The sequence below is a fragment of the Patiria miniata genome, unplaced genomic scaffold, assembly GCF_015706575.1.
Source record: "Patiria miniata isolate m_02_andy unplaced genomic scaffold, ASM1570657v1 HiC_scaffold_3, whole genome shotgun sequence".
In the NCBI taxonomy this organism is placed as follows: Eukaryota; Metazoa; Echinodermata; class Asteroidea; order Valvatida; family Asterinidae; genus Patiria; species Patiria miniata.
This window is the reverse complement of record NW_024037069.1, coordinates 35,944,072-36,016,160: the sequence shown is the minus strand read 5'-3', so window position 1 is coordinate 36,016,160 and position 72,089 is coordinate 35,944,072. Positions and strand designations below refer to the sequence as shown.

The following is a 72,089-nucleotide window of genomic DNA, read 5'->3' as shown; positions in this document are numbered from 1 at the left end:
ATTAATTGTCACAAAATTCTCGAATAAATGTATGAGTGTTAAGATCAAGTTTGCAGACTACGTTTCAAAAATTGTTCGAATGTTCATGACTAGATTTCGGTTGATATATCGTATTCCCTTTGTCAGTTATTCGATGTTGAAGGAGCGACATCCGGGCTCCTTTACGCAGGCTGAGCCACAGGTGACATTTGGTGATAAACTCCCGGATGTTGTGATCGAGGAGGCAGGTTGGGTTGAGACTGCTGCCGTGAGTGTCAGTAGAGAGGCATTAGTGACGGATATGGGTCAGGCCGTGAATGCAGGCAGCTTGACGAGCACAAAACGCCCTGCTTGACAAATCACAAGATACGTCATCCATTCCACCCTGGCCTATTTGAGCGCAATCTTGTTGGCTTTCCGAATTATTTGGTTCTCCTTGATGCCAAGCCAAGAAGGGCTCGCTTCCTTCCTGACCATCACAATCCCAAGATCCTTCGACGACTTTGTCATCGCAAGCAATCCAGGCATAGAACTTTAAGTCCACATTTCGCGCCAATTCCACCATCAAGGTCATTTCCTCCTGCGAGCGAGGAGCGGCCATCTTACCTCCCATGGCTTGGCAATCCGATTGGCTGTCGTCCCAAGTAGCCGGTGTTTCGGAGAGTAGATAACACGCTTTCCCCCACAATTGCCACTTTGGCGGGCAAGAGCATTCAACAATGAGCCGAGAGTGGCATTTGACAGAGAGCCGAGATGGGCCGAGCCCTGAGCCAAATACAGCCTTGATAGATGAAATGACAGCAACGATGACGATAAATTCGGACCAAAACGCCATGATGAACGGAGAAGTAAAGATGTCGCTCAGGACTATTCAAAGTATCTGTAGCTCTGAAACCAGGACTGTGCATGATACAGAGTGAATCAGCGGCGAAGCAATACGAAACGATTTTTGTTAATGGTAAACAACTTCATACAGTCGGTTACCATAGAGACACTGATTAATTGTCTTTCAGGGGAAGCGCAGAAAACTCAATATTCAACTCGGACACCATTCAACTTTATCAGAGCACAACAAATGTACTTCCGCTGAAAACTGATGAAGCTCAAGGGTAGCTAATGAAGCGTGTGAACGACTCGCTGTGCGACACCTGCAAATTAATTTCACTGGAGACTGTGATGCATTTTTAAGGAAATTGTCGTGCACAAATTATTTGAATTGAATTGAATTGGAATTGGAATATGTTAAACAACCATAAAATATTAATTCAAACTATAATATGAAAAAGGTGTTCAGATAAACTCTGTGAGTGTTAACATCGGAGGAAAATGATTGACAAGTAACGTTTGTCATAAATAACCAATACATGTAAAATGCACTACACCGATCTGACAACTACGTATTATTTTTCTGCACCGAATACATATTTTTAAAGGCAAACAATATATGCACATAGAGACCCTATTCGATGAAGGAACGTCTGAGGTTGTTCTTTGTTCTTATAATTGAGTAACAATGAAAGCACAAACGTTTGACTAATCCAAGCGATACAAACCTCTACTACACCTCAATGATCAGGTCTACACAAACTCTTCCACAGAATGTGTCGGTAATTTCAAGCAAATTTACAAGCAGACTCGTGGGGAAATTTTAACAGTCACACCCACAACAATTAACAATAACCATTTACGAAATTAAGAATATTCAAATATAAGCTTGTTTGTAATGTTCAAAAATGCGGTTTACACAAGTTATTTACAGCTATTCGGTTTTAATTTGTCTGTCTTAACATTTCAATCAGTTATATTTCGCCTTTTAGATCAAATTTCTTTCTGTTTTGTTATGAGGACGAGTTTTGCTTACCTTGTTTTTTTTAATAAAAATATCGAGCGCCGTATTTTTTGTCTAAAAAGCGGAAACAACGAATATATTGTCACTAAAAGTGACATGTGTGTGTTCAGGTAGTTCAGGTTTGTAGAAACCATCCTACTTGGTTCCAGTGTTCATGACTAGCTGATACACTATTCAGAGTAGAGACAGAAATAATCAGTGTTTTGAAACTCGTCCTTAGGCGGACATGTCCTTATAGGTGACCACGCCCTCTGTGATAAACTCCCGGATGTTGTGGTCGAGGAGGCAGGTTGAGTTGAGAATGCGGTCGTGGGTGTCGGTAGAGAGGCGGAGTTAGTGACGGAGTTGGATTAGGTCGTGGGTGCAGGCTGCTCGACGAACACAAAAGGCCCTGTGTGACTGACTGCATTGACTGTCATCCATTCTGTCATGGTGATATGAGACCATCCGAGCACAATCTTGATTGCCGGAATTATTTGGTTCTCAATCATTCCATTCCAAAAAGGGCTCGCTTCCTTCCTGACCATCACACTCCCAAGTTCCTTCAACTTCGGTGTCATTGCAAGCAATCCAGACAGAGCATTTACTGCCCATCTTTTGCTAATTCCGCCATGGAATGCATTTCCTCAAACGAGCGAGGAACGGCCATCTTGCCTCCCATGTTTTGGCAAAATTAAGCTGTCTTGTCGTCACCCAAGTATGCGTACGGTTGAAGGGGTGAGGCGATAACACCCGTTCCCCCACAATTGCCACTCTGGCCGGCAAGAGTATTGGGCAGTGAGTCGAGAGTGGCAGGAACCTGACCTAAATTGAGCATTGATCGCTGAAGTGATTGCTACAATGCTAAAACCTTTGAATAAGTACATGATGATTCGTTAGTCCTTCGGTAGCAAGAGTTTGAAGATGATCAGATGTGTTCGCTATACGTGTACGCCATTCTAGTGTCTTGGCATTGAAGTCGAATGGATTAACGAAAACGGGTTGTCAATGTCTGACACAGAATTTTGATACTATTTTGACTTGTTTAACCATTTTAGGCACGCCCTAAAAATGGGGCTTTGCAAAGGTAGAAAGCACAGCCGCAAAACAAAGATACAATTAGCTTCAAAACTTATTTTTAATTAACTACCACAACATATCTTCACAATCCTAACTATTCCCAATTAAAATTGAAACCTACTTGGATCCAAAATTAGCTGCTAAAACCATTTAATTAAAATGATTAAATGGTTCATAGACATCGGTAGTTAAATGACCGGCTGTTGGCTATTTTTTATATATATATATTTTGTTGAAAGTAACGTCATTCATAACCAAAAAATTGCTTGACTGTCCTCCTAAGTGTGAAATTCAACGTACGTTTACTAGCAAAAGTTTCACACTTTTTTTCAATTGAAACAGACATGTAACCAAATTAAGTGATTAAACAGTTTCAAATAATTAAATGTTCAATAAAATTCCGGCTGTTGGCTGATCTTTGGACACATTTCGTTACAATATTATTCATAAATTACCACCAAAATCTTGTTTTAAAATTAATTTCACGTAACATCACATCGATCTGACAACTAAGTATTAGTTTTGATATTTTGCTGTTAAGACTGAATCTATCATTTGATTTTTTAACACATACAAACCAATACAAACTTTTGAGTTATGTCATGTGAATTTGCAAGCAGACGTGGAAATACAAGAACTATTCATTCACAGTCACATCTACGAAAACATAAGAATTTAAGAATATTTAAAACTGAATTGTTTGTATAGTTGTAATTACGCGGTTTGACTAACGCAGAAACTTATAAATTAAAGTGCATTTCTATTTGGATAAAACGAGTCAGACAAAAGCAATTCAAATATAATTGTGTTTTAAAATTCAAATCAAATCTTATCTGCTATAGAAACGATTATTGATAACCTTTTTTGCTTTCTCGAACAAAAGTTCGGTCGCCCGTTTTCTTATTTTCCGGAAAAGCGAATTAATTGCATCGTCACCAACTTCCCGTATACAATTCTTGTACCGGTAAGTAAATGTAAGTGTTAAACTAAATCATGTTGGTAGACTACCTTTCCAAGACACTTCAATGTCCATGACTAGCCGGTGCCCTCTGTTGATATGTGTCCTGGATTCAGCTGATTCCCTTCTGCAGATATGTTATTGTTGAAAGAGCGACATCTGGGCTCCTTGTCGGTTGAGCCACGGACGGCCACGCTCTCGGTGATGAACCCCCGGATGTTGCGGTCGCGGAGGCAGGTTGGGTTGAGACTGCGGCCGTGTGTGTCGGTAGAGAGGCATCAGTGACGAAGTTTGGTTTAATAGGCCGTGAGTACAGGCAGCTCGACGAACACAAAACGCCAAGTGAGAGCGATAACAGTATTCGTCATCCATTTTGCCGTTTTTTGTCGACTTTATTGCCACACAATCTTGATTGAATAAATCATTTGGTTGCCCATCATCCCAAAGTAAGAAGGGCTTGCGACCTTCCTGACCGTCACACTCCCAAGTTCCTTCAATTTCTTTGTCATTGCAGGCGATCCAGGCAGAGTATGCACTGTCCACCTTTTGCGCCAATTCCACCATAAAGTTCATTTCCTCCAGCGAGCGAGGAGCAGCCATCTTGCTTCCCATGTCTTGGCAAGCTGTCTTGGCGTCATCCCTAGTATGCGGTAAAGGAGTGATGCGATAACACTCGTTCCCCCACAGTTGCCACTCTGGCGGGCAAGAACATTCCACAATGAGCCGAGAGAGGCATTTGACAGAGAGCCGAGAAGGACAGAACCCTGAGCCAAGTACAGTTTTGATAGATGAAATGATAGCAACGATGACGATAAATTCGGACCAAAACGCCATGATGAACTGAAGATGTTGCTAAGGACTATTCCAAATATCTGTATCTCTGAAACCAGGACGAGGCTTGATACAGAGCGAATCAGTGGCTGGAATGACGACTCCCAGCTGCGGCAAAGCAATAAGAGCGATGGTTTGACAGGTAAACAAGTCGGTTACCATAGATACAGTGCTCTGGTGTTGTGACGGGGGAGGCGTAGAGAACGCAATACTCAACTCAGAACCCATTCAGATCTACCAGAGCACAACAAATGTGCTTACGCTGAAACTGATGAAGCTCAATGGTAACTATTGCAGCGTGTGAAGGACGCGCTGTACGACACCTGAAAATTAATTTCACTGGGGACTGTGTTGAACTTGCAGGGAAATACAATTTTGTCGTGCACAAAATTGTCTTCAAAGAAATGTTTCCAAGAAGCAGTGCTAGCGTTGTGATAAACCCTCAAAGAATGTACAAACTATTTAAAATGGTTTATTAACAGTCTTTTGTCTACACGTGATTATGTTTTGATTCATTTTAACAATTGCTTTAAAGCTATCCACAAATACTTATCTCAATGGGACCGCTTTGGTTTCATTTTGGGAACTCTGCGAATCTAAACCCGTTCCTTGTTTTGTTTCCAGAATACATTCCATATCGCGAATATGATCTGTCTTCAAATAATAAAAGCGAATGCAACCTTTAAAAAACGTGAATCAAAGTTAACAATAAAAGCAAACTGCATCACTGATTAAAATTGAAACAATTAAACCAGAAACTCACGGTAACAGATCAAGAGCAATTTATTGAGGTTTCCAGGAGGTTTTCGCCCCTCCCCGAATTGGAGTCCAGAGCGGAATTTCATTCAGAACGCCTGCATAAGTCTAAAGCTTATCAATTTACTCAAGGTTGACATCCCCGAATTTTGTAGTCACCATTGAAATCATTGAATTTGATAAAAGTCATGTCGGACAACATTTTTAATGTCAATCACTACACCGATTTATCACGGGCTCGTGTTGAACCTCACTGTACATTTTTGTACAACAGACCTTGTTTTTCATGTATTATAAATCCGTGTAAATTAGTGGAGTTCGGGAAACATGCAAGTTGTTTGGCAAATTAACGGGGACGGAGAATTATGATGGAATGTTTTGCTTGGCACGCAATTAACCGTAAGGCGGCTTTTGGGTTTCGCGGGGATCGCCACGACCGGAAACCAATTGGAATAGTGATGATATATTTTGTTATTTCGCGGGGATCGCAACGACCGGAAATACACTTGTACTTGTACAGTTAATGTGATTGTTTCGCGGAGATCGCTACGACCGGAAACAAATGGGATTATTGGTTTATACGTTATTATTTCGCGGGAATCGCAACGACCGGAAATATACTTGTACAGTTATGTTATTGCTTTGTTGCTGTTTCGCGGGGATCGCTACGACCGGAAAAAATTGGAATACTGGATATACGTTATTATTTCGCGGGGATCGCAACGACCGGAAATAATACTTGTACAGTTATTGTTTAGCTCTGTTATTGGGTTCCACGGGGATCGCTACGACCGGGAACATGACATTGGGCTATAGATTTTCGCGGGGATCGCCACGACCGGAAAATCATTGTTAATATTTGCGTTAATGTTTAACAATTCCTATGATCGCAAACAATTGGAGACAATTTGATGTTTTACTTAACAAAATGAACAAGTTTTCGCGGATTGCAGCGACCGGAAAACTTTTGCTGATAATCGATCTGGCAATAAACTGCTCTGGCCGAACGTAAACAAAGTTCTGTTACTTGTCGAAGCCTGATTTCTTTACCAGCTGTTTTGTCGCATGGGGTAATAAAAAGGGGATGTGGTGATAACATCGTTACTATTATGCCTAATAAAAACCATAAAAAAAATCATGGCATGCATGCACTAAATACAAGATGTGAAAAGAAGGGCGCTTTAACGGTTCGGGTTTTTGTTTGAGGTGGCACCGTGTACATTCGTGACATCTGAAGACGAAACGAGGAACGACTTTCCACACAGATCCAATCGTATTGGACAGGTGTTCTTTCATATTCTATCAACAACTAAAGCGATACAATAAGTATCATTTCATAATTCGATTGGTAATGAGTTTGGATATCCCCATTATTACATCTCGAGGGAGAATGTATTGACTACAAACCCTGTGCAAGTTGGGATTCTCCCTACTAGGTGATGTTCCAACATATTAAAGAAACGTTGTCTCTATTATTTCCAGCACAGGCGTCTCCAGACCAATTAGAATGAGGGCTGGCAGGGCGTGTGATGGAAGGAAGCCTGGAATTTGTCCCAGTCATCTTTGTTGTTTAAAGTTTAGCTGCCAGCTGTTATCAACTGATTAATTATTTTTGATTTAGTGGAGCGATGGCCCTTCAATCTGGCCCTTTTAAACTTATGGGTTCATGTTTACTTTGGGTTGTTGACATGGAATTATTGATCTACATCATATTTTCATCTATGGTCACCGTGACAGTTATTATGCTGTCTTTTTCTCTGTGTTTTGTTTATAAGTTTCCTTTTCTTGTAAAAAAAAATGAATGAAATTACAGTTTTTAAATAGCATATTAGTGCTTTTTGGACTGAGCTACAAGTGAGCGCCTCTTGTCACCGTATCAAATAAACACACAATGCTACAATAAAACACATTGAAATGAAATTCTTTTCTTTAATTTCAATCCTTTTATTTCGGTTGGGAATATTTTGGCAAATTATTAGAAAAGCAAATGTTTATAGAAGAATATAATTTTTTTGTCCAAAATATACACATTATCATTAGCTAGAGTTGTAGCGAAAAAAGATCAACGTTGGAAGTTGAACAAGGTTACACAGAAAAATATAAACCATTTATATTCTTTAGGCACACTTGCATATCTACAGTTTCAATACAGTTTAGTACAATCCATGTGGATGCATCATTTACTCTAAAAAGGAACTTTGCTACAAAATTGAATGATTTCTGGCATATCGGTTTATGAACTGTAACAGAAATTCATGAACGGGTTGATTACATCAAAGATGAATAATCTTCAGATAAATTGTCTGCTTCCAAGATGGTTCACAGGAACCATCTTGAATCAGTAACTACATGTATAGACCAAAATATATATGTTTACAAATTGGATGTGCAGTCGCGTGATACTTTCACGTTCTTTTGTGCACTGCACAAGCATCCCTTGAGATATGATCAGTGTTGCAAAAAGACACTTGGTGTTTCAACAAATCAAACAAGAAAGCTTTCTAAATTCTAAATATTTCCAAATATATATTATAACAAATAACAATCTGTGTTGGTCCTTTTCATTAATCTACAACCACATTTATTGAATCTCATTCTATCTTTGACGCAAAACTTTATAATCCTTCAATGAAAGAGACCTCAATTAATACATTCGTGTGATAACATCACATAATGTTCATTACCCATCTTCAAGCTTTCAACATCGTCCTTATCAATCCCCATGTAAGCAATTATCATTGCCCATTGATTTCAAATTATTAATCATTCTCTAATTCTGACTCTTGTTTGTTCCACGTTTCCCCATTCTCCACTCTACAATTGATACATAAAGTTTGAACACTTTTTGTGCCGACTTCCTCAAAACTTTGGTCAAAGACATGTTTAGATTTTTTGCAAAGTATGAAAGTCTGTTAGTATTATCAACAATATAAAAACAAGCACACTTATATTTTAAAGTGTGCTCCTCTGAAACTGTTGATCAAACAATCGGGTATTTAGCCGGTCATTGGACTTCAACCCGATAAGTAAATATTTACTTTTACAATGTGTACTTGATGGTACTAACCAGCATTCGTCATCAACTGACATCTGAGAAAAAAATCCAATGAAAAGAAGTGGTTATAATTCAGTTTAAAAAAAAATTGTTCAAACATTTAACACAGTTTTGTTTACAGTATCTTGATATGTCAACATTGTGGGGGAAAAATCACTAGTTTATTTCTCATCAAAGTTTCAATCTCGTTGTGCCCTATTCAGTGTAGACCATGTGGAAGTTCATTTAAAAATAGAAACATTGTTGAGATTTATGATTCACGTTATGATTGCCAACAATTACAAATGTGTCAGTATAATAAAAACTGGTTCAAGGCAAAATGGTGATCTTCATTACAAATATAATTCTTACTCATTACAAAAAAAAGAACTAAATGAAGACGACGACGTAGAAAACAACATTATAGTGATTTCAACAAACACATTCTAATCTAAGCTTTGTTTAAATTTGTGATACACGGTAAATAACTGCTCAACCGTGACAATATAATGCCAAACCTTAACACAGACAACTTGCCCAGTTGTTTCACGATTTTGTTTCTACAATGCTTTTAACATTAATTTTCTGTTCAAGATGCACAAATGTCCAAGCAAATGTTATATATACAAACATACAGTTAGGAAAACGTTATACGTAAAGAAAGAACACAAAACCTCAAATTTGACACGATTCTGCTTTCAAAACATACAGGTGTTTTCAAGATCATAATAGTTATTGGTATAAAAAAATAAGATTTTAGACTGCATTTCTGGGATTAGTTTGTTGAAATCAATTAATAAAAACAAACCCCTTACTGAGCCAGATGTAGAGTTGCTCTTGTTGGAATTTCATCACTTACATTAATCATTCGGTGAAAAAATGAAACACCACAACGAAATTGAATTATGAATATTTATGCTCCTGTTATCTGAGTTCTCTCCGTGGTTGTGGAAATTCAATATTATGAAAGCTTAAACAAATATGTTTGTCCATCAAAATTAAAGCTACAAAATTATTCCCCTTTTTACCCTGCTACTTCTTTCAGGTGATGCTCCATGTTATAAAAGTCAGAGATGCAATTCATTTACCAGTTGCTGTTTGTAATTTGTACTTCTTTCTTTCAACGGTTCATAACGTATTCAGTGCTGCTTGTGGCCCATCTTGTGCAGTATTATACACAGAGAACGTAGAACTATACGGACCAAGGTTCACAAGTCCTTAAGATGACATAGTTTTAAGATGAAATGGTTTGAACTGTCATCTTGGTATGACAGATCATTAGTGACATATGTAAAGACAGCAAATTATGCGTGGGAGACAATATTTGATGCTCGTGTTAAAGGAATGATGTAGTGAGCTAAATTATTCATGCCAATGAAATTGTTGACATTGATAATGCTGACACATGGCATAAATGTTAGAACCAAACAAGAAACTTTCAACGAAAATATGTCACGAACTTTGCGTTCATCAGTGGCGTAGCCAGGAATTTTTCAGTGTTGGGGGGCGCTGGGGGGCTGGAACATTACATGGGGGCGTCATGTAGATCAATGATATTTTTTTTAGAAACTCAAAATCTCAGTGGAGGGGGGGGGGCGACTGGGGGGCGTTCATGTCTTGGGTGTTCACATCACATGCATGATGCATTTGGCTTCGATAGTTTATATAATACAGGAAAACATTTTTCGGAGGATTCAAAACATTTCAGTCAACACTTGTGTGGAAACATTTTTAGTTTTTCTGGCGCAATTGGTTTGTTGTGACTTTAAGCTTCGATGGGAATCAAGCATGAGCCTTCCAATTGTTAAAAAAGGAACCATACAAAAACTCCGACACAGTAAACACAAGTGCAAATGTAGATGAGAAAACAACTGCTTCAAAACCAAGGACGAAAAATACTCTGAAAAATACTGTCCCTGCAAATCACGCATCTATCAAAGAGGACATCACGGCTCCATTTTGTCAATGTAAGCAATAGCAGAGACTGAATACAAAATTGAATTTCCTCCTTTTTTATACGCTTAGATAATTTCCAACTTTCAAACATAAGATGCTGTGTGTTTCTCATTTTTACGATCGCCTATCACTGATATTAATGTAATTATAATGTGTAGACTAGTTCGATCTTGGGTTTTTTTCTTACAGAAAAAGCTTTTTTTCTGAAGAAACAAATCACTATTTTGGTTCGAATTTATGATTTGATTCGGTGATCATATTGATTTTGTTACGTTTGGAAGCTTACATTTAACCAACTAAAAGTGATTTTTATTTGAGCTAGTTGTTGTCAAGACCTTTGTTTCATAGAATCTTCAAGATTCTATCTTGACATTTGGAAGATTTTCTTTAACAACCCGTTTTACAAGATTGCAATCGAGATCGTCGTTCCCAAGCTCCAAATAGTGCAGGTACTGGAAACTTTGGAGATAGATAGTAAGAGCCTTCACTGCTCTCAAACTGAAACTGTTGCCTGAAACATCCAGTGATTCCAAATACTGCGCAGCAGAAAGTATGCGAGTCAAGTCTGTCATGTCATCATCATCCAGGTCACAGTCTTCTAATGTCAACCTCTCCAAGGATGGAGTAACAAGTGAAGCCAAATCCCTCACATGACCGTGCATGTTGGTTCCACATACTTCAAGACTGCTTAAACTGCATCCCTCAGTCAGTGCATTTAGTAGGCCAGTGACATATGATGGTGATAGGGATAACACCTGGAGGCTTAACCTCTCAACTTGAGTGTAACGATGGCTCATGCATCCTGCAAGCCACTCGATATCAACGACACTCAGAACATCAACCATTAATATGAGCTCCATTTGACCGAGGAGCCGTTCGTCTAATGATCGGAATGTTTCCTCAAGCAGTTCTAGCTCTTCTCTCCAGCGCTCCGACATGGTGTAGTATATATATATCCCTTCGGACAGATCAGCCACGCCAAGATTTTGTTTGAGCTGTTGTACCTCCTGATATGAGTTGCAGATAAAATTACCCTCCATACTTTTTTCAGAATTGTGTTTCAGTTGTGGAAGATATTGCTCCAACACTTCCTCGACATCATCATCATCAAATAATCTAAATACCAAACAGGTCAGGTTAGAAAGAGCCCGACAATGACCTGCTAGTGTCTTCACTGCCTTCAAACTGAATGCATTTTTATCAAGAAGAATGTTGGTCAAACCATGCCCGTTAGGGAGGAGGCTGACAACGCCCTCAACATCAGTATCATCCAGTCTACAGAAACTTAACGCCAAGGACCTCAAGGATGGTGTAACAAGAGGACCCAATCTAGCAACGTGACTGTGCATGTTGACGCGAGATACATGTAAACCGTGTAACTTACATCCTTTCAGTGCATCCGCTAATGCGCAGGTGTCATCATGCGATATGTAGGATACATGGACCGTCCATAATTGATTTGGTAAATGGGAAATGCACTCTGCTAGACGGTTAGCATCAACATTTTCACCATCACGAATACCAACCTCAATACCTAACAATTTCTTGTTTAGCAATGCCCTATCCGCTGCTTGAAGTGTTTCCACAAGTAGCCGCAACATCTCATTAGATTGATCCTGCAGGACACAATCGATGGTCATACTCCGAATGTCACTTTTGCAACATCGAAAAATATCTCCAAGAACTCGCAGGTCGGCACATGAATTGCACTCGATTTTGAAGGTTGTCCAGTTTAGTTTAATACCAGACTCTGTAAGGTAATAGTGCAGTGCTACTAAGTCCTGTTGGCCGTAGCAGGAAATTTTACTTGGAGGCCATAGTTTAGATGCTAGCCTTTTTGAACCAGACTCAAACAAACACAATCGTGCAACATTGTCGTCACCGTGTCCTACACGGCTCAGGATGAGGGCAGCAGCCTGTTTTGATAAACCGCAGCAAAATCGAAGCACATATTCTACTTTCGAAACACCGAGTGCTATGATTTTATCAATATATCGACGGAAGCTCTGTTCATCACTATTTAGCAAACTGATAAGGTAGTGTGCCGCGCAGTATTCTAGGTGGGACTTATGAAGAAAAGTGACAACTTCAACACTCGTCACACCGCTCGAGACAGTTTCTCTCTGCAAGATACCCATTTGACAACCGTCCTTCAAGACAGATTCGTCCCTACTGAACTCTTCTGGGGAGAAATGAAGTCTTTCTCCATCTAGAAGCCCTTCTATGCAACTTGTCCCGATCCCTTCAAGATTTTGTTCATTACTTGCTGCTTATCAGCATCACTGAGTGAGCTAAAGCGGCGTTCAACAAGAACTTCTGCAAATTCAGTGTACACAGTTGTTAACTTGTCTGGCAATGGTAATGATGGGTCAGGTCTGTTCGGCCAAAGCACACATAGCATACATGCAATGATTGGACTCAGTGACAATTCCTGGAGAGAGTGGTGTGATTTCAACCACGAAATTAAGTCTTCTCCGGATGCGATATTGTCTGGAAAGTGTGCTTTGATAAACCTATCTCTGTTATCGACTGTAAAGCCCTTCGTTTCAACCCTAGCATAGCCTCGAAGCCCTGAATGACATCGTCGACCATGTCTGGCCGTGTTGTCACCAACACACAGCTTTTGAGCAATACCTTGTTTGTCAACAAATCATTGATTGTATATACACCCTCGGTAGATTGTAAAATGTGGCTCGGTATTTCATCCAACCCATCCATCAAGAATGCGACCTTATCTTCGTTGTCACTGATAACCTTTTTCACATCTGACTTGGTCAGTTTGTCAGTGCGCTGCAACAACTGATCAAAAATTTCATCTATGACACAACTTGTCTTGAATTGACTCAACTTCAACAAGAACAGGAGCTCGAATTTGGCAACGTTTGACCCTTTACGTAATTTGGCAACTTTTGACACTTTACGTAATTTGGCGACTTTTGACCCTTTACGTAATTTGGCAACTTTTGACTCTTTACGTTTCTTCCAAGTATTCGCTATCGTCACACACAGAGTCGATTTGCCGAATCCAGCCCCACCTGAAAGAAGAACCATTTTCTCCCCTACCTTCTTTTCATCATACATATCCTCCCATGTGTCCAGTTGCTCTGTTTTTGGTCTATTCAAAATCTTAGTTTTCCCATACATTTTCACGTCTTCACGTGTTGTTTGCTGACCACTCTGAAGGAGATTTAAATGAATATAGAACTCATCAACACCCAACGCCGGTAACACGGAAGAAGACACGAGCTCTGGGATTTTACTTGCATGGGCTTCGTAGAAACTGAAAAGCAGCTGCTGGCAAATCTTTAGATGATCAGGACCTATTGGACAAGTGAGAGGTGTCCATATTAAAAATGCATAAGGCCACAATATATTCCATGATTATGACTCATGAAATATAACTGCATTTGACATAAATATATTTAAAATGACTTTTAATCAGGGGGCGTTGGGGTGGCCCCCCAATTGTTTTGTCGGAAAAATGGTCCTGTCGATAATATTGTTAGTGATTTCTCTTGTTTTTTTTAACAGCAAGCCAAGTACTCAGAGGCTGTCAAGCCACCGTACTTTCAATTTTGTCGTGGAACAGTTCTGGCTACCTACCAGCACCGAGTGGTTTGCTGCAAATTTAGTCTTCAACCCCCCCCCCCCCCTCAAAAAGTGATCTGGCGACGCAGGTGCTGTGAATTTATCTTTTCTCCAAACCGTTCTTGCTAGAAGCTTCGTGCACTCTAAAAAAAACAAATCTGGTTAGATACGACCTGACAAACTATTTGTCAAGATGAAATATTTTCTTGCCAAACAGACACATTTCGTGTGCAAATGACACTTTCAAAATGGCCTAGAAAAGTGAACCCATGAAATGTCATTTTGACCCTGAAAATTGTTAGGTCAAATCTGATTCAGAATCAGAGTCGAAACCGACCCAGGACCTTTACGGGGGTACGGGTGTGTATCCAGCAAAGTCAGCACCTCGCGTGAATTTGATTGCATTTCTTTGCACTCTGAACTTTCAAGAGACATTAAAGGGCCCATGTAATAAAACTCTTCAAACTCATTGCTTGAAATTAACATCTGTGTCCGATTTAACTTGCTTTTTTAATATTCTTCATATTGTCATTTCAAGAGCGTTTTGGTTCCAGTGTCCTTTAAGTAATATCAAGGAAGAGCGCCCTTAGCTTAGTCGCCAGGAAAGTATGAACAATGTTGTTTTTATCAAAAAGGGATGTGTTATAGATTTATACATCTCAGCGGACTGGACATTTGCTACAAATATTTCATATCATTGACACACTAAGCATCAATGTTAAGTAACACTGGCTGAGCTTTACCTCCAGCGGTAACGCTGCAAAACCTCCTAGTATATTATGAATTTTGGAATATTATTATTAGAAAGCCACCACATTGCAGAAACCGTTTTCCAGCATTGTGATGCATTGATAACTTAAGGGGCGCCAAATTCACCAATACATACCTGATTTAGCGGTCTCCTGGGCATGTGACATACCTAATGCAGTATGAGAAACATAACAAAAAGATTTGTTTGATCTTTCGATTTGTTAGAAGGGACATTAGAAAACATTCGATATCAAAACAAACACAGAAATCACAACCCGTCGATCGAAAGATATGTTGAGTATACAATTCCTGAGCAAATCCCCGTCATCTGATTGGTGGGTCGTTGGTCACGAGTCATTGAATAATTCGTCCCAACGGACAGCGTGATCGTGTCGAAAAAAAATAGAAGTTCAATTCCACCGTAAATCGTCCAATGCACGGTCACACTCTTGGTTGCGTTATAACACAGCTCTGATGCTGAACATTGATCGTGTGTAGCAGTTTACAAATTAACAGTCTGAAGACGAGGATTCATTTAGGCGTTGTATAAAACAAACAATGAATGTTTCATTATCGTGCAATTGAAATTATAAGTTCATTCGGTGACAGATGAATGTTAAGATAAGTTGTACTCTTATTTTCTTCGGCATTCGATCCCGTTTCTACAAAATGAGAGTCTCACAAACAATATGCTTATTCTTGTCGTGTAAATGCATAACCATCCCAGGTTAAAGCTGTGTTCCCCACGCTTGTTTCGAGTATATTCACGGGCAAACAGATTCCGTTTCAATAAATTGTTATTTTACTAGCAATATAAAAGATATTCACTTTTGAACTAGACATCGACCGACAAAATCAGTCCATTTTTAGTTATTGAATTATTACTTTACAATTTAGAATGATTGGTTGCAAGACAATAATACTGGTCTCGTGGGGGTAAAGCTGATTGCCGCCCCACAATCAGAAACGATAGTGAACGGACCGGGAGCCAGTCTGCTCCCAAAGCGGATCTGTTTGTACCCAAAGCAAAAAAAGTTTGTTTAGAGGATTACAATTGTCCACAAAAGGGGAGAAGCGAGTTTTTGTTGGAATAAAACATAGTGGTTGGAAAGGTTGAAAAATTTGTTGAGCACAGGAAACTCAACTTTAAGGTTGTTGCTGCTTTCAGGGAGTTCTTTAGCAGTGACGAAATAATAAATTAACACCTGATTCAGTGGTCTCCTATCCTAGATTGTGGACATCTACCAAGTGAAATAAAAAAAATATGTGAAAAATACGCCATCGATTCCGAAGTTGCTTTAAATCCTTCGTTGCTTTTTTTTAAAGAGAAAACAAGTTTGCATTAAATAATTTGTTGCGGTTCCATGACATTAGAACATACAATCATAGACATGCAACCCAGAGCAAATACCTTACTTTTTTTTTTTTAGCAATATTACTGAACACATAAATTCAATATCTGAAAGTAACGTCAATCATTAAATTTCTCTTCACATTACACATACAATAAACATGAATTTACCGCGACGAAGAAATTCTGCAATATCTGCTCTTCCGATCTTCTTCAATGCTGTGCACAGCGTGGTCTTCTGCTGTTCAACACTGGTGGACTGGCGCTGTTTCCATGTTACAAGCATTTCCAGACCTTGCCTTTTGAGATCTTTTTCATGATTTTTCTCGATAGTCTCAACCTGTGGCATGGTGAAGCCCAGCTCCTCAACTGCTAGTGTTACCCATTTACCAGCAAGCATCGTAGCGACCTTGGACAGAGTTTTGTCATCTAAACATGGATCTGCAAAAAAAAAATATCGATAATCTGCGCCCCATTAGGCAAAATAAAACCAGGATTGTTTGCTTCCAACTTGCCAACCTCACAGTTCAGCTGCCAATAATTTGACGCAAAAAAAGTAAACTGTATTTTTGATTTTTTTTTTTTTACAGTAAGTGCTAAATAAACCGAATGATTGTGTAGAACGATATCAAACTGCTGTTAATAAGCAGCCCTCAGGTCGACGATGAGTATCAATCGGTGATATACGCTTATTCGGCCAAGAATTATGCAAACTGACATTAAGACTGCATCTTGACCTCCAGATTCTGACCATTCAGCAAGCGCCTTCTATCGGGTATTCCGTAACCTGTTGTTGTATAGCTAAAACATGACAGCCAAACTGACCAATCAACAGCTCAGTCCGCATTTCTGCTCAAAATGACGTCCCAGTTTCTAATTGACTCCGATTGGCTGGCGAACGGGGTAACATACAATTGCATGCTCGGATTATGAGACGTTCGTAGTGTGGCTATGCTAACTACATGTTCCACGAGAATCACGCAATTTCTCATATCAGTTGTGTGACCTCAGCACAAAACTGAAGCAAATCGCAGGTCGACCATAAGAGCGCCTTATAAAAACCTCTAAAATCAACAAATTTAGCACTATACAGACCAACACGGGCGATAAAAGACCTCAACATTAAACCATTTATACCTGCATCTTTTTGTGTACCAATATTATAGTCCCTATTGCGATCAATTTGCAGGAAGTTAGTGTAAACAAACAAATAGTTATGTTGTTCTTTGGCCTTCTAATCAGGCAGTTCAAAAACTAATCAGATAAGACCTCAAAATGGTTTGATACCTGAGTCAGTGTGTTGAGATACCTGAGTCAGTAGAGAAGCTGCCCTTGATAAAAAGAAAATCATTTTAGTTTTAGTTGAGATGTCTCTTCCAGTCTTGGTAATGTGTTATGTCAGACAACAAGTCCCTCCTTAAACGTTGCTACATGGTCAAGCCACATGTAGTTTTATGCAGCAGACAAGCAGCACTCAGACAAGACACACACATAAGCCCTTAGCATCTTTGCTACATTGCATGTACTTTTCATTTCCACAAGTGTCTGCTCCGTTTTTGTTTTTGTACTTTTAAAGTGATTTGCAATTGTGCAGTGTGGATTTTCGCCTGTTTTTCCCTTTCCCGCCTTTTAATACCTTGGTTTTCTTTTATTCTCTTACAATTTTATCCAATGGCATTTTTGTTTCTTCGGCAAAGATTTTGTTCTTCTTGGCAAATTCTTTATGAGTCTTTGTATTCGCTGTTTGATCCAGATTGAGATTTTCTTTTAATTATTTGAGAAAACTGGGTTATGCTTAAAGTCATTAAGACCTCCCCATTACTCCCTAGATATGCTACCGTTAAATTATCCGAAGTCCGGTCCTATGAGATCTGACAAGTTTCCAGGTCAGATAACCCAAAAAATGAGTCAAAGGAGTTTAATTTTGACCGGGAAAAGTGTCACTTTGAGCCGGGAAAGTGTCACGCTCCATAGGGCCCGATTCCGGGTCATAATTTGACCCAGCACTTTTTGCGAGTGTATGCCTACATGACTTTCCAAAATGTAAATAGTTTATCCATATGCTCTTCACTTGCCCGTTCCCCCTCCAACTTTTGAATGTACGGAGGCCGGGTGTCCGGTGAAAAAAAAGCCCTGTCAACCTTTCACCACGGGTGAAATTGGGCACCCCTCCACTGTAACATCCTCCCCCCCCCCCCCTTCGCTCCCTTGAAAACCCTGACTACGCCGCCGACGGTCGCGCACAACTAAAAAGAAGGGCACTCGTGACAGAACGCTGATAATAAAAAAAGGACTTCTTAAAAAAGGCACTTTACAAACAGTGGGGGAGCGCTTGTTTAAATAGGGGATTAAAATGGAAAGGGCAGTCTTTAAAAAATATTGGGGGGTAAATCCCCCCCCCCCTTTACCCCGCCCCAGCTGGTGACGCCCCTTTACATTTCTACGAACAAAAACACAATTCAAGTAGTTTATCCCCTAGTACATCACATTTTAAAATAGGCAGTAAAATGAAATGAAGCCATACATACCTCCAGATTCTTGATGGATTGGTTTTGCTCTTTTTGGCCTGCTAGGACCGGCTTCATCCTGAGTGTCCTCCTCCCTGACAGCAGCCTGTGATTGTCCATCCATACTGAGTTATTTCGTAGTCCAGAAAGACGAGAAAGACGATGTTGAAAACACCAGCTGCGAAATAATGAATTGGTAAGATGATGTAAGCATTCTTTGTGTGTCCTCAATGCAAACAGTTTTCCACCGCTTGCACTGTTCATCTCGAACAGTGACCACGAGTGTAGTCAGCCTAAATCAGGTAAATTTCAAGCACTCTTCATCTAACAAAACTTGTGAAGGCATAGGTGAGATCTTTACTACTCCAACGATTAAATCTGAAGTCTCATTTCAAATACTGAAATAGAGTGTGTCAAAATGAGAGGAACTTGTGTTTCTTAAAAAAAAAAAAAAAACTTGTTTATGCATTGACTAGACTGGTCTTGGGGCAGTTATTTTCTTGCCTAGAATGTTCTCACTCTATCCAAAAAGTTTGCAATTTTGAGATTTACCCTTTTAGGTAGCCAAAGGGTAAACAAAAAGGCTGGATTTGCGCTACATTTCCTGAAAAAAAGTTGTGTTCCTGAATTTAAACTATATGGAAACTATATATTGGGTAAATGTCAGGACCTTTTTTAAATGAAGTTCTGCATGTAGCACTTTCAACATCTAGGACATAAACGCCCCAATAATAAGCTTTCTTTTAGTACAAGAATCATTCAAATCAGTCATGTACTTTTCAAGTTACGGAATTTTAAACACAAACACCATTTTAAAGCTTTGTCCACGGATTACAAAAAAGTTAAGTGTTCTATCAGGCTCAGCAAAACAAAATCAATTCTTGTAGGGATGTCTGTGAATTGTTTCCATTTTGCTGAAAAAAAATCCTTTTTTTCTGATCCGTGGACAGATCCCTAAAATGGTACTTTTATACGTAGCGCAGCAAGCAAACCCCGGAAATTGCTGGCTTGAATTCAAGCCTACAGATGATATGACTCTTGTTTTTGGTTATATAAACATTGGCAATGTTTATATAGTATCTGCCCAATGTTGATAAAAAATTATACCAACTGCATAAACTATTGAGAAAACTCTTCCCTTAAAAAATGATCCGTTATTCCGAAAATATGTACCAACAGTTGAGGTAAAATCACACCAATTTTAAGCAAATAATATGGCCCAAAATGTTTGACCAAACGTTTTTATAGTGTATGTAGAGTAGGTTATGATACATGAATGGGTTGGTAACAAGTACGGTTTTTAGGGAAAGATCAGAAAAATTATAGGAGAGGGGCTTCTATAAGTCGAAACATGGGCATATGGTTGGTTTGTGCTCGAAGGACCAATAAATACCACCTTAGGGTGTGTTGGTATTCCCCGACCCTTCATAAAACAATGTTTATCCTTGTGTATCGATTTTATATAAATAAGATGAGTGAAAGAGAAAGAAAATAATAATGGAAACTATGGAACCTCCTGAGACTTGGAAGTGTTACTTCAAAATGGTAATGCGCCACGTAAAGAAGTCTACTGGTATTAAGTTATTACCTCCGCCAAGGAGGTTATGTTTCCATCGACGTTGGTTTGTTCGTTGGTAAGTTGGTCTGTATGTTAACAAGATAACTCAAAAGGGATGGCTACTTGGTACAAGCACAAATCCACTATATTTTGGAAATGATCTAGATCGTGGTCTGGATGCAGGATTATTTTAAAGGATTCTTCACAATTTATATTATGTGAGTATTTCTGTTGGGTGTTTACTGAAAATTAGGCGGGGAATCGTTCAGCCTTGGCGGAGGTTCACGCTCTCTGAGTGCTTTGTAGTTTAAGTTTCTTCTATTTCAAACCAAACTGGAACTGTTCGTATCTTTGTTTGTTAGACTTTACACGCCCCCCCCCCCAATAAAAATGACGTTTTTGAAAAAAAGGAAGTGTTTGCTAGGTAAAATGCCAGTATGCCCTAGGTTCTGACTTCGGCTTTACTGTGTGAAATGATCGCGCCATACTAGAAAGGTCACCAGGAATTTGACAGACTTTTTTTTCTCGATTAGATTTATATTGTTCTAAACAAAGTGATATAATCCGAATATATTATAAGGCTTTAAAAAATCCAATTGGTTAACAAAGAACTCAAAAATTATATTATAGTTATTTAAATAAAATGTTGTGCAGTAGGAAATCACGTTTACCGGTTATATTATACTCAAGGAGTAGATGGGGAAAAATATAGATCTATAAATAGTTCGCAAATTCTACTGCGTATATGGCATATGCGTAATGACGTTGGCTGTTGTCATGCTTACCAAACTACTTCAGGGGCATATCTAAAGTATAGCAAGTAAACCATTAACAGCCAACAAGGGGCGTCTTAAAAATATTGTTGTTGAACAATTTAACACTTGGGCAATTCCACGGTCACGTTACATTTGGAATGGGTTTACTGGTAACTCAGGTTTTTTCATCGGTAATTCACGTTACACAAAATGGACATGGAAAAACAATTCTAATTAAAGGGAATATACAACATTTGCAAACAACGAAAAATACAACTATCAAGTTTTTGCGAAATACCTTAACAGGATGTTGGTAAATGACAGTCTAAAGCATCCTGTAAAATTATGGCACCTGGTATACTGTCATTTTCAAGAAAAGTGGTATTTTTGTATCAATTTCCAACGCTGATCGGCCGATCAGCGTTGGAAACAACTGGCTTTTTATCAAATACTGGCCCCAATTGACCATTGCACTTGTTTGCAATCGATTACAAACCTATAAACGGGTACGAGCCAGCTAGACTGGTTCCCTGACCTTACAATTCCCCCAATGTATGTAAACTGCTGTTTCTTCTTATATGGAGTCAGGGAACCAGACTACAGGAAAATGATCGTTTTTCTTGGTTTTTATAGCATTTTCGAACCCAAAACCTCCAAAAAGTTAGTGTAACTATATTTGCTTTATATTTCCGACCCCCCAATTCCACCCATTTCTGAAAATTACAGCAAAAGCAAATGATGTATATTCCCTTTAAGTACCTTGCATTTCAAAGTGTTCTCATACTGTGAACTGTTGCAAAAACACTTTTCAGTAAGTCATATTCTACCAATCTACCAAAGCAATCATAAAATCTGTACAGGCGTATATTTCTGTAACTCACGTTACGATAACTCACGTTACAGTTCTCCCATCTTTAGAACAAGATAAAACATAACAAAATAAAATCCCACAAGAAAATGTGTTTGGCATAAAATATGAAAACTTCAGTGGCGTATCTATAATGTTAGGATTGGGGTGGAGCGGCCAATGACGTATCCTTCCCAATTATTAATTTTTTTTTTTATTTTTTAGCGTTTGTTAATTCCATTTGAAAGAAATTAAATTAGTCAGGACGCATTCCCTGACCTTTTTTTTTGCGTTTATTAATTCCATCTGAAAGAAATTACATAAGTCAGGACGCCTTCTCTGACCTTTTTTTAGGGGGGATTTCGTCACGGCTTTGAGTAGTATTCTTCACAAGTATTAGTTGAAAATAGTCCTTCATCGCATACAATTAAAGTGTGTTCCCACCTACGTGCATCCATAGCCCATACTGTCATTGGATGCATAGCTGATGAAGTTGGGGATGATTAACCACAAGAAGGTTAGCATGAAGCAGGTTTCTAAATGAAAGACGGAATTTAAGCCCATGTAACAACCTAAATAATCTCGTTGACAATTTTACATATCAACACTTTTTCCCCCATCATACCCTTGCAATGACAGCTTTTACCAGTAGGTCTATATCGTAATGGTAATTATTCTTTTTGGTTGTTACAGTTACTCTCTTTTTCCAAACAAAACTAACTTTTATGTGTTCTGAGTAAAACTGAGACACAAATCCAGTACCGATGTTCATCGAAGCATACAATGTTCAGTTCGTTGGGTGAATAGCCAGTATGGGCCCTATTAAGTAGTGACTAGTGTACCGGGCTTCGGCTTTACTGTGTGAAATGATCGCGTGATGTGTCAGCTCAATAGAAAGTTAATCATTAACAGCTAACAAGGGGTGTCTGAATACAATAATTTTGTTGAACAAATAAACACTTGGGGGCGTTGCTTCTATCCACTTTGTACTGTTATTCAATGCAGTAAAAGTATTAAGAGGGGAATTTTCTTATAGAAGTTCCCTTAAAATAAAGTGATTAAACTACAAAAAATACAAACAAAACTAAAAATGTGTTTGGTACGTTCACAAACACATTTCTAGTTTGTGTCACGTGACAAACACAGCTGTTTAAGCTATTTGAAATGAATCTGTGACTAACACTCATCATGACGTCATCATGACGTCATTTTAAATAACGTCTGCAACACAGTCAAAGTTACAACCAAATCGGCTAAATCGTTCTGTAGATATAGAAATGACTTGTGAGGATGTCATCATGACATTACCTCAATTTTCATCTATAACATATCCCCCAAATCTGACATATGTATTATACATATAAGCCTAAAATACACCTGCATACACATCATCATGACATCACTTCTCAGTACACACCTACTGGAATTTGTATCCTTTTGGAGTCATTTCTTTGTTCTCGTGTACTAAAATGTTAGAGTTTGCAAGTTTTGTCTCAAAATGCTCCTATTTTAACCAGAATTAATTGGAAATTAACTGGAGAATTAACCTTGCAAATCCCTAGTTTTTGAGTAAAATCCATATATCTATTTCGTGATAACCTTGTGGAGACGTATTCACCTATAGAAATTGAGCTGTGGAGACGTATACAATCTTTTGTTCCCTATTATTCACATGTGTTCCCTTTTATTCACAGGGTACCGTGTACCAAATCATTTTTTTAAGGGGAGGATCACGCAACGGTAAGGTGTAGATATGGCACGCTGTTATACGGGCACTGCACTCTATACTGCCACGGGTCTACTGGAGGGTCTACTAATGTAAAGCTAGAAAAATATTAATTCTATTTGAAAATCTTTTTGGGGGGTGCCACACCCACAAAACACGAGTATACTTTAAAGGTACGCATGAGTACGTTTCAGACAAAGGTAAAGGGTTCTTAATTGCAGTTTTATTAGGGCGTTAAATCTCGTTTCATTTGTAGGATTGATTATTGACACCCTTATTATTAACTGGGATACGCACTTTGATTATGTGAACACAAATTTCGAGAAAAGTTGGGATTTTACATAACTTATGGCATATTATCACACTGATTATCTTGTGTACAACCTGTAGTGAACCCCACATTAATTATGGTCTTGAAGAATTGGATGGCATATTCCATACTTACTTAAACAGAGAGTGTCATTATTAAACAAAAACAATGGCAGTCCGAGCTATTACTTTCTCGAAATACAATTAACATTCTGCCCCACTACTCAGTAAACTCCAAATTCGTGCCATAGTTAAACTGGATAGAATTGTATTAAGTGCATATAATGACTTGAACCACATTCCTCGTGCCTTTTCTTTGTGTAAAGGGTTTACACAACACTGCATTTGTCAATTTTCTTTTTTTTACGCTAGAACTATATTGTGGAATGGAGTACCAACCTCTATCAGAAACAAACCTTCGGGGGCTTTTGTAAATCAGCTTTGATGGAATATTTATTTCGTGATCACCTTGTTTATAATAGTTTTTGCTTATTCTGGATTATACTAGGCTGATAAATCTGCCTACATAAAGATCACTGCCAGGGATGCTTTCGTGTAAGCTAAAGTATTCTTTTCGCGGAAGGGGCTTTCGAAATAATGTCCCAGGACAGTTTCCATACGGGAAGCCAGTCATGATAAAAATTATTGCTCGATCGATTCATGTAAATTAATGCGTCCCTGGCACTGTGTCGAGGGATATTCTAATAATTAGCAAGCATGCTGGCCCTTTGACCCATTAATTATTGTACTTGCAATCATGAATAGAGGTTATTCTCCCAAAATAGTACCGGACAAACAGTTACATATACAATTCCATACCTTATTTTATATAACTGATCAATAGTGTAAACTTGTTGATCTGTAAACTGATTCATTCGGGTATAGAAAATGATAATAAATTATATGAATTTTTTGTTGATTGTTGATAAACAGAATTGGGATATGGCATACCTTGATAATATTGACAATCAATTTTATATATATATTTTTTTTAATCTTTTCATGTAATTAAAGCAGTTCATGCATTAATTGCTACCTAACATTTTATTAATTAAATAACAAGTTAATGTACATACATGTACTTATTTGATAAACTGAATCATATATAATTATAAGTTCATAAACGAATATAAATATTGAGATTGCGATACCTTAAACATTTTGATATCCTTTTCTGTGGAATTGTGACGAACCATTTTATTTTATTCCTCAGTGCAATCTTGATAATTAATAAACTAACCTTTTAATATCATATTTTAATTATTAACGCTTTTAAAGTTTTTTGAAGGTTCTTTTTAGGAATCAAAATGGGAATAGTATCGTATTGTATTTTCGTGGTAATTAATTTTGTTCGCCGCCATGATGGTTTTTAATAAAGCTGTCTAACTATATGTTTCCTTGTATCTCTCAATTGGGTATTAATAAACCCAACCTAACTTCCCTGCTACAAAAAGGCTGCATATGCAACATATTCACTGTAGTTACTTACCTATATTTGAGTGTACCAGCAAATCGCCCGCCCCGTTTATATGAAAACAAGGTGAGGAAACCTTGCCTTCGTTAGGGAACAGGTAAATATTCCTCTGGAAAGTACGAATGTATTCATACTTGGTCCGGTCAAGATCGATGGCATCCATAGAGCTGTATAATTATTCAGCTCTATGATGGCATCCTACTGAATAGCCAGCCATCAGTGAACTGCGTCACAGACTGAGGGAGTGGCGTGATCAAGCTATGATCACATGACCAGCGGGCTGGGCAAAACCATTAATTGACAGAGGTCTATTTGATGTGAAGTACAGACTTTGCGTTTTAATTTCAGTAATTCTACAGAGCAACGATAATTTGAAGTCACTTATAGCATGTTAATCATACATCTAGCTCATTAATGATGCACTTTTACTAAGAACAAAATATCAGACGATGACTGAATTATGCATGTTTTCAAAAATATTACCTAAAATTTGGCACTGTCTGGAATTTTTCGAGCTATGTAATGCTTTTTATAGAAATGATTACAAATGTTTAGTATAGGATGTGTGTATAGGCACCCGATTCAACTAGCCACCGTTGTTAATAAGTGAGGCTTGTGGACGTAATACGCCAGGTTATAAACATGACCGTTATATATTACCGTATCATGTAATACAAAGGGACACGATAATAAACGAGGCGCGTGCATATTGCGTGCAGGGCTCGAGTTAATGCATACATTGTATGCGAGGAAAACTGTCGATCGGTGGCGCTTTTCAAGATGGCTACTGTACTACGAGCTAATCCGAGCAAATCGTACGAAATACATCGACTTTTTTCAACGTCCTAGTACATCACTAGTGAGCTACAAGTACAGTGAAGGTGAGTGGTGGGTGTTTGATCGTGTCTCATGACTTCTGATGTCAACCTATGTTTGTTTTGTTTCGTTTGGTCCATTTCAGTCACCGATTGACAACACATGATTGAGAAAAATAAACCACATGTGGCCTATTTACTGGACTGCCTCCGTAAACATAGGCCACACATCCACATGTACAAAAACGTGTCGCACTTTGCCAAATTTTGATTTTCACATTTATTTAGGCTTAGTTTGTAGGTTTTTTTTGCTTTAGCACGTTTAGAAGCATACTCACCCTCTTTAATATACATGTAGGCTAATCAAAAAGTGCTGCCTTTTTTCAGATGTCTACTTTTCGTGAAATTTCCAGATACATTTGCAAACGTTTGCGTATCACAATTTCAACATGAAAGTTCACAAAAATTAGACATCTAAAAAATGCAGCACTTTCTGATTAACCTATAAAGAGGGTGAGAATGCTTCTAAAGCAAAAAAAACCTACAAACTAAGCCTAAATGTGAAAATCAAAATTTGGCAAAGTGCGACATGTTTTTGTGCATGTGGATGTGTGGACTTTGTTTACAGAGGCAGTCCAGTAAATAGGCCATTTTTATGGGGCTACCTCCCCACCCCCACTTATTGGTAAAGCCTGTGAAGAAATCGACCAGATAAGGAAAAACATCGTCATCACTGCCTAGTGTGTGTGTAACTGAGGAACTGAGGGAGTGAGATTTAAACTGTTAATATGAGGCCTACTTTATCGCGATCGTGAAGTGTAGGCCCCTGTTTTGTTTTGTTCAAATTAGAGTCAAAAATATTTTTTATTGCTCAAAAATCACCTTTACAATCAAAAGCAGACTTTTCTCAATCCTAATGACACCCATTTGGCAATTTTGAACAGATTCTTGGGGTAGAATTTAGTATTGTTTATTGAGAATATCGCCAACTAGCTGACTAGTTTGGTAGGTCCAATAATTTTAAAGTGGATTTTGTTCCCTTATAGGAACCAGGCCCTACACTTCACAATCACCGTTAACATGACCATGCACTTATTTATCACAGCATATAGGGGGCCTAATTAACCCAAAAATGTGTTCCTTCCTCCATGGTCAGACCCAAGGTTTGTGAATAGCAAGTGGTCACATTTTTCCCCAGTCGAAAATACCCCTCTAAGTCTTAGTAGGGTAATGTCTGGACAAAGATACCTATTGCCATTATGTTGGTCCTGTCCAGTATTTACTTAGATGTAGATGTAGAAACTACCAGGGGTAGACGAGGGCTAGGGAAAACAACAGTTTAGGTGGCAGGTAGGGCCATTTTTTTTTCACGGCTTATGACATGTTTTGACATGGCTCTGAAAATAACTACCCCAACTCTATGTCACAATCATAGTATCAATTGGAGCTGGTGTTTCCTATTCTAAATCTGACTTTTAAATCGGTGATTAGCTTGATTAGGCCAAAAAAAAAAGTCTCCGGTTTCTGGTATGCGCGTGTCGCCGTAGCCATGCGCGTCGGCAAAATGAAAAAGTTTTTTCCAATGAAAGATGATGTCTGAAACCGCCAAACTCACTGGTTTGACTGGAATCCTGCTGCTGCACAATTTTAACGTGTTTTTAGATGGGGTTATGATCGAGAATAAGCTTTATGTGGCCTCTCTGGACTCCCATATATTTTCACTAAGTTTAGTCGGGCACCATTTGCAGTCATCAGCTGACATTTGAAGCAAAAAAGTCCGGTAAAAAAAAAGCCGCGTTGCCGCACCACATTTTGGACAAGCTCCATACCAGAAACCGGAGACTTTTTTTTTTGGCCTTCGGATGATATTTGTCAAAAAATACAAAACAAGAGTTCTGCTTCCTATAACATGGCATTTGAAATTAGGTTAGGTACACAATGTACATGTAGGTAGGGACTAGGTAATGTGTTTTTTTTTGTTTTTGTTTTTTTGTACGATCATATGAAAGTTGCCTGCGTGTACATGTAGTCAGTCCAGGGTAAAAGTAGCCTTAGTCAAGGCGTTTGCCATTATCTGTCCATACGGTATTTGGTATTCTTGGGTCGAGACGCTCCTTGTGTTTTTATTCAACCAATGTGTAATCAACTCAAAACCATGAATCATCACGGATAGAGGGCACCATCTCCTGACCAATCGCTACCACACACAAACCGCTATCACAGCATCAGCCACGAACTGCTATCACAGTGAGCGTCTCGGTGCTCTCCTATGATATCATGTGACATACATGTAAAGGTAGTGAGCTCAACATGCATACACATGTATTCAACAATGTTCATCAGACTAAGTACATGTACGAGGCTTCAACACATGCCAGCATATCTTATGTCATATGTCTGCTTGAACGTACATGTACATGTACATGTACGTGTGTTGTCTGTAAAAAAATCGTTCAGCAATGCCTTTTAGTTGTGTGCAACTGCTAGGCTATTGGTGGAAAGTTTTGATGAAGTGCGGCATAGTGGTGGTAAACATGTTACTAGCAAAGCTTTTGCCGACATTTGCAACTAAATGTAAATGACTAAAATAACTTACATGTAAAAGTTGTGATGGAAATTTATTTTATCTGAAATATGGATAGTTCTGGATCCATGTTTTGAGCACTGAAAAGATGGTTGTGCAGTTCCAGCTTGATTAACATTTTGGTTTCGCAGATGCCGGAAAACCAAGAAAAACGATCATGTTTTTTGTAGTCTGGTTCCCTGACCCCACTTAAGATAAAACGGAGCAATTTATATACGTCAGAGAATTGTAAGGACATCAGGGAATTGGTCTAGCTACGGTATCTTGTACCCGTTCACAGGTGTGTGATCGATTGCAAAGAAAGAGCGGATTAACTACATGTAAATATGATAAATTGGGAGGAGTATTTGAGAAAAAAAACTCTTCCACCTTTTCTGTGAATGTGGAGGAAGAGGCTGTAAACACAAGGAAATATACTGCGAAGAAAATAAAGCAGTGCAATGCTGGTCGGCTGACTAGTGTTGGAAATTGATTAAAAAAATAGCATTTTAGCAAAAAATAGCATGTCCAGTAATTATATTTTGTTAGATTTTGGTAGTTTTGTTTTGTGATGTTTACAAATGTTGTAGGCCCTGTTATCCCTGTAAACATAAACTCTGGTTCAATAAGGGCCAAGGTACATGTAAATGTCACTTTTGGTAATATGGTTTGAAATGTTCTCATTTTGTTTGCCAGATGCCTAAATATCGGCCAAACGTTTTTAAGCACAAAGTCACTGTTCTCTCTCGGTCATCAAAGGGAGGAAGATTTAAGCGGAAGGATGTACCCCTGAAGGACCTTTTTTCATCAGGGCCCTCAGATACCCAACAGGTACTTTTTAAAATAGTTATGAAAACTAAGAATAATAATGTAGTATAATGTTATGTACATGTTGCATTTGTATTGCACAAATTTCACGTGATATGCTGAAATGCGCATCATAATTATTACCCCTGTTCATCATGAATGAGACTATTTTTCTGCAGCAGCTTGAGATCAGTGCAATTTGGTCTCTACCTTCACAGGTACATGTACCCATTTATACTCCTGGGTGGAGGGAGGTAATCACAGTAAAGTGTCTTGCCCAAGCGTGGAAACACAATGTTCCCGTCAGGATTCATACCCATGTACAATGTACCTTGGCAAAAGAGTGAAACGTCCACTTCGAGTTTCGAAGTAGTTATTTCTATTATAATGCACAATCAATACAACAAACGACTATTTAGGGAACATTTTTTATGGACCCCATCATGTTTGTTAAGGTAGCGTTATACATGTACTGTATTATACAAATAACGAATGTTTGTGAGTGCGATGGTAAGAATAATTTCATGAGGTGACAGATTGAATGTTCGCCTCGTGGAATAGAACATTCAATCTGTCACCGAATGAAATTATTCTTTCCATCGCACGAACGTAAAACATTCGTTATTTGTTTTATACAACACCTTCCAATCGTCGGACAGCATACTGAATCTGTCTTTTTGTACTGGGAGCATCTGAGTTAGTTACAAGATCTGTTATTTCTTCATCGGTAAGGAGCATAAACCCTGTACTACAATCGCCTGCCATTTTGTTTGTTTACGCAAAGTAGCTATGTGTATAGCGCCGCCAGTCGAAGGCATTCGTCCTTACTGCGCATGCGCAAAGTGAAACGGTATAACACATGGGTATAACGCATGGTCGCACCGTACATTATACCGCATAATAATATGTCACGTGATCTACAATTCACCAATCAGATGACGGGGATTTATTCAGGTGTTGTATAAACATGAATAATTGAGGTTGTGTATTTAGTCGTAATGTACTTCTACATACTGAGTACTGAACCATGTTCACATTGTTCCTTGTTTTTTTTTGTACAGGTAGCTGAAAATGATTAAATAATAGCATTGAGCTGTACAATTTTTATGCCCCGCGGCGAAGCCGAAGGGGCATACTGTTTCCGCCTTGTCCTTCCGTGGGTGGGTGGGTGGGTGGGTGGGTGTGTGGGTGGGTGGGTGGGTGTGTGGGGGTGTGTGGGTGTGTGTGTCCGGACAAATCTTGTCAGCGCGATAACTTGAGAAATACTTAACATATGAACTTCAAATTTGGTTTGTGGATTGTCCTTGGTAATCCTAAGAAGCCTTTTGCATTTGGGGCCGAAAGGTCAAGGGTCAAGGTCACAGTGGCTGAAACAATAGAAATTTTGTCAGCGCGATAACTTGAGAAATACTTAACATATGAACTTCAAATTTGGTTTGTGGATTGTCCTTGGCAATTCTAAGAAGCCTTTTACATTACGGGCCAAAAGGTCAAGGGTCAAGGTCACAGTGACTAAAACAAAAGAAATTTTGTCAGCGCGATAACTTGAGAAATACTTTACATATGAACTTCAAATTTGGTTTGTGTATTGTTCTTGGTAATCCTAAGAAGCCTATTGCATTTGGGGCCGAAAGGTCAAGGGTCAAGGTCACAGTGGCTGAAACAATAGAAATTTTGTCAGCGCGATAACTTGAGATATACTTTACATATGAACTTCAAATTTGGTTTGTGGATTGTCCTTGGCAATCCTAAGAAGCCTTTTGCATTTGGGGCCAAAAGGTCAAGGGTCAAGGTCACAGTGGCAAAAACAAAAGAAATTTTGTCAGCGCGATAACTTGAGATATACTTTACATATGAACTTCAAATTTGGTTTGTGGATTGTCCTTGGCAATCCTAAGGAGCCTATCGCATTGGGGGTCGAAAGGTCAAGGGTCAAGGTCACAGTGGCTAAAACAATAGAAATCTTGTATTTATTCTGAGATCATAGGGATTAGGGATTAATTCATATAAAACCTACAGAAGACACTAATGCTGTCAATGAACGTTCCATTTGACCAAGGTACATGTAATTTGATGTTAGAGTGGTGTTATGTCATGGAAACAGTCACGGTTGCGGGGCATTTGTGTTTGTAAACACACCTGACTTGTTTTTTTCTTTTTCTCTACACCACCTTGATTCAGAAGCCTCAGGAAATCCAACATGAAATAAGTGTTGCTCCCTGTACCTCTTCCACCTTTTCTGTGAATGTGGAGGAAGAGGCTGTAAACACGAGGAAATATGCTGCGAAGAAAATAAAGCAGTGCAATGCATGGGTAGGCAAGAGGCTCTTATTAGAGAATGCCTTCTTTGAGAGCAGTGCTCCTCATCTTCCATGTTGCTCCTGTGGGACAGATGAGGGAGACAGAGTACTGTGTCTTGACTGTGGCCCACAAGTCGTCCGCTGCATTGACTGCACAATGAGCTACCATGAAGATAGCAATCATCTCCACAAGCCGCAGTTGATTTTGGTAATTCTTATCTCTGTGATAGTGCAAATGTAAATTAAAATCAAGCAGAATCTATGGGACAGTTGTTATGAAACAAATATTGACTGTTATAAATTGAACCTGATGTACATGTACATACATGTAGTAAACTAGCCTACCTCGGTGATGCATGATGCATTTTATTTCCGCTCATCTTTGCCTCCGTAAAGTATATAATGCTTCATGTCAGTATATTTCATTTTACTTCAACTCTTAAAGCAGTCCTGATGTTGTGTGGGTGTGTGTGTTTATGGTGTAAATCAAGGACACAAGTTCAACATCATCAATGAATCGAGGACAACAGGAACCAAATGGAGGACAACGTCGATTAGAAAACGTGTACAAACCCAACGAGAGCAGTTGCAAAAAAATTGGTGTATAAATAAAGGAAAAGGGAAGGGGAACGATAGAAATGTGGAAAATGTGTACAAAACCAATGAGAGCTGTTGCAGAAAAGTTCGTACAAACAAAGGAAAGGGAGAGGAACAAAACAAAATCCTTGATTTACACCATAAACAAACGTGACAGAATATGTGTTGGTACCGGTATGTTAAAACCTCTATACAAACTTTTGTAAATTTCATATCATTGAGTGATATTTTAGTCATCAATGTGATGTACATACAATGCCCTCTCTTACCAGGATGGAATTTTGCAACCTTTTCCTCTCAAACCTTACCTGCGGAGAGTGGACCATGACTGTGACAGTCGTTCCCGCAAGACAATCCAGGTGTTTGATGAAAAAGGTACAACTCAAGTGGTTTTTGTCTCCATTTGTGGCTTTTCTTTTTTAACATGTTTGTGTGTTTTTTATTGAGAGTCTCACATATGACTGAAAATTAAAACAAATCATTGGCAAATATTTTCTTCATGCACTTGCGTTGCAAGAGCATTGAGAGTTCACCTTCTGACACATTTGGCAGGGAACTTTTTCTTTCAACACTGCACTTACATGTGTAAATTGTGTGTCCCAAACAAGAATACTGTTTCTGAAAACATTCATCGACCAAATTCAGGTATAATAAAAGAAGCAGTTCGCATACATGTATCCCCTTTATACATGTACATACACAATTCTTACATCTTTGTGTATTTTGCATTAACCATGTGTGTTATCGTAATGAATGTGATTACAATATTTGAGAACTCCATTTGAGAACTCCATTTGAGATCTCCATTTGTATGACCCTAACAGCTGAATCTCAGCAAATGCCCTCAAGAACTTTTTTTTATTTTGTTTGGTATTTTGCTCATGTTTCAGGACGACTTCACAACTGCTGGCTAGTTACATGCTCATGTGAGGAAGAATGTGCTTCTTTAGTCCGGTTAAACTTATGGCCAGCCTCACCAGACCAACCACGGGTAGCTTTTCACATGGATTTGATGAACCTACTGCATTTCCTCCTTCTAGAGGGGCATATGTCACTGAAAGGTGCATGCCAATCCTTGGGCTGTAGAAACGGACTTCCATTGCATGAGGTATGTGTGCTCCCTATGTTGGGCCGATAATGAAAACATTGGACCTGGAGTACACTGCATAAAGTTTCATATACATGTAGGGCTTTGGCCACAATGAGTTGTTTTGATAGTGGAGACATTCTTTAGATTGTCCCCCTCTTTTCCCATAGAGTTGTGTTAGGGTACACAAATTTCAACCTGCCTTTGTCATAACTCTCACAAACTGCCAAAAACCCAACCACTACCTGTCCCGTAGCTTTTACCCCCTATAGATTAAAGTGTATAACAGTCAAAGCCCAATATGAAGTGTTTTGATGTATGTAGGTAAGCATAAATGTGTAGCGATGCCTCGGTCACTCACCAGTGCTGACCCACCACATCTATCATATGTCAATCAAGCGTGGTACCCTCAGTTAACAATACTACCACAGCCTACCAATGCATGTATGAGGCCAGTGTCACTGTTAAAACCTGATAAATGTGTATTTGGATGTGTAGAGTAATTCTTTCCAAATTGTCAGTGACAAAGAGGGAGGGTTCCATTTTCATCAGTGAATCTAAACGGTTAATGAAAAAAATGTAAGGTGTTTAATTCTTTTCGCAGGTCAATTTATTGTATCTCAACTTGGTCAGTGAATGCTTTGAGGAGTACCGGTATTTTCGTTACCGGTGCCACAACCTAAATGCAGTGCTGGATGAAGACATTAAGTGCCCAGCTTGTCCAAAGGTATACCCACTGCATCTTTTGATATAAAGTACTTTTTGTTTTTAATAGAAATAGTTTGGGTTTGTTGCTGATTATGTTTAGTTGGTTAACTTCAGTCCTTTTTCTCCTTTAATTTCTAATGTTTGGTTATGTACTGTTTTTCTGCAGGAAAATGGTGACTTGTTTGTTAGTCTAGACGCCAACTTCGGTCTTGTTAGGAAGCGAAGCTCAGGCGTGAGCTACACCGATGCAAAACACAAGTCCCTCCTGTTTGCCCCGCAGGAGGACGTAGACCACTTTGTAAACGTGTACGATGACCACAATATTTCTAATGTGAGTTTACAGAATTCCAGTTCCAGATGCACGTATTACTAACAGTCGGGGTATGTCAACATGACTTGTTTTCCAAAATTAAGTACTTACCACAAGCATGACAAGTAAGTTACTTCAATGTTAGTAAGATTTGAAGCCTTGCATAGCAGTAGTGTAAACCAGTGAGAGTTTGCAGTAACACCATGTGCAGAATCTTTTCAATCTCTTTATATTGTGTGCAAGATATGTACCTTTTTCAATTACAACTATTTGTTTCCCATGGAAAATAATCATTTTTCCTTAATAAACCACATCATCTGCATCTCCTTGCAGGACTGCAGCAACTTCCAAGCCGGCGACGTTCTTCGTGCCAAAAACAAAACCAAAAAACTGGACACAACAGGTGTCTTTGGAGCGTCGTGTCGGCATGGTTTTCCCCTGTCATTTCTCAACCTGCGTCATGGAGAACGGTATGTGTAGATTCAAATAGCAACATGTAACATCTTACATGCTACTGATATGTTTTCTCTAATCAAAGTTTTCATGCCAAGTGAAGTAATGCTAAGTTACTCTACATTTTCACATGTTTGAATTCTTAGTTTCATTTGTACAATGACAACGTGACCCTAAAAAACGGTGTGCATGCAGACATCTTTAAATTTCTTAATTTCTAACGAGAGGGAAAGGACCGTGGTTTCCGGAGATAAAGAACCAAACAGGAGGCAAGATAGGCTACTGTGATATTGCATTTCAGGTTAAGTACTACGCCAAAGATGACAATTTTGTCTTTCCTATAACAGCAAAAATTAATCTCACACTTCAAAATGTTACACTGTGGTACATAAATTCCCAATGTTTTATATGGTCATAACAGTTACAACTACGTGAAGTGCAAGTGTTCTTCATTAGTTATATTACCGAATATGCTATAAACACCGCAAAAAAGATAGTCCACACTCGTTGGAGGGTTTACAATTTTAAATCTGATCTGTATATGATACTGTCATTTGTATAGACCTTTAGGAATGTTGTAAGCTATATTTTGATACCCTGCTTTCTACTAAAGACTGTAAATTGTAAAATATTGGCAATGGTTTATGAAAAACGATGCACTTTGAAAAGTTGCAAATTTAATTTCTACTTGACATTGTGAAACTGCCCAATCGAATCAAATGAGGTCATTGTCGAAAAGTGTGCTTAATAACTGTCTGTATAAATGCTCCCAGCATGCTGGGGGGGGGGGGGGGGGGGGGGATCGCGCATGTTCCACTTGCAGTATTTTTTTATATATTTGCATTAAACTGTTTGCATGTTTTGTGTTGTAGTATTCACTTTCATCGCCATTGTTACTCTGACAGTTCTTCGGCCTTCAAGTTGAAAATCATTACCATTCCCATTTTGTTTATCATTCTGATTTCTAGACTCGCATATGCAGCTTTCACCATAGACTGCATACTGGAGAAAGCACAACCATCCGTCAAGCTTCATGTCATCTATGATATTGCCTGTACGCTCACTGCCCACTTCAAGGTGTGTTTTTAACTATACTTTAAACTAATTGTCCGATTTGTTTTATTTTTACTGTTGTCTGCTCGTTAGGTTTGTGAAAAATTGTAATCAGGCATGCATGTTTTTCTCGTATCTACTGATTTACTTGGGGTTTTTTTGCATCTCGTGAGTGCCTTTTTAAATTGAAAAATACTTTATAAAGTCTTATGTGGTTTGGAAATTCCTAATTTTTTCCAAATTCCCAGTTTCATGCCTGGGTAATGAACAATGTGCATCATGTTACAGGTAACAAACCATTTCATATCCCACGTGTGTGTACACTAAAAGTTTTTATGTAACTCCCTTGATTTGTCACAAAGTTTATTTGCTTGAGTTTGTCTTTGCTTTTGTAGAAAAAAAAGGACAAGAAGCTTGAGCTGGATATGGCACTCCCTGTGTTCCATGCCTATGGGCACAAAATGGCTTGCCAGGTATGAATCCCAATGATGATTTAGTCATTGTTTGCAACAGTGATGCTCAACAGCATAGTAATCGGGGAAAAAATATGTTATACTCCTTGATTAGTGCATGGTAACTTTTTGTTGCAATTAAAATTGATTGTGAAATGTTGTCATATTTTTTCCAAGTACATGTACTATTATCACCATTATAGTTAGATGTGTTCGTGATTTAAGATCAGTAGTTGATTAATTAACAGTAGTTAATTTGTTGTTCAAGTTTGTTCTTTGAAGAGCTAATAATTTGATGTATTTTATTCTACAATCATGTAGATAACAAGTTATGGTTTTGATATTTTTCATCATTCCATCAATCTCCCTACAGGTGGCATACAGCACCAGATGGCGCTGCGGTTACGGGCTGACAGATGGGGAGGTGATGGAGAGGCTCTGGTCCTACTTAAGGCGCTTCTCATCTATAACCAAGGAGATGACACCAGCCCATAGAGAAGACCTTCTTACAGATGCTCTTCTGCATTACAGCCGTCGGAAAAGAGCTGACATTGGTATGAGAACAGTTTTGGATCAACTGCATCATCCAAAATTACCAATATCTTCACCTTTAAAGTTTTGATCATATAGCTTGAATCAATACGTGGAGTAGGGTTTCTAATTTTTTTTAACATATAGTTGTTTTGCACATACATGATTTTCAATTTCGATGCCTGGCAGCTGTTTGAATAGGTCAATGGTTTGCAAAAAAAAATATTCATGCCAACTACTGATATTTTTCACATCTCTCACAATGGTTTGTGTTGTATTGATGATGAGATTCGTGTTAACCCTGTCGGTTCATTCAAAATGCACACAGAGGCTTTACATAATTCTATGGAATCAGGGAATGCATTGCCTATATGAAGGGAAAATACAACATAATTTTCAGAAATTGATGGATTTGGGAGATTAATATTTTACAGCAAATATTGTTATACTGACTTGCTTGAAGTTTTGTGTTCGTAGATTCTAGGAAAACCAAGAAAAAAAAGTTACGTTCTTAAAAAAAATTACGTTCTTGTAGTCTGGTTCCCTGAACTTGAATTGAAATGAAGCAATTTACAGATGCCAAGGAATTGTAAGGTCAGGGAACCAGTGTAGAAGGCTTGTACCTATTCAAAGATGTGAAATTGATTGCAAACAAAATTCAAACTAACTAAATATGGTAAATTGGGGGCAGTATTTGAAAAAAAGGCGCCGGTCGGCAGATCAGTGTTGGAAATTGATCCAAAAATACAACTTTTCTTGAAAATGTCAACTTTTCTTGAAAATGTCAGGACTGTCAGTCCAGTAAGGTATTCCATAATGATCTGGTATTTTTGTTTTTTGATGTTTGCAAATGTTGTATATTCCCTTTAATGTTCAAGTAAAAGGAAATGTGCTATCGCTGTCATGCATATTAGATGTTTGAAAAAATCAGAAAGGTGCTTATGGAAAATAGCGTGGGATTAGACATCGTCCGATAAATTTGACAATCAAGGAGAATTGTTTGCAACAACTTTTTACTGAACTTGAGAATATCAGCAATTACTTGTTTCTTTTTTTGTTTTTATATACATTTAGGCAGCAGCCTTGTACTTTTGATGGACAGAGCAGTTAGAGTTAAAGAGGATTCTAGCAAAGCACTTGAGGAAATATGTAGTGACTGCGCAGGTAATCTATGTCTATGAAACTTACACTTGACACAATAAAATTAAAAAGAGTGTGAAGATATATAATTGACATGAATTACATTGCAAATGACCACTTATCAACAAACAAAACTAAAATGTTGATTGGTCAATTTCCTTTCACATTATATAGATAAATACATATAATTATGTGATACACATAGTCTCCAGTTTGATTTGTGTTTAATCTGGTACTTAAGAAATGGGTTCTGAAGAATATCATTTTTAGCAATGCATTGATACATGCAAATGCCTTGCTTTAGTTACCCCATAACATGCCTTCTGAAGTTGTTTGGTTGAATTAGCAGAATTGTTCAATTTCCTGAAATAAAGATCATACATCGTATTCTACTTTTCCAGTGTCACTTAAAGATATCAAGGATTGGAGGGAAGCAGAAAAGTGTCAAGTCGATGTCTCAAAGTCATCCACAAAAGGTATCAATCTATGTCATCACCATATTCATAGATTTCTCTGGTGGATTAATATTCTATTTTTAACCCCCAAAACAGAAACATGTAGATGTATGTACATCGCCATCATTAACAGAGTTTAAGGGCCATCAAAGTTACCCATCAGGTATACTAAATTTAAAATAACATGGATGTTGGCTTCCTCACTAAAAGTACGTTTTTGTGTAGTCTGGACTCTATTTGTTCTTTGTCTTGTGCAGGTCAAGTCCCATGGGAGGAAAAGTATGTGCAGAAACTGCTGCATTATGAACAGAGAAAGTAAGTGTTGTATTGTATGTACATCTTCAAGTGATGTACTTTGTACATGCTTGGGACTGCTATAATAGTAGTACTATAAATTAGAAAGTACATGTCTTTAGTGTCTGTAGTATTCGAATCATCACTCTCATACTTGAAAGTAGCTTGGATGTTCAGAAAATTTGTCAAGAAGTTAAACAGCAGATAAATCATCATGTGGTGATCAATAGAGTAATTATCAAGCTACACTACTGCCGTGTAACATGAAGTGGTTCTTGCATGTATGGCGGGTGTAGAATTTTGAAAAGAAATGAGATCCCCAAGTTGCAAGTAGCAAAGACTTTGTGTTTGAATGTTACTTGTTATTTCTCTATTTGTGTGGACCTTTATACATGTAATTATTGGTATCCTTCGTACAGCAGTTCATTTTTCTTTTATTGTACATTTACAAGTTCCGTATTCTTCTCATTTGCACCTATTATATCAAAATTGAAGTTGTGGTCGGCAGATCATGTTCATACATGCATTCATGCATATGCACGCCTACAACTTTTTGCTGCCTTTGGCAAGGTTGGAAATAATAACAAAAGAGCAACTTAACTTTTGGAATAAGTCAACGAAATTCATTCTAGTTAATTGTAGCATGTTCCTTTTTTATTTCGTTACATAGGGAACAACTGGCACTGTGTGATGATGACACCAGGGCTGGAATGCTTGCTGGCCAATGTCAAGAGTAGGTCTTAGTGTTCATTGCTTAATTTAGTTGAGAGGGTTTTTCAGTTTATGCTTACTTAGGTTATTGTATTAAAATGTTCATCCAGTATACATCGTTATCATGTCTTAGTATCACACTTGAATGATTCATGGAGGAAGGAACAAAAAAAGTCAGAACTCTAGTACTTGAAAGTGTTACCTGATCGTCACCGCCCATCTTGCCTTACAATTGTTTTTCTCAGAGGAGCAGTGACAAACCTTACTTATTATGCAGCATATAGGGAGGTTGATGGTTACCAACTAAAATGGCAGCAGTGATCATCAAGTACAAAGGGTGCTTGCGGTCATGCAATGAATGGTCCCGGCTTGTGGGCACAGTGCTTTAGCCATGGGCATTCCTGAGGGACTGGAATGTTAATAGTCAAATGTTAATAGTGCATGAGTTCTGACTCCTCCATGATTGACTAGACTACAATTTGTATAAATGTACTTGTAGTTTAACCTGCAGTACACAGATGGAGTATTTGCTGTCTGGCAATACATGTTATCAAATCATACAAATTGATTTGAAGTTTGAGGTACCTTTTGGCCCAAGATGTTATTATGATAAATATAGATTTATTGAGAAATACCTGCTGGAATTTAATTCTTTGTTTTTATTTTGTGTGTTGGCATAGTACACAATAAGTGGAGGAAATGCAAACCACCTGTATTGGTGAAAATACATTGGCATGGAAAATCCCTTTAAATGCAGTCACCTTATTTTTTTGTTTGTTCTAGAAATGTTTATTGCACAACTCAGAATGGCATTTATATTACTCACACTTGTGATGGTAAATTACATCCTAATATTTGTCTTTTTGGGAAAAGTATAACACTATATAAATTTTGAGAAAACAATTGTCGTTTTCAAACAAGGTTAGATCAGGATCTGAAGACCCTCGAGCAGAGGCATGGCATCCAGCGCTGGTGCAACGACAACCCTGCCTTCATAACCCACCTGGCAGTGATGAAGGGAAAGCAGCAGGTGGCACTCATCCAAAAGCTGTGGTCACATGCTGTTGAGTACACCTTTTTTTTGGACATGTCCAAAAAGTATTCAGGTATGGAACTCATAACATTGTTTACATATGAACGCAAAACATATCTAAAATTATAAGCCCTCATTCAAACATTCACAGACAGTTAAGAATTAAAATAATTGATTAGAGCAAGTGCATTAGACACTGTGACTCGTTAGACAGGCATGCACCTTTTCAGCTGATCAGCTGATTTCCTCTTTTTTGACCTCCCATGTGTGCCATTGAAAATACAAAAACACTTTACAAAGTCTGGGAAAAATTTGAATTTCCTCTTTTTTTGTGGTTTCCCAGTTGCATGCCTTGGTAGATAAACTCCAATTCTGCTTCATATTGTTACCCGATAATACCATACTAAATCATGTTGAGTCAAAGCATGACTGTAATCATATCCCTTTAAAGATCAATGTTGTTATTGATTTCGACCATACAGCTTATTTGATCGATCGCTTGACACAAACAGGGACCCAAGCTTAATTCTTTGATTGGAAAGGCTTTCATGAATTACTTTTCCAAATGTCATTGATTGCTGTACAGAGGGACAGTCTGTGGCCACCAGACTAAGTAAGCAGATACGGAAGTCTTCCAAAGCTTTGAGGAAACTGGTATCTGCTTACAACAGCTGTGACTTCACTACACCACCGTCGTCAACATCCCACAAAGATGTGATTGACTTGACTTCACAGCTGTACACAAACTTGACGGTGACAAAACAGGTAGAATGAGGTTTTAGTACTTTGTTTAGTTTGATTGTTTGCTGTTTGATTTACCTCGGTTTTGAATTTGTTAAGTGTTGTTTTGTGTTATTTTGATTCTTTCATTTTTATCCCCTGGCTTTTTAAACCAAAAGGGTGATATTGTGATCGTTTCTTCCTTCTGTGCGTTTGTATGCCTAGTGCGTGAGTATGTAAACACAGGCAATCACGGACTAGGGACAAAAGAGTAGGGACACAAATAAAGGGTCCACGATTGACCGTTAGTGCAAGATTGAAATTCGTGTACAAAACCAATGAGAGCTGTTGCTAAAAGTTACAGGACAGACAAAGGAATGAGGATAAGGGACAATGGGGGTCCGCGATTGCTGGTGTTTACAAATATGGGTGTGTCTGTATGTGTTATATTTTGGTTTTGTTTACTGTTTAGTGCTGTCATAAAATAAGTCTGTCTTCAAGCTCAACCAAACTTGGTGACAATAATAGTTGGGTGAAGGAGGGCTTCAGATGACCTGAGACATTTGAGTTCAGATTTCATCTAGGAGTTATACATGTGTATGAGGTCATTGGTTATGACGTTTTGGTTAGGTCAACTGAAAAGTGCTGTCATGTGAACTGTTGGACTTAAGTCTCAACCAACTGAAAAGTTAACTGAAAAGTGTGCATACTAACCAACTCTATAAATACTGCCTGTGCCAGTGTGCCTTGGTGATGAGCAAATTTCAGTTACAGTATTTCTGTCATTTTGAATAAACTTGGAAACTATGCAAGTATAATGATTGAGTTTTTGGGAGGTATTCTTGTCTCCTGCTACTAACAAAATTTTAATCTGCAGAAACCACTTTGTCCAGTACTTTCCTCTGGCCCTACTCTTTACACTTCAATGTGTTCTTTCAGATGGAAATTGGTCATGCATATTCTGCATATTACCAAGTTCAGAGAGCTGACACATGTGTCATGTTAGTCGCTCTCAAACATGCACAGAGCCATGCATAATATATGGACATGTGTCCCAAAAATATTCATATCAATGCATCACTGATTCCCCTCTTCCATTTCTTTTTCCTTGGATTGAAAGGGTAGCACACCCATTCCCTCCTCAACACGGCGAAGAGCTGTCGATCTCATCAATTTGAGTGACCGGGCCAAGGAGGAGACTGCACTGGTTGAGAAGGAAATGGCTCGAGTTCTCCAATCAGTGTCAGACCGACACAACCAGTTGGTGGCACTCGTGAAAGATCTGCGCTCGGCTGAGGCTGATAGGGCTGAGGGCCTGCTGTTTTTAGTTGGGAATGCCATCCAAGAGCAAGAACAGCTGCACCTCAATCTGGAAAAGTGTTTTTCAAATTATATTCCCATATCATCTTGCACCCCATTTTTCAGGTCTACCATACTTTCAGCAATTTCTCCAGAACTTTCACCATCAGATGAGACTCCACTGTCTTCAGATTCTTCATCTGACGAAAGTGAGGATGAAGCTGTTAGTGATTGATTTCTAAACTGAGCTGATATACTGACAACTCATCCATTTGGTTGATTTTGTGATTTTGTTATGTTTGTGTTTTTTGGTTTTAAAGGTCACTTTTGGAAGTCTTTACGCCAACATTCCAAATTCTTGTCAAAATCAGTCATATTAACTAATACAGAATTTGACCTAGCTACGTTATGTTATTTACGTTGAAACTGCTTGATATAATATTCTCATTTTAATCTACTTATGCATCAAAATGATCAAACATTGATAGCAGACTGTGTCGCCAAGAAATATGTTTAATGCAAGCCCGCATTACAGAAAACAGAGCATTTTCTTATTGGTCAGTATGTCAGGGCCAAAGTATGTCTTCAACGATGCTTGCTTTCTTTGAAAACACAATTACCTTCTATGCTGCAAGATATATATATGTATATATATAATGATGCCCCCTATTTTTGTACCTGTCCAGTATGACCTTTTTGTAAATAAGAACAGGTTTAATTCGCTGTCCATTGATCACAGTAATGGTATGTTTTGCTGAACATCAACATTAATCTTTATTGTGATACGTGGAATTTTGGGGTTTTTTTTACCGTGTATATGTCTAAAAGTATAATGGGAATAGGCCTAGTACATGAATGATTTGGATGAATATTTTGTTAACAGGTAGCGTATACACGTACAATGTCCTTACAAGTGCGACATGCAGAGCTTTGTTGAAAATATGGGGCTCCCTTTGGGTTTGATGATTTTTTGTCTCGTCCTCGATTTGTATTTTGAAGTACATGTATATACATGTATAAGTTAACCTTCCCTTTACTATGATTGTCTATTTTTTACGAAGAAATTAGATGTTAGCAAAGCTTGATCCAATCCTTCCAAAATCTGTGGCCGCATTGTGCTAGGATTTATGTTTTCATGAAAAGAAATTTCACACAGAATATTCTCATATCAAATATGCAATGTTCTTATATCAAATATTCATTGAAAAAAATGAATAGGCCTTTTACATGAAACCATAAATACTAGCGCAATGCAGCCATACATTGTGGACGTTTTGGAAACACGGGTTATTTTGATTGAAATCATCAGTTGAACATTGTCTTTCCTATAAAGTAGACCTACAAGTACTTTCAGAAAGACTGCAAATGTGCAGTCTATTTTAATATTATTAAGTTCATTTTTATATAGACCAAGTATGTTTTGTTTCAATTGAATTAGGTGTATTCGTGCTGAACAGGAATCCTTCAATAAGCCAAGTCAACATTTCACTCATGCATGTGCAAACTCTCACAAACAATGCATTTTTGTTTGATAAATAAAGCATGTCCAAATGTTCCGTTGTTTAAGTTAATTCACTATAACAATTAAAACTATTTATTCTCAGATGTCAAATTCATCCCTCTGCTTATCTATATGTGATTCATTATATCCTGACTAGGTGTTACAATTAAATTTAATAATGAAACAGAAACAATTGTTCTTGAGAAATCTGTTCATGAACACGTGTGTTGCTGATGTATTGGGTACATGTACATTTTCACCTTGTATGTACAACATTTTAACAGACATTTGGGTCAATGTTCACATATTCATTTACTCAACGTGAATATGATAATGTTAAACGTTTACGGAGTATTTCTTTAGCAAGTTAGGCATATACCCGTGCGGCTATTTTATATACGAAATGTAAATAATAATTGACTTAAAATTCTTAAAGTGTCTTAACCTCTTATTTATGTCATAATTCAAGTGAACAATGCCTGGCCTTCATTTCTTATAATTGTACTGCCTTTAATGTTAACAGCTTACAAGTATCAAACAATAAGGAATTTGGATTGATAAGTTGTCATTGCTTCGGTATCAAGCTTGGTCTTCATATGAAAACAAATGTCGGAATTTCTGAGATAGTTCTGTGAATGTGAATCTCGTAATCAGGTGGTTAGTGATGTAAAGATTTAAGGACAAATACTTAATATTACGTAGAAGTTGTTATCATTTTTTTTATTTGTGAAATCAAATGAAAAAGTGCATATTAAATAGACAAATAAGGTCATCCTTTTATAGAATTATAACAAAAACCTGGGACACTCTGAGCAAACGCAGGGTTTGGCCAACTTGGCCAGCATTAATGTCCGTATATTGGTTACTTGTAGTTACTTCTTGTGCGTGCATAGTGGAAGATAACATGGAATAAAACTACTCTGCATGAAGTGATACTGGTGAACATGGCCTTAGTTTTTTAAAGTTCATTAGGTCATCGCGTCCGTAACAGTAACTATAGGATTCCCCGTAAATCAGTGTATCTACTCGTGCAAAACTGTTATTGTCTGCAAACAAACTGACAAAACGAGGGGACGGAAAATGTTGCGAACAAAACCAACCGAACATCAACAAATTTGGATTTGAGATATTCAACTGGGCATTTATTTTGCCTAGCTTGATCATGTGGTCCGTTAACTCATTTATTAATTGAAGTATATCTTGCGCACGAACAGGTACCCGTCCCTGATAATCGATGGTGCCCCAGTCGACTCTGTCAACAAAGACGATACAATTATTGACTTAATTACAGTTGAAAATTTAGAATTGAAGCTCGATCGACTACATAAATTAATTATGATTTGAACATTCCCCGCTTTCAGGCTGAGCCTTGGTTCGTTCATGGTTCGTTATTTGCCAAAGTATAGAAAGTTTGGCCATTAGGCCCTATGATAAGCGCTTAGCAGGGGCGGATCTGGGGCGTGGGGGTCAACCCCCCCCCCCCCCCTTCCATACAAAAAAAATGCAACTAAGGCCAAAAAAAATATTCGGTCTCTGGTCAGACCAAAGTTCCGGAATTGACGCGGCCACGCGGCTTTTTTTTTTATTTTGCTTTTTTTTTCTTTCTTCAAGCTTCGATTGTACAGACAAGGTGGGTACTATTTTGCTTTTTTGGTGTCCTCATGTACATTGGTGTCCTCCATAATTTGCCTTGGTGCTTTCGATCATTTGCCTTGGTGCAATTTCCCATTCCTTGGTGCTCTTTGGTAAAAATAATTGAGGAGGTGCGGAAATAGAGGGCGCTGTTGGAGCTACCGCGGAACATTTTGGGAAAAAAAGATCGACGCGCATGCTTAAAATCGACGCGCGCGCTGACCAGAGACCGACTTATTTTTTTTTTGGCCTAATAGAGAGAAAGAGAGACTTCAACTAGAGAGGAAAGGGAGGGATGGACAAAATTAATAGGGAAGTTCACGTTAGACCGTAGCCTGCTATGATTAGTTGCACATAAGACTAAAAATTAAAAAGCGCCAGGACAGAAGAAAATGAGAGACAACCCTCGCGCGACCGGGAGGGGGATCGACGAGCGAGACGGGGTGGGCACGCGCGACGAGAAGAAAATGCACCCAAACCTATCGACCAGGGCGACACCCCCCCCCCCCCCTTCCTTCAGCCCTCACGTGTTTCGTCCCAAACATATAACAGTTTGATGTTATTGCTCAGGATAGCCGATTCAATGACTCCAAACTCCGAGTCGATGATATTTTGTTTAGGATAATCTTTGCCCCCCCCCCAAAAAAAGAAAATGGTTAGATGGATACTCGACTGAGAGTGCACCACAGAGCATGTAAAATCTAAAATTGTCACGAACTTGTCACAACTATAAAAATCAATATACATGTTACCAAATATTAATTTTAATATCCTCCTGTTTCCGTTCAAGAATCACTTTACGAAAGGACTGTTTACTGCCGAAGGCTTCTGTTCTGTTATTTCGTCGCGCGCCGGGGTTTGACAGAGCACTCACGCCTGTATGGCCGGCTGTATGCATAGTAATGACTGCCATACATTTACTATGTAAGAAAATAATGAATAAACAAATTAATAAATATATGAATAAATAAATAAATAGAATAAACACCGACTAAAAGGATGCCTGGTGACTTATAGGCCTAAGCATCAGTAACGAGAAACGCACAGACACTACGATAAACTCGCAACAGTCTAGTCTGATTCGTTATCGACAGTGAAAGCTTTTATCCTGACACCTGGAGAACTGATACGGGAAACATTAATCTCTTCGATGTAGCATGCCTTTCAAACCGTTTAGATAACAGAATTAAGGCTAGTTAGTTCATTAAGTAATGATTTTGGATGACAACGAAGTGTAAATTTGACAGAAACAGTAAAAAGACTTGCACAAGTTTGCTGTTACAGGGCGCCCTCTCGCACTGTGTTGTTAGAAAATAATTCACGCACAATTATTTTAATGCGATAAAAATATCAATTAAATATATCCTCTACTTTTTTTTCAGTATAATTGAGTTTATTTAACGGAGAAAATACCAGAGAAAACATAAGCGTTACAAACAAGTTTGATTTAATTACTTCATTTTTGGAAGAAAATTCCCCTCTGACGGAAACGAATCATGTTCCTATTGTGTCTTCCGAGTCTAGTTTCTCTTATCTGTGGCCTCAGTTCCAAATTATAGGTAAGGTGGATCGGAGATGTTTGCCAAGGATAAAAAGATGAATCGCCATGTCAAACGTTGATATTGAGTTGTTGTAATATTGGTACTTAGCTCGCAATAATTAACTAATGACTTATAAACAAATGTTTTTCGAATACGATGCCAAATTCATAATTTGCACCGCGCCGGGGACGCGTACGTCCGTCTTTATTATCTTATCTATACTTCATTTTCTTACTCGTAAACCGTGTAAAATCACGTCACGGGGTAATGTCTATTGTTAATGCTTAAGTTTTAGCCAAAAATGGCACTTTATGCAAAACAGGCATTGTGTTCAATTGGATAGGAAACTGTAATCGCACGCCGCCCCTAAAGCTTTCATAAACATTTACCGCCCACAGTATGTAAACTATAATATGTAAATTTTGCAGTCGGATAAAATCATGATCTCATTGTAAGCGAGTTTAACTTTTAAAGTGCCTTTTCTCACATGTTAAATGTGTTATTGGTGAAACCCTTTCTTATAACTTATTGGCTGTTCATTTTCACGTCCAATACGCGTAGGCCCCATATACTATTGTCTGACAATGACCAGCAGGAATTGCGACGGTGAACAGTGTCAATGGAAAATTGTTGTATAGCACACACTCCCCCCCCCCCCCCCACACCTCTACATCCCCGGATGTGTCTACGTTGGAAAAAAAACATGTCCACCTCTCAGAACAGATGAAACTTGGGCACCCCGCCCTCATGACCCTACTCGCCCCCCCCCCCCCCTTCCTGGTATGAGAATCACGACTGCGTCACTGGTCACTTTGTGTCTTTTTGTTCGACTTCATATAAGCAAAAATACAGACTACAGGAACTTAACAACTGAAATTTGTATTAGGTATAAATGTTGTTTAAATTTTGTATATTCAGAGAAAGCTGTATTGAATTACTATTTCATGTTAATCAGCATCCAGGACACGTTTCATTCAGCCATTGAAACTACTTGATGTCACAAACCGTACCAACGGTACCCATTCTCGGATTTGCCGAATTACTTCACTTAAAGAAAAAAACCCGGCATTTTTGGAAACAATGTTTTATTGTTTTCTTCGAAATGACACAGCATACCTGAAAGAAGCATGAATAGCCTGTGGCGACCGATTCAGTTGGATAGAATTATTGGAAATTGGCATTTAATGTATTAAGCTGGATCCGTACTCATTTTAAGCCGGAGTACCAGTGAGAGTACCACCATGCAGTATGAAATTGTTATTGTTTAAAACCGGCAAATTTAGTGCCCTCATACCGTGCTGTCAATCAGTGTGACCGCTTTAAGTAGATTTTGTTTTTTATCAGTCACACCTCTGGCGAGTGGGCTCAAATTTTGAGTTAAGCAGAGTTTGAGTTAGAAAATGCATTTTCTTTGCATTAAATTTCCCTGTAGTAAATTCAAGTGCGGTTCTACGAGGGGGGGGGGGGGGCAAAAACAGAAGCATCTTTTGTCTCCCCCCCCCCCAAAAAAAATCCATAAAAAATGGCAGTAGAAAATGTTAAAAGGTGATGTCACAAGCGAACGGCCTGCCTCCTAAAAAAATAGTCGGGAGAAGGATTGTCCGCTCCCCATCGAAAATATGAAACGAGCCACACCCACTCCCCTGCCCACCGAGTGATTTTCTGAGTGTCCGGAGAAAAAAAAAAGTTCTACATTTCGGCATGCCTACCTGCAAAATTTCTGGATCCACGAACGAACAGCAGGTATAGTGTAATGTACTCTAATGACGTGCACAATCACATATGTGTCAATTTAACACACCCCCCCCCCCCCCCGAAAAAAAATAAGGAAAACAAAATATTTTTTAAGAAACGTATGATCAAACAGAATCGTGGTAGCAGGTTTTTGCTAAAGTTAGCATAATTTTGAAATGCAAATCTGGCCACCTTGGTCACGTGACAGGAAACTTTTTTTTCATCACCAGAACCATGCTGCGCAGCGCCGCGCCGCAGCCGGGCCACGGGCAACGGCCACCTGGCCGGCGGCGCGGTACCAACATACAGTACAGCTCAGCTCATCACGCGCGGCCGGTGCTGGCATATCGTATTCTGAACATCGAAGTACACCTCTAATCAAGACCGTGTACTTGACTTGTTGCAGTCTTGGCGAAGCAATTCGCATAAAGTTTTACGAGAAAAAAAAGGAGCAGCCTTCAAGACGACACGGAGGTATGTATCCAGCCATGGTGACATTTAAGGGAACTTTAATTCAAGAACACTCTGTATACTAAGCAAATCGGCAAACGTCGAACATGTATTTATGCCGATCTCAGCTGTTCAAGGTGACGGAGAGGTGTGGAGGTGCACCAGTTGTGAAGCTTAGACATTGGAGCTACTGCTTGATGTATATTCCTTGCTCTATGGACTGTGTAGTTATGAACGGATTTTTGTTTTAATGCCCTCTATTTTGTGATTGAACAACATATAAGGAAGTTAGAAAAAAAAATGCAATTTTAATATTAATATATATGCTAACAAACTTATCAATGTTTTTTTCTGTGTTTTTCAGAAGTTTAAAAGTAGGCCCATGGAGCATCAGGAAAAACTTGACAGGCTCTGGGATGAGGGCATGACAAACTATGGGACAGCCGAGGCTAAAAGAAAGGTTGCATTGGCCATCGAAAGAACTGGTTTGACTGCGAAGCAAGTGAAGGTATCAATATTTTCATCCTTCTCAACCAATTGCGGTGTAGATTAATTTATGCCAGTGTTTCATTTATTAAGTCATCAAGTTTCCAAATTAAACAGAAGGTCTGTGTTGCCAAATATTTTTACAGCACAGAGCAAGAAGAAGTGCCACATGCATGACATGTTAACAGTTAGGCCTATTAAGTGTTTTTGAAACAATTAACTTTCTGTTTATATAGCGTTGGATAGACAATAAACGCAGGACAAACCATCGAAAGAATGGCAAGCAGAGGGTCTTACCCCTGCGCAAAAGAAGATGCAGTGGCTACAACATCTTCATGAAGAAGTTTATAGGCTCAAAAGGTAAGATTTGTCTACTTAATTGTTCTCTTTGTGATACATGTAGAAAGAAACAGCATATTAAAGTGAAACATGATTTTTTTTTTAGTCCCCCAGAACCAGGAGTTAAGTTGGTATGGTTGTTTATCCTTGTGACCTTGTTCCCACTGAAGAAACATCTAGGCCTATATATTTCCTGTTTATTCAGTAGCAGGGTTCATTATTGGCCACTCTTAAAATGCAACATGTAATGTCACAATGGCCACTATATCCACATTGTTGATATTAATTAGTAAATTGCCAACAGGTCACTTTTCAAATACTTTCTGGTATGTAAAAATCATGTACTTTAATCAGTCTTTTTTTCTTCTAGTTATTAAATAACAAAATGGGGATATATAAATCAATCAGCATTTTACAAGAACACACACTGCATACATGTGTGTAACCGGTAAAACATTTTAAATTACGTTTTTGGCACCCTTTTATTGTTTTCCATCTTTTCTAAAAGTCTGTCCTGAATATTTTTTAAGAACTATTTCATAATAGAATACTCCATGGAATTAGTTTTTAATCCATTTAAATTTGTTTTATTTCTTGAGCTTAATTGTCCAAGTATCAGTAATGTAGTTGGTTTTTGTTTTGGTTGGTTTCATTGTTGGATCATCCTAGGACGTACCTCTTGTGGAAAATAATAGATACTTTGGGCTCTCAGTGTGTTATCCACATTCCAATCCCCTGCTAAAACAATTACCTGATCCATATCCACTGGCACAGTCATTCATGGGTTTTTCTCTACACTGTGTCCCTTTTCTATCAGCCTCATGTTATTCATTATCCTCGTGTGGTTTGCCCAGGAATGTCAGGCACTGCAATCCTAAACCAGGCCTGTGATTATAAATTTTGTTTTAGCCACTGACCTTGCAGAACTCATGTCTCTTTCTTCTTATATTTTGTTGTCCTGTGGTACAACTGCCCATGAAAAAAACCCACAGTATTCAATATAAACATGAACCTGCAAATGCACATAAAAACGGTTCCTCAACTATATTTCTGTATGTGATGGGTCTGTTGGTTGGGGGCTTTTTGGCAGCTTAAAATAACATAAGGCGAAGTAAAAAAAAAAACATGTTTAGCGTCCCCGCCCGCTTCCTTTTTAGAGGCCGCCTCCTTTTTTTTTTTTTTTTAAAGACAAAAATTGATAAATTTTAACGATCTCTGACGAAAGAAATCGTATTTTTAGACTTTTATACCGTGTATAAAGCTGTGGAAATAGTCAATGAGTCCAAGTGGCGGCCATTTTGAAAAAAGCTGGTAACCATCTTGAAAAATAGCCCGGCCGCGTTGTCTTGAAAAATGTGTCGGGCGGCCATTTTGGAAAAAAAAAAAAAAAAAGGGCCTCCTCCTTCCTTTTTGTCAAAGAGGCAGGGCGCTAAACATGTTTTCTTTTTTTATTTTGCCTAATGCATAATAATTATTTTATAACCACCATTCTATTTGCTTATAAAGGTGCCACGGCTCTTAACAGGGCACAGATGATGCAGCAAGGTGTGCAGGAGTGGCGGGGGTTGGATGAGGAAAATCGAATGCTCTACAACAAAGAGGCTGACAATCAGAATCAGTTACCCCAGCAAACCACAACCCTTGGAGAATCAGGGTTTCGAAGCTTTGCCAACAATCTTGGCCATGAAGTTTCTAACATGGTGAGATTAAAAATGGTGTTTATGTAATGCAATTCACATTTTAAATTTTACTGTAACTAAGTGATGAAAGAATACAACTTGAAAGGAATCATGCAGTAATGCAGTACACAAAATAAGATAGATGATACTATTGATAGCACCGACTCATTTTTGCCTTTTAAAATACATGATATTTTGTACTAGGATTTCATTGCTTATCATCTTTCCCGCTGTAATTTCTGGTTAATCCATGGCAGACAACAATAAGAAAACAATTCAAGAAATATTGTTTCGATTCTGGATATAAACAAATTTTACAGTAGATAATAAATTCATTACATGTACAAGGCCAAAACATAATAGTTCTGCTTCGGTTTACATGCATTCGAAAAGAGGGTAGGTGGGTAGAGATTTTTTTCCCTTTTTTTTTGGACGATTATATGGCGGCGTCTGCCTGTATATAGGCCAGGGTAAAAGGTAGTTATTGATGGTTTTAGTTGTTGTTTTGTTTCATTTTTGTCCATAAAAAGATGGGCTGTCAGAATACGGTAGGTAGGCAAACCGAGAAGCAGAAGTACTTTTTTGGGGACCTTATATGTGTGCATTTATGTCAGCAAGTATCAATATAACCTAAAAGTCAACTAGTCAGTCAACTGAAACTTATCCCTTCCTACAGGTGGTTGTCATTCGATCAGTAACAAACTCCCTCAGGGAAAAATCTTGACATACATATCTTAGAAAGATTGAAATTTTGTTTAATCCAAGCACTGACCAAAAAAAAAACCAAAAACCAAAAACAAAAAAACCACCAAAACTTAAGAATTATAAGTTCAATATATTGTGTAGTCTTATCAGAGGGGATCCACGACACTCTTTTTATTTCACAATTTCATATTATTGTGTCTTTCAAAGGTTACTTCTGTGTACTAGATTGCTCACTTGTGTTTTAACAGAGCACTCATTTTGTCTTCAAATTTGTTGCTTATTTTGTTGGGACATTTATTCGCAGTGTGCAAGAGTTGATGGCTTGGACTGGGTACTGGTGTGCACTAGTGCATCTTTAGGGATCTCTACAGTGCATGGCAGTGATGTTGGTGTCGATCTTGCCACTTCCACAAATTTTGCGTCCAAATTTTGTGCTTCCAGTGGATTTAGTGGAGGTGTGTATTGTAAAGTTTGAGTAAACGTACATCTAACAGGGGTCTTCAACCAAACATCAATCAAACTATAACTAAGGAAACATCATGTCTATATTATTAATAAAGATCCTTTCAAAATGTTGACACCTTGAAATTGATTAAGTCATGTATAATGCTGGGGAAAAAATCATTGCAAAAAAATGTTTTTGATCTCAAAATGAATACAACTTGATACACCAATGAATGCTGTCCCACTCATCTGGGGAAAAAATACTGGAATTAATCTATGCCATCAGAAGTTATGCATGTTTTAATACAAGATTTGATACCTGTCCATTGATGCCATTGGAAGCTATTAAGCTGAGTGAGATTTAGACATTACACACAAGTTAAATGCAAATGGGATTGCTAAACAAATAGCAATGTACATGTACGTATTCCTTCGTTACTTTTATGAACATTCGTGATTTTGTTTTACAAATGATATAAAAAAGGATGATATATCCCCAAAAATGGTTCATGAAACCTTACTTTTTAACTGACATTAGAGGAGATATAACATTGCAACACAAAAAGGGAGTTACATGTATATATTTTCATCATGTTGATGGTCTCCTTTCAATTTGTTCTAACACCTAGTTAACAAGTCCAGCACCGTTACTGAAGACATATCACAGCTCAGGGTTAAAGTGCAGCAGCTCTTCAATCAGAAATACAGTAAGTTGGAATGTGGAAAACAAGTGGGGAGTGGACTGGCTAACTGCAATTTTTGTCGTATTACACGACATTTTAAATATAGACCACACACGGGTACTATATGTGCCACATTTGGTGGTAAAAGAGTATATTTCGATTAAGCCCCCCAAAAAATCTCCAGTTTCTGGTATGGAACTTGCCCAAAAAGACGCACGGCAACGCGTTTTTTTTTTTTTTTTACCTGTTTTTTTTGCTTTAAATGTCGGCTGATGACTGCAAATGGTGCCAGACTTAACTTAGTGCAAAAATATGGGAGTCCAGAGAGGCCACATGTTAACAATTATTCTCCATCATAACCCCATCTAAAAACATGTTAAAATTGTGCAGCAGCAGGATTCCAGTTAAACCAGTGAGTTTGGCGGTTTTGAGACATCATCTTTCATAGACAAAAAAACTTTTTTATTTTGCCGAAGCGCATGGCTACGGCGACTTTTTTTTTTGGCCTTATATTATATTGACAAAAAAAATGTTTTCTTTAATACTACAGGGGATGCAACATTGGGCAAAAAGAGCCAGATGAGCTACAAACTGCTGGAGGCTGGGCAGATAGAATGCACAGGGCTGCCGATGCCCTTGAAGAGGCCTGGGGCCTATGGGAGAGAGGCCCTCAAAAAAATCATTGAGGCAGAACCATCTATCAAATTCACAGGTGAAAACACATCTCTATCTTTAGATGCACTTTCATCATGCTTGTTTGTGAAGCTCATTTCCAAAATATCCCATACTTGCTGACCGAAAGCTAAATAACCAGTTCTTCAGTAAAAACGTCATACATGTGCGCACACTTCCGATTGCTACTATTACATGAACACTCAAGTTGCGTTAACTTCCAGTTCCAATGCTACTTAACAACGTGAAGTGGGCATGATTTATACTGAGGTGACATCACACGAATGAACCAGATAGAACTTGTCTTGTTTTAGTGCATGTAACATAGGTGAATGTGCAATGCAATTGCAATACATTTAAGCAGTGAAACCCCCCCCCCCCCTCGAGGTTGTCAGTTTTAATTATTAGTCCCAAGATTTGATTCTGGTGATACATGAACTAAGTGGCCTATTTTCGAAAAGTGAGGCCCCCCCCCTCCTGCCAAATCCTGTGTGCCCCACTGCATTTATGCACATTTACATTGTAATGTGCTTCAACCCGAAATGTGCTTCAAATGAAAACAATCACTGAATAATCAAATCTTTACATCTTTGCTATTTTTTAATACTAGTGTCTGCCCAGCCTCCCTCCACATTGGATGATGGCCCATCTGGCCAGCTTAATGCTCAACCAACAAACAGCAGTAAGTAGGCCTATGTTTTTGTGACGTGGAATATTTCTTTGAGCTCATACAGTGCATATCAGCAAAAGGATTGTGGATACTATGTGATTATTTTTTCATTAAACTCCAAGTACTTTGAAAGTCCATTTTTGGAGCAATGGTCAACTTTTGATCTAAACCAAATGTTGCAGAAGTGGCCAAACTGAGAGTAAGTGAAATGCGTTGAACAGAGGATTTTGTTCAATGTTGTCGACTTGAGTTGCTGCATTTGAATTGAGTTTTACAGTCAAGCCTTCATTTGCTTTGTTCTTAGTCCTGAATTTGAGAGTACATGCAAGGACATTTGAATTGCTCTTTAATGTTGGATTATTGACAATAACACTCATGTAAATAATAAAACAGATCCGTTTAAGTTGAAGCAAAACACATCCAATTCTTGCTGACTACAGGCTCATATAGAATCGTGAATGAATGAGCCCTGCCAATCAGCACGTGCTTGACCACAAAATGGACTTGTGGTACGAATTTGTCTTGTGTAAAAGTGTTACACTGAATAATCAAATCTTTACATCTTTGTTCTTTTTTAATACTAGTGTCTGCCCAGCCTCCCTCCACATTGGATGATGGCCCATCTGGCCAGCTTAATGCTCAACCAACAAACAGCAGTAAGTAGGCCTTTGTTTTTGTGATGTGTAAAACATTACTCCAGCTCAGTGCATATCAGCAAAAGGATTGTGGATACTGTGTGTGGTTTTTGTCTTTTTAGTAAACTCCAAGTACTTTGAAAGTTCATTTTTGGAGAAATGGTCAACTTTTGATCTAAACCAAATGTTGCAGAAGTGGCCAAACTGAGAGTAAATGAAATGCGTTGAACGGATGATTTTGTTCAATGTTGTCGACTTGAGTTGCTGCATTTGAATTGAGTTTAACATTCAAGCCTTCATTTGCTTTGTTCTTAGTCCTGAATTTGAGAGTACATGCAAGGACATTTGAATTGCTCTTTAATGTTGGATTATTGACAATTACACTCATGTAAATAATAAAACAGATCCGTTAATAGGTTGAAGCAAAACACATCCAATTCTTGCTGGCCACAAAATGGACTTGTGGTACGAATTTGTCTTGTGTAAAAGTGTTGCACTGAATAATCAAATCTTTACATCTTTGTTCTTTTTTAATACTAGTGTCTGCCCAGCCTCCCTCCACATTGGATGATGGCCCATCTGGCCAGCTTAATGCTCAACCAACAAACAGCAGTAAGTAGGCCTATGTTTTTGTGATACATGTGTAAAACATTCCAGAGTTGTAATGACTCGACTCAAGTCCGACTCGAGTCACAATTTTTGGTGACTCGACCCGACTCGAGTCCCTAAGGGTAAATGACTTGACTCGACTCGAGTCACTGCGAGCAAATGACTCGACTCGACTCGAGTCCCTCATCAGAATGACTCGACTCGACTCGAGCGAAGGCTAATAGACTCGAATCCCAAAAATAAAAGCACAACTTTGTGAAAAGTATTTGCAATGACTTACGATGCAAAATTGATGCTCACTTCGCTTTGCGAAGAGCAGTCATGTATAAATATACGTGTCACAGACTCCCACCTCATGGTTCTAGAACGCACAAAATACTATCCAGGAACCAGATTTTTTAACACATTTTCTTATTCGCTGTTTCATCATTGGCTTTAGGCGATTTCTTATGAAGTTCCTGGATTCGAACGCTGGCTAAACTTATGGCCTCCTTTTATAAATTTGAGTAATATAGTGTTCAAATATTCGTGACTCGAAATGACTCGAGCTAAATATTTGACTCGACTCGACTCGACTCAACCTTTGGACCTAATGACACGACTCGACTCGAGTCACTTCTTTAAAATGACTTGACTCGACTCGAGTCACTTCTTTAAAATGACTCGACTCGAGTCACTTCTTTAAAATGACTCGACTCGACTCGAGTCACAAAAATCAGTGACTCGTTACAACTCTGAAACATTTCTTCAGCTCAGTGCATATCAGCAAAAGGATTGTGGATACTATGTGTGGTTTTTATTTTTTTAGTAAACTCCAAGTACTTTGAAAGTCCATTTTTGGAGCAATGGTCAACTTTTGATCTAAACCAAATGTTGCAGAAGTGGTCAAACTGAGAGTAAGTGAAATGCGTTGAACGGATGATTTTGTTCAATGTTGTCGACTTGAGTTGCTGCATTTGAATTGAGTTTAACAGTCAAGCCTTCATTTGCTTTGTTCTTAGTCCTGAATTTGAGAGTACATGCAAGGACATTTGAATTGCTCTTTAATGTTGGATTATTGACAATAACACTCATGTAAATAATAAAACAGATCCGTTTAAGTTGAAGCAAAACACATCCAATTCTTGCTGACTACAGGCTCATATAGAATCGTGAATGAATGAGCCCTGCCAATCAGCACGTGCTTGACCACAAAATGGACTTGTGGTACGAATTTGTCTTGTGTAAAAGTGTTACACTGAATAATCAAATCTTTACATCTTTGTTTTTTTAATACTAGTGTCTGCCCAGCCTCCCTCCACATTGGATGATGGCCCATCTGGCCAGCTTAATGCTCAACCAACAAACAGCAGTAAGTAGGCCTTTGTTTTTGTGATGTGTAAAACATTACTCCAGCTCAGTGCATATCAGCAAAAGGATTGTGGATACTATGTGTGGTTTTTGTTTTTTTAGTAAACTCCAAGTACTTTGAAAGTCCATTTTTTGAGCAATGGTCAACTTTTGATCTAAACCAAATGTTGCAGAAGTGGCCAAACTGAGAGTAAGTGAAATGCGTTGAACGGATGATTTTGTTCAATGTTGTCGACTTGAGTTGCTGCATTTGAATTGAGTTTAACATTCAAGCCTTCATTTGCTTTGTTCTTAGTCCTGAATTTGAGAGTACATGCAAGGACATTTGAATTGCTCTTTAATGTTGGATTATTGACAATTACACTCATGTAAATAATAAAACAGATCCGTTTAGGTTGAAGCAAAACACATCCAATTCTTGCTGACTACAGGCTCATATAGAATCGTGAATGAATGAGCCCTGCCAATCAGCACGTGCTTGACCACAAAATGGACTTGTGGTACGAATTTGTCTTGTGTAAAAGTGTTACACTGAATAATCAAATCTTTACATCTTTGCTATTTTTTAATACTAGTGTCTGCCCAGCCTCCCTCCACATTGGATGATGGCCCATCTGACCAGCTTAATGCTCAACCAACAAACAGCAGTAAGTAGGCCAATGTTTTGACATTATCACCAATTTTATGAAAGGGCCTATTTAGAGAGTTCCGCCACTTTTCATGGTGAAATCTGTTTTTGTTCCCACCTGTCTTGATTTGCAACCATAGCCTGACAAATGACACCACATAAACCACAATCGAAAAGTGGCGCAATTCTCCAAATAGACCCTTTCACAAAATTGGTCACTGCTCAGTCAACCGTGAATGTTATAACATGAGCAGGGTGTCATTTTAAAGAGGAGATTAACCCTAACAGAGGATATCTCCCTTTGATTCACATGTGCCCTACTTCTCTTCCAATTAGCAAAAAATATCTCTGTTTCGTTTTTTTATCCACCCTGTATAGTGAAACTCACAAAGCAAATACCCTGATGTACATGTTCATTTTCTAATTTGTGTTCAGATATGACATTTGAGGTGTTGTATCATAGATAAAATGATGTCAGAGAAGTGTCATTAGAAATTTACAATACATAATAAGCTAAGACAGATTCCAATAGATTGACTTGTGATTTAATTGAGTTGTGAAAATTTGCCCTATCAATTACTTGATTGTATTTCCAGTAGTTTACCCCTCTTTTAACATAAGTTGTACCTCATTTTATTTCTTGTTTTTTTAATGTAATTTCCGTGGTATTTTATGTAATGCGCCTTCGATCATTTTTATGTAGACCACGCAATATAAATTTTAATTTATTATTATTATTTTTATTATTACTTCGAGTTTGTCACAATTTTGTTGTCTCCAACAGATGTGCATGTAGAAACACCAAGTGACTTGACATTGCTTCAACACATGGTTGAGCAAAATGCCACAGGTATGCTTACAATCCCGCTTTTTTATGTAATATATCTTGGGTTGGTTTGAAATTGCTTTGTGTTATACAGTACAAGTTGAATTGGAAAGTAATGGTTTTTAATATTACTGTCAACGTAAAAAGCTTACTGTAATGAACCACACGGGGTACTGTAGAACATTGCACAGTTGTTTGGATTGCAGATGATATAGAAACAAACTTTATAGGTGCATATTAAACATCTGATTAAGAACCGATTGAGCATTGCAAACATCAAAAAAGAAAAAGAATTACCTAATTATTATGGAACAAGTTGCTGGACTGTTAAAAAATGAGTCTAAAGCATCATGTACAATCATGGCACCTGGTGTGCTGACATTTTCAAGAAAAGTGGCATTTTTGTATCAATTTACAATGCTGTTCAGCCAACCCAGTTTTTTTTTTATTCGAATATTGCCCCCAATTTACCATTTATGTTTAGTCTGAATTTTGATGAACGGGTGTATGTTCATGTAAGTTGGACTGGTCCCCTGACCTAGTTACAATTCCATAATGTCTATAAATTGCTCCAATTCAATTTCAGTGGGGTCCAGGAAGCAGACTACAAGAAAACAATGGTTTTTACTGGTTTTCTGGCATCTGCAAACACAAAACTTCAAATAAGTCAGTGTAACAATAAAATAGTAACCCCAAATCTATCCATTTCTGAAAAATTACACCCAGAGCAAATGTTGTTTATAAAACTGTATGCATTTCTTTTAAAGGGAATGTACATCATTGGCTTTTGCTATAATTATCAGAAATTGACTATTTGAGAGGTTAGTATAATAGATCAAATATTGTTAAACTTACATGTTTGAAATTTTGCGTCCGAAAATGCTGGAAAAAACCAAGAAACACAAAAGTGTTCAAGTAGTCTGGTTCCCTGACTCAACTAAAGATGAAATGGATCAATTTATAGATGCTGGAAAATTGTAATGTAAGGAAACCAGTCTAGCTGGCCTGCATCCGTTCATAAACATGTAACCAATAGCAAACATAATTTTGACTGAAAAAAAAAGTAGTGGAAAAATAGTTAGGTTTTTCCAACGGTAGTCGGCCAACCACCGTTGGAAATGATACAAAAATACCACTTTTCCGGAAAATGACTTCACACCTGGTGCCATAATTTTACAGGATGCTTAAGACTGTCATTTACCAACATCCTAGTACACATGTAAGGTATGTCGTAAGAATTTGGTAGTTTTGTTTTTCGATGTTTGCAAATGTTGTATATTCCCTTTAATCATAAGCCAAACATAAAATGGCGGCTCTTCATGTGCAACTCTTTTCTTTCCCCTTTTAATACACAGATTCAGATGAATATGAAGTGGAGTGTTTGACGGAAAGAAAAAAACTAAGTGGCAAAATATACTACCTAGTAAAATGGAAGGGTTTTACTGAGCAGACATGGGAACCAGCAGGCAATGTCTCATACCAGCTGCGTAGCAACTTTAGTAAGAAATAGAAACGATAAAGGGGGGGGGGGGCCAAGACAATGTATTTTCAGTGATACTTCCTTTCTTTCATTTAAATTTTAAAACCTTTTCCCCCATTTGAATTGAATTGTTAACTGGAGCTACCATTATTTTTTCTTGATAAAAAGAGAACTTGATCCATGTCATAATTATCGTTTAAGAAGTCTTTCACTTCTAGAGATTGCTCATTGACACAAATTCACCAAACTTCAGAAAATGTTAGTCAGTCTAAGTCCAAAAAGAAAAAAAAAAAAGGTTTTGGATCATATGGTGCTTGTAGCTTGTGCAGTGTAAAACAAATAACAAAAATATTAAATAAATAAAATGCAACGAAAAGTAATACGTGCCCCTAAATGCTAAATTGCTTTTCTTTTATGTTCAATGACATACAGGTGTAATGTAATCTGTACCTCTGGCGATATTAAATATACCTTCTATGAAATACTAATAAAAGAGCTGCAACTGCTACGCAGCTGGTATGAGACATTGCATGCTGGTTCCAATGCATGCCATGTTTGAACAACAGTACAGTCTGAGCTAGGTGCATTCCGATCACGAGCCGCATGGGCATCAGTGTGCATTCGCCACATCTTCATGTATACATGTACATGTACATCTCAATTGGAGATGCCTGGTGATGTAGGCTGACATTCATGTTCTTCATATGGGAGAAATGCACCTAGGCACCAGCTGCATTTCTACATATCTGTTGTTTATTGTATCATTTGTAATTTTATCATTTGTAATTTGTACTATTTTTCTCTCTTTATTGGTATTATGTTTTTTTCTGAGTAAATTGGATTTATTGTGTTTCAGCGCCTTGACCACCTTAATACATGTGTAGGTATGGCGCTTCAGATCCGTCAGAATAACTTACGTGCTGAAATATAGCAGGTTTTTTTCACCGAACATTGGGCCTCCATAAAACTGTAAAAATGGGGGGGGGGGGGGGGGGGGGGGGAAGCTGGTTGTCAACACAAATAATCAATTCAAAATCGAAGGGGGGGGGGGGGCTGGTGCAATATTTTGAATTAAAGGTGCTGTTGAAAACATACGATCATGCACACTGTATCACTTAATAGTGTACACTTTAATACATTAATTTTTAGTATCAGAGCGAGGGGGGTGGGTTCCAAATTTTTGTCACTATAATTATACAAATTAGGTTCTTTTTGAGTCGGGGGGGGGGGGGGATTGATCCCCAAACAACCACCCCCCCCCCCCCCCCCCCCCCCCGGATCCGTGCTTAGTGTGGGTCAGGTTCATGAAATATAACTGATTTGTAATGGATTATGCAAAGCTTCATCAAATTATTGATATCAACGTAGTTTAGTCACTTACTATGAATGTCCTGTATACATGTTTTCCAGAACCTTTTTTTCTTCAAAATTAAATGTATTTGAAAATATTATTGCAACATAAAGCCGTTATTTGTTTACTTGTTTGTATGTATGTTATTTTTCCAGCTTTTATCTGATCTACATGTAGGTGTTACTCATGTGAAAAAGGCAAACATTAAACAGTTTGAAAAGTTTCATCATCAAATTATTAAAATAACGTAGTTGAGTCATTTAAATGAATGTACATGTACATGTATACATGTTTTTCCAAAACCTTTCTTTTTTTCATAAATTAAACATGTTTGAAAATACTATTGCAACTTATTGCACTTGCATTATGTTTTCACTTGTTTTTTTTTGTATTTTTGTCACTTTTATCTGATATACAGTGTATGTATGTATGTATGCCTAAATAAATAAACACAACCATAATTGAATCCTATAAAAATGGGCAGTTTTTGTTATTCTTTTGCTATTTGTGCAAGAACCAATTTCGGGGTTGTGTGTATTGCCTGGAGAATGGCGTTTTTACCTACATACAATTACGTGGCCGTACGTAGCTAGTGTAGGCCTGTAATGGTAATAAAACTGGGCTAGTATTACATTAGTCTTGACCAAGGCTATCAGCTTGTTCCCATACGAGCTTGTTCCGGCTACCGCACACCGCGCGCACCGCGACACACTAGTATACTGTTAGCCTCAATGACCCTTGCGTGTGCTTTGTGTGCATGTATGTACCTCCCACACACATTTCCGCAAACAGCCGTACAGTAAGTCGAGGCGGAGGATAGCCTTGACGCAACTGTGTAGGCCCAATATGATAATTAGTACGCGCTATGGTAAACAGTCTTCTCTCATGGTACGACATACAATTCGTAAGTACGTGTGAAATACATATGTCGTACGTATAAGATATATGTTGCACATGGTACGAATTCAGAGAGAGATTTTTTTTACCATGCCCCTGTATGACAGTTTCGTATCCATCCCAAAGTCAATATTAAATAGCTTGTTTCTTGCAGTTAATTCATACGGGTGTGACATGACTTATAGATATGAGTTTTCCTGCATGATTCGATGAAATGAATACAATTTGACCTGGGTCCGAATTGACCTGTTCCCTACATTCGCTGTCGGCAGAATGTCACGGGGTAGCAGCGTGATAATGTACGCTGTTACACCGACAATAAATGTCGGCAGCTACATGTATGACTGTCCCATTCGCAATACATTGGAAATATATCATCATTTTGAACAAGTGTTCATTCATGTAGCGGCATATTTCATTTGTTTGGAATGAAACTGGAGAAATGGTTTAAAATGGGATTGAAAATTGAAATACCTGGACATTTATTTTTGAGTGAACATTCGTGGCGTATACAGTAATTTGCAGGCTACATGAAAAAAAGGCATGAATATGTATGTCGCGGGTCCAAGTTTACGGGCTTTGATTGGATATTGTGTAATATATGCGCATCAGAAATATTCGGCCGAATTCGGCCGAAAAAATAAAGAAACACATAGAATTTGCCACGGTTGCGTCAAGGCTTTCCTCTGCCTCAATTTACTGTACGGCTGTTTGCGGAAGTGTGTATGGGAGGTACATACACGCACACAAAGCACACGCAAGGGTCGTTGAGGCTAACAGTATACTAGTGTGTCGCGGCGCGCGCGATGTGCGGTAGCCGGAACAAGCTCGTACATGTATGGGAACAAGCTGGTAATTACATTGGTGATCATGTATCTACTACGGTACTGGTTTATATAAGGCCAAAAAAAACCAAGTTCTGCTTCTGATTACATGGCACTTGAAAACAGGGTAGATGTACATGTAGGTAGGGACCTTTTTGGTGCAATTTTTTTTGTGTACGAATATATGGAGGCATCTGCATGTATGTGCGAGTAATCAAGAAAAATATGATTTTGGGTGTTTTTTTTTCACTTTCCCCATACAAAAATAGGGTAGGGGCTGGCAGAATAGGGTACATGAACATGTAGGTAGGGAAACCAGAAGCAGAACTTTTTTTTATGGTTGGCCTAACACTGAACAAATTCCACATTGTATTGGACATACATATAGTTTGAGACATTAAGAACGTACAGGAATGTCAGATTAGGCGTAAAGGGCAGGGTTTTGAATTGTTGAGGGAAATTGGATAGTAAAATGGCAATGACGACGACAAAATGCAACACGAAAATAAAGATGGCAATCACCGCGCAATGTACCATAACGCGTTAGGCGCGATGAATCATGCGACACCAACCGTTGTAATTTCTACCCCTTATTTTGAGAGAAGTAGCTCTCGAGAGTCACCATAATTGACGCAGAAATGCTTGCAACGCACGCGTGTTGTCAAACGCAAATTGAATGCGAGTGCGTCAAAACATACATTGTATCCTCATCATTTTAGGGGGTCTGACGATACATGATGTATGCTTTAAAAAGGTAATTTTTTAGTAGAACAAAACAACCTTGCCTCTAATTTGATCAAACCTAAACAGGCACCCTACACTACACAATTGCCCTAACAAACATGATGCAGTAGGCCTACTGCATTGAAATTATAAAGGCAACAGGACAACTTGTAGTCGTACTTGAACCAACTCGTCGTACGCAAGACAAGCGAGACAACTCTTACGTCTGTACGTGAACTAGCCCCATAAATGTGGCCTAGTATTTACTGGACTGCCTCCGTAAACATAGGCCACACATCCACATGTACAAAAACGTGTCGACTTTGCCAAATTTTGATTTTCACATTTAGACTTACTTTGTAGGTTTTTTTTGCTTTAGAAGCATATTCTCACCCTCTATATAGCCTAATCAGAAAGTGCTGCCTTTAATAGATGTCCATTTTTCGTGAAATTTCCAGATACATTTGCACACGTTTGCGTATCAAAATTTCAACATGAAATTTCACAAAAATTAGACATCTGAAAAAGGCAGCACTTTCTGATTAGCCTATATATAGAGGGTGAGAATGCTTCTAAAGCAAAAAAAAACCTACAAAGTAAGCCTAAATGTGAAAATCAAAATTTGGCAAAATCGACACGATTTTGTACATGTGGATGTGTGGCCTATGTTTACGGAGGCAGTCCAGTAAATAGGCCACATTTATGGGGCTATACGTGAACCAACTAAACTTGTACTACTCACTACTAGGCCCCTTAGTTGTACGCCAGCCAACTCGTACACTGGCCAAAATTAAATTCATGCCATTTGGTAAGAATGATACTGGGCCACCTCTCGGACTCAGACCTCCTGCATGATTTCTGGGACTGGGCTAGACCCGTGAACGTGGCGTTGTACTTGTAGTTTAAAAGCCACGTCCGACGGCTAGGACTGGGCCAGTACACAAAAGGTTCAATTAGACCTAGGGCAGTGTTTCTTCATCAGATTTACAACTGTTTTGGTACAAATTTCAGGTCATATTAAGGAATATCAGTGGTGGCCCAGTATGAAATTCTTTCCCATACGAGTTGTCCTGTGTACGAGTTGGTCGCGTACGAGTTGGTCCGCGTACGGTGTTCATGTACGACTAGAAGTTACGAGTTGATCTGTTTTCGTAAACGTTACACTATAGTGTACGAATCCACACTCCCCGTCTCGTCTACCATCAACTGCTGGTGCTACACATTTCCAAAAAGTAGTGAATGAATTCATGCCATTCTCTCCAAGTCCATTCTCATAACTTTAGTCTTTGTTAGAAATTTTTTGCATGCTTTTTCGCATGTACAACCCGATCATCAGCACAGTACGAAAGAGGCACACAGCGGCCATGATGGAAAGCGCCACCGATCGACAGACCCATGCACATTATATTTGCACGGTGCGCGTACGTACGTACCGCGGCGTGCGGCCCGCCCCCGCGCCTGAGCTGCATGCGATGTATGCCTCGTTTATTAACGTGTCCCTTTGTATTACATGATACGGTAATATATAACGGTCATGTTTATAACATGGCGTATAACGTCCTCAAGCCTCACTTATTAACAACGGTGGCTAGTTGAATCGGGTGGCGTGGTCGCGTAGCTGGGCGTAGTAAGACATCATGTGATGTAAATAGCCTGTGACACAGTAACCTTTTAGCTTGTCACTCACTCCATCAAGGTTGCTCGAGATGTTGTGTAAACACTTTTGCACTCTGATCTATTTGCACACATCCCTCTCTGTATTTGCACACTTCTCTCTCCATGTTTTCCCTTATGTAAATGCACACGTTTCTAGTCTCTTGCACTAGGCACTCTTAGTAAATCATGTGACTAGTCATGTGACCCTAAGACATGGAAGATTACTATTGGTTAATTCCTAAATCAGTGCTCATGCATTATTTAATCCCGAGACTTCTACTGCCTATAAATACCGGAGGTTTTCCTCACTTTCGGCAGTGCGGCGAACCACGAAACCAATGTAGTGCGAACGAACCCTAAACCCAAAGTTGTGCGGCGAACTTATATGTTGTGCGGTAACTCGTATGATGTGCGACGAACTCGACTCTGACAGACCGATTGTTGTGCGACTCTTGTCACTACGAAGTATCGGCCTCCCTCGGTGGTTGAGGCGCGGTGAAGTAATAGTGCAATCACTAGTACTAGTGTTATTATGAAGCATCCTTCTCCTAGATCCCTCGAGGAGTGTGTAGAAGCTGGTGAAATAGTAATACACTAGTCCCAATGGTGCTGTGCGGTTTCGAATGGCCATTGGACTGCTAGTCTTAGCTTGAACATGTTGTGCGGTTGTCTGGTGTTCTAGCCCAGCCAGAGCTAGTTCATCCCCGTCATCACAGCGGACCGCTCCCGCTGTGGCCAGCCGGCTCCCCGTAGCCATTCCCCCGTCGTTCAGCTATGCTAGCCCGGTCTTGTCATAAACACTATCCTTGGTGCATAGTGCCTCGATTGACCTTGGATACCCGATACGCCACATGCACACTTTGGTTCGAACTGTAGTGCGGCCTGGTACACTTGCTGGCCCCGTCCAGTTACCGTTGCCTCCCGGTCACCGTAGCGGACCGCTCCCGCTTCGGTCTGGCCGTCGATAACCCGTACCGTGCCGGTGCCCACTCAGTTCGTGTTGGTTGACATGGTTTTGCCATAGTACATAGTACATGTATAGACTTTGTAGACGCCAACCTGTTATCTCTATAACGCTACCAAAGACTACCAAAAGGAGAAACCCTATAGGTTGATGAAATCTAACAAAGTTATGTAAAGTGAAGAGATGAATAAATCAGTGTATTGACATGTGTGACTGTCACCCCAAAGCTCTGTTTCCCTCCAACTTATTGAATTATTGTTGACTCTAATAAATGTTTCATGAACTGCTATTAGGGAACGCAACAATATATAAGAGAGAGTTTAACTCGGCCTCCCAGACGATGTTTGCTCATGAAAGGATCCGAGACCGCGGGCTCACGCGGCGCCAGAATCGCTCCACGTCCGTGGAAAAATGCGGAGGGTGTCTTCCGCCGGGTCGGACACTTCGTGTCGTCCTGATTTTCCCGTACGGACCGGCGATCCGTTTCGTCGATTTTTCGTGACTGCGTTTTGCGCAGGAATTTGCCGTCGTGTGCGCTTTCACGTTGACTGCCTGGCCGCCCCCTGTGCTGGCTTTTCTGCGTGTCTAGACTGTGCGAGGTCAGCGGCTTCAACGTAGGGGTTCCGTTTACGTGTTCTACTCGGCCGTTCTGCAAAAGCGTTCACCAAATGGTGGATGGGGTGACCTTGGTAAAATATTTTTTCTCCATGGTGCGTGGCCACCAAGTGTCCCTATTCTTTCATATGCTTCGCTTGCCGCCCCTGCGCTGAGTGCAACGAATACTCAGAATGACTACACATTAGTATGCCTTGCGCGGTCTGACCAATCGAAAGTCTACACTGCGTAGTATTTCCGGGCTATGCAAAACTGTTGATGGCAACGCGTACTGCAGCCTGCTCCACACCCTGCAAACGAGGTTGGGTCTACGGTGCTCGCTATTTGAAGCGCAAACATGTGACGTCGCGTGATAGAGTGCTGTTGCTTCCATAATGTGTTTACAGCTCCATGCTTCCACTACCAAGGCTGAGCGTTGTGAGTTCGCTGCCCGCCACGTATAATTCAGTGTCGTGTTATAATTTCGGGGGCCTGTTTGGGGTCAACGAAGGATCGATGCATTCACAAAAAAATCTACGAAAGTGTCCGACCCGGCGGAAGACACCCACATTTTTCCACGGACGTGGAGCCATTTGGTGTCGCGGGAGACCGCGGTCTCGGATCCTTTCAGGAGCAAACATTTCTCGGAGGCCGAGTAAAACTTGCTCTTATAAAGATGGTTGAACCAACTTCAATAAAAGCTAAATCGACTTTTTCCTCGAAGACGGTCTCGCAAATTGTAAGAAGTTCAAGTTTACGTTTGTTGAAGAGTCCAATACTGAAACTTAATTATAACCTTCCTCCATGATCGTTTGTAATTTTATGGTAACACTCAACATTTTCATTTCAAATGACACCTTTACGTTTTATTGCATTATGATTTATTGTCAAAACTGTACAATCAGCCTTCGCCTGTGTACTACGGTAACCTTTTCACTGCGTTTTCCAAATGCGACTGCCTCACAAAATGCCAATTTAACAGACCAACGGGAACATTTACAAATTACAGACAGTTGCCATGGTACATAATTATCATGTGCGTAAATCGACGGGGGACAGGGGAACCCCCCCCCCCCATTTTAAAGCGGGGGATATTGTTTGGTCCCCCCCCACACACTTTTTCTTCCCCGAATAAAAATTGTAGCCTACAACAATGATTCTATTGTTCAGAATACATGTAGCTGATTCAATTGCTCCAAACTCAAAACTTTACAACATGATCTTTTGCTGAAATTGGTTTTAGTGGTCAGAAATTGCCTCGCATCACACCACAGAAATTGCTTTTCTATAACTGCATGTCTCCTTAACTATATCCCCATTTACATTTAACTCCCCAAATTTTCATCCCCAACACTACGCCCTACCCGATCTATGCTCGGGTAAATCAGCTTGTATATATATTGTAACGTCTCTCTGGGTTGAGAGACATTATCAAATAAAGAGTCAGATACAAATATCTTACACACACACTAGTACTTTATTCGAGATTATTTACATCTCAGGTCAATAGAGGGCGCACTATATACAATGTAAAGTTAAGGCGTACATGTGTACATGTCAGGAACTCTGTCGGGGTCAGGGTCCTTATTCACAAAGCACCCGTAAATGCTTGCGGGCGCGCAACTTCCCCGCAACCCTCACTTAAGCACTTGCGCGTTATTCACGAAGCCCCCTTAAATCTGCGTGTGCCCGTAAACCACCCGTACATTTGCGGGACATCCAGACGTCCCGCAAGCACACCACAACTTGCGTGGATCATCTCGATTGTCACAATGGCGGCACTCTTGGCATGTATTTTGGATCTACGAACTGAATCGACGTGCCGGTTCATCTTCCGTGACCGGTTGAACCAACTATAGGATGAGTTAAAAAGAAAGTGAACGAATTTGAAAAATGTGTTCAAAATATTTGGCGCGTTCCATTTTCATGGGCGTCAATCGGTGGGAGACAAGTCCTCCCCCCCCCCACTTTTTTTTAAGTGGCGGATGTCATATCGTTGCCCCCCCCCCCCCACACACACACACTTTTCTATCCCCGAATAAAAATTGTAGCTACATAATGATTCTATAGTAGCTGATCAATGACTCCAAACTCAAAAAATGATGTTTAAAACATTATCTTTTGCTCACAAAAGTGGTTTGAGTGCTCAGAAATTGACTCAGATCGCACCACAGAGCAACCATCTAGAATCCAAACAAAAATTCGGGGCCCGCTCCATGCCGTAATAGGTATGTCCTCCACTTTTGGGAAGCAACTGCCGCCCTTTTTTATGGGACGAAGTACATCTTATGGGATTTTAAGTGTGAATATTTCACTTAAATTGCACAGTCTAATCCTAAGTTATGTCTATTTCAATAAAACGATCACAAACTTGTTTACCACTCATCACGTGATGCAAACTGAAAACCCATTGAGTACAATGAAACGTGGACTTTCCCACCTCCACTGAATGAACGAGAGCATGGGAAAGGATACAAAAATCACCATCAATATTTAAAAAAAAAAAAGAGCTAACTTGTTTCTTATATACTGAAAGCACACATTCTGACAGTGGTTTCTGTCTTGAGTTCAATTATTAAAGGGAACCTGCAAAAAAATTTGTATTACTTAAATAGATAAAAAAAACCAGCTTTCTTGCCATGTTACTATGACTTTCAACCTTCTTTTGTAGTAGTAAAAGGGAGAAATTTCAACATTTCAATTTTTATGCTATTGAACAGTTCCATATTCATGAGCCAAAGCGTGATGTCATTCAAAGCAGAACAAAAGTGTCTCTACAGCTTTGTGTACAAATATATATCAAACTTTTTTTTATTTTCTTGCAGTAAGTTCCACTTTTTACTTGCTTATCATGTTAAACAGCTTGTTTGGACACTAGCTGTCGCCACTAGTTTTTTCAAAGCTTTTTTGGGGGGTAACTTTGAAGGAGTTATGTTTGTACTGTTCATATGCACTTTTGACAAGGAGTTCCTTGTGCGACATAAGCAAAATAGCGTCCATAATAGGTTTTCCCGGCCAATTTCCTAAAATGTTCATTCACTTCTGAAAATCGGTCATTCATTTTCGTCTGAATTTGAATGCACGTCTTTAATCCCATTTCAATTCAACGAAAGTTCAATCGTTTTCATTGTCCGTGCATTCGGTTTTGAGAAACAGACGGCCAATTACGTTACCTGTGCATTCATTTACGCGAGCATACCTTTTCGCGCAGAGTTCTGGAATACAATTTCGTGAATGTGCAATATAAAGTGCGTTTTTCTCATTCAAACTTAGCAGATTGCATCACATAACATGAAACTAAAAGTGAAATAAAATGACTTATTTTTGAAATCGCCCTCTAAAAGCGAAAAGGAAGTCTTGTAAACGAATCTGAATGAGCATAAACGAAATGTGCTTAATTGATTGAATGGAAATGAAATCGAATGCTCTGATAGCGAAAATGCATGAAACGCGTGTTCAGAGCGATTCTCAAATTCAGATGAAAATGAATGACCGATTTTCGGAAGTGAATGAACATTTCAGGAAATTGGCTGGGAAAATCTATATATTCCATGAACAGAGCCCCCTAACGTCCTCTGGTGTGTCCAGCCTCCCCCCTTTCGCCCCCGAATTTCCACAAGTGGAGGATTTGGGGTCATATCCACCCCCAATCTTCGACACGGATGTACCCCATGGCCCACGGATGACCAAACACATACTGAATTTACATGTTAACTATAAACTTCATCCCCCCCCCCCAAAAAAAGGAGAAAATGCAACTGACTTCCCTTTTTGACTCCCTGCAATTACAATGAAAATCACGAAAACACAAATTCAATGGAAAGCCTTGTCCCAAGATATAGGCCTAATTAAAGAGACAATTTTATTTACATTGATTTCGGCAATAATATCAAGTTTGACTGACACAACTGTAACATAATTATTATTTTATATTTTAAAACAACAGAAAAAAACTTAAAACGAACACGTGTGAATACATTTAATCACAATCGATATAGAGAAAAGTGCAGCACTCAGAGCAAACTGCAACACTTGGTATATTAAATAATTTTCCCTCAGAAGGACCATCAAAATACATGTTTCAGCGCATAGCCAGCACTTCTCCAATTCATTAATTGTTTAGTCTTTGCAATTTGCAATCTTTCTCCTTTTTTACACAAATTTTCATAATTCAAAAAGTACATTTGCAATGTGTGTTCCTATCATAAAAAAAATCGGTCTTGTGTTTCCATCACACATCTCTAAAAAATACATCCTACTATTCAGGCCACCTTGGTAACATGCACTGTGTTTATATATAAACATGTATGTTTACCATAAACGCCTGCGTGTTACTAAGGTAGTGTGAATAGGCCTAAGCCTACACAAGTTCAACCCTGCACGCCATCCTTTTTTTCTCGT

General features: G+C 38.7%; 5 protein-coding genes across 5 annotated transcripts; 2 read left to right on the top strand and 3 right to left on the bottom strand.

The window, feature by feature from the left end:
• Window positions 1–268: 268 nt before the first annotated feature.
• Window positions 269–814, bottom strand: LOC119736773 (C-type lectin domain family 4 member M-like). Its single transcript, XM_038210784.1, has one exon. It carries the CDS (start codon window positions 812–814, stop codon window positions 269–271), a length of 546 nt encoding a protein of 181 aa, XP_038066712.1.
• A 3,169-nt stretch (window positions 815–3,983) lies between these two features.
• LOC119736772 (perlucin-like protein) lies at window positions 3,984–4,679 on the bottom strand. Its single transcript, XM_038210783.1, has one exon. The coding sequence runs from the start codon at window positions 4,677–4,679 to the stop codon at window positions 3,984–3,986; it is 696 nt and encodes a 231-aa protein (XP_038066711.1).
• Window positions 4,680–12,885: 8,206 nt separating this feature from the next.
• LOC119736771 lies at window positions 12,886–25,544 on the bottom strand. Its single transcript, XM_038210782.1, has 5 exons — window positions 25,303–25,544; window positions 18,640–18,796; window positions 16,283–16,552; window positions 14,897–14,929; window positions 12,886–13,742 (listed from the first exon to the last, which is right to left on the bottom strand). The coding sequence occupies exons 2-5, from the start codon at window positions 18,740–18,742 to the stop codon at window positions 12,886–12,888; spliced, it is 1,263 nt and encodes a 420-aa protein (XP_038066710.1). The 5' UTR covers window positions 18,743–18,796; window positions 25,303–25,544.
• A 333-nt stretch (window positions 25,545–25,877) lies between these two features.
• On the top strand, window positions 25,878–45,051 carry LOC119738130. The gene is made up of 18 exons (XM_038212872.1): window positions 25,878–26,168; window positions 29,362–29,496; window positions 31,654–31,980; window positions 32,642–32,744; window positions 33,260–33,477; window positions 34,061–34,183; window positions 34,331–34,495; window positions 34,808–34,944; window positions 35,896–36,004; window positions 36,376–36,453; window positions 36,806–36,986; window positions 38,038–38,127; window positions 38,505–38,579; window positions 38,816–38,873; window positions 39,523–39,585; window positions 40,485–40,669; window positions 41,183–41,361; window positions 42,437–45,051. The coding sequence occupies exons 2-18, from the start codon at window positions 29,362–29,364 to the stop codon at window positions 42,848–42,850; spliced, it is 2,640 nt and encodes an 879-aa protein (XP_038068800.1). The 5' UTR covers window positions 25,878–26,168; the 3' UTR covers window positions 42,851–45,051.
• Window positions 45,052–49,142: 4,091 nt separating this feature from the next.
• On the top strand, window positions 49,143–60,709 carry LOC119736770. Its single transcript, XM_038210781.1, has 14 exons — window positions 49,143–49,497; window positions 49,838–49,981; window positions 50,196–50,319; window positions 51,805–51,998; window positions 52,987–53,137; window positions 53,756–53,833; window positions 54,360–54,521; window positions 55,092–55,163; window positions 55,736–55,807; window positions 56,327–56,398; window positions 57,675–57,746; window positions 58,321–58,392; window positions 59,158–59,223; window positions 60,555–60,709. Exons 2-14 carry the CDS (start codon window positions 49,856–49,858, stop codon window positions 60,707–60,709), a joined length of 1,416 nt encoding a protein of 471 aa, XP_038066709.1. The 5' UTR covers window positions 49,143–49,497; window positions 49,838–49,855.
• Window positions 60,710–72,089: the final 11,380 nt, after the last annotated feature.

Excerpts from the sequence above, each read along its gene's own strand:
- LOC119736771 (XM_038210782.1), bottom strand. The coding sequence starts at position 18,742 with ATGGATGGACAATCACAGGCTGCTGTCAGGGAGGAGGACACTCAGGAT. Across the intron at positions 14,930-16,282 it reads TGCAGAATTTCTTCGTCGCG|GTATGTCACATGCCCAGGAG; the intron begins GTAAATTCATGT and ends ATACTGCATTAG. Across the intron at positions 13,743-14,896 it reads CCAGGAGACCGCTAAATCAG|GTCCTGATCATCTAAAGATT; the intron begins GTATGTATTGGT and ends CTTGTCCAATAG.
- LOC119738130 (XM_038212872.1), top strand. The coding sequence starts at position 29,362 with ATGCCTAAATATCGGCCAAACGTTTTTAAGCACAAAGTCACTGTTCTC. Across the intron at positions 33,478-34,060 it reads ACGGACTTCCATTGCATGAG|GTCAATTTATTGTATCTCAA; the intron begins GTATGTGTGCTC and ends TTCTTTTCGCAG. Across the intron at positions 41,362-42,436 it reads ACTTGACGGTGACAAAACAG|GGTAGCACACCCATTCCCTC; the intron begins GTAGAATGAGGT and ends TTGGATTGAAAG.
- LOC119736770 (XM_038210781.1), top strand. The coding sequence starts at position 49,856 with ATGGAGCATCAGGAAAAACTTGACAGGCTCTGGGATGAGGGCATGACA. Across the intron at positions 55,164-55,735 it reads TGCTCAACCAACAAACAGCA|TGTCTGCCCAGCCTCCCTCC; the intron begins GTAAGTAGGCCT and ends TTTTAATACTAG. Across the intron at positions 57,747-58,320 it reads TGCTCAACCAACAAACAGCA|TGTCTGCCCAGCCTCCCTCC; the intron begins GTAAGTAGGCCT and ends TTTTAATACTAG.
- LOC119736773 (XM_038210784.1), bottom strand. The coding sequence starts at position 814 with ATGGCGTTTTGGTCCGAATTTATCGTCATCGTTGCTGTCATTTCATCT.
- LOC119736772 (XM_038210783.1), bottom strand. The coding sequence starts at position 4,679 with ATGGCGTTTTGGTCCGAATTTATCGTCATCGTTGCTATCATTTCATCT.